Here is a 69,377-nt window from a genome sequence, read left to right as displayed (position 1 = left end):
TTCCAAATTGAAGGCACAAGGCAGGCAGGCAGGCAGATTCAGTTGCTAGCTGATGTGATTGATTGCAGGGGAAGCAAGGCAGGAAAAGCGAGCGAGCTGGAAAGAAGCAGCCAAGTAGACAAGTATGACCCGGTGATTGGGGGGGCATGGGCGGGGGGGGGGCTCAGGGATTTTTGCTACCTGTTCTCTGAACCAACCACCGCCATCACTACCGGATCAGCTGATCCAGTCCAAACCGGGAGCAATTCCACCCCGGGTCCAGTGGCTTTTAGTAACTTCTCTAGCATTCCCCCTTCAATTTCATTAATCAAAACCTGCGTTCAAAACTTTATTTAAAGATCTTTTTATTTAAAGAAGAAATATATCTTCAAAAACAATTTGTGCATACATAGATAATAACGGAAGTTATGGAATTAATGATTATAACATTAATGAGACAATTTGGAGCAGAGTATTTTGGGGGGGGGTTTCGTGATATTTTTCAAAAACCGCTATGAAATATGCAGCTTCAAATTCTCATCAAATTCTCTATTGTTTTGTTATTTAAAATTGTTACAAATAGAACAGGAAAAAAAAGAAAAAGAGAAAAAGCAACCACCCCCAAGCAATATAGATAAATATTTAATTTTGGACTTCCCATGGAGATATCTATAAAGAGGGACATTCATTTGCCCTCTGGATGATCAAGAACATATTTCAATCAGAGAATTCTTAAAAACAGAAAAAATAGGTTTTCCTAAAAAAGCATTGAAATGTTATTATTTTCCTCCATCTGTTTCATTTGGATGAAATGTTTGACTGCTTCCTTCAAAGGAGGTTTTGAGAGGTGTCTTTAAACTTTCCCTGGGATTCTTATTGCTTAAGAAGTTTTGCACGAACATTTCGGGCGTCTTCCACAGCATCATCAAGAAAGCTGTTCAGAAAATGATACGTGACAACATATGAACTCGCTCCACCAAACAAAGACCCAATAACAGGTATGAAATCAAGAGCCAGTTCCACAACCGACATGACAACCCAGAGAGATGACTTCATCAAGAGAGAAAACACCAATTCCGCATCGATTGCGTTGGCTAACGGGGTTTTCTTGATAGCCGACCTCAGCTCTTCAAATTCTTTTCCTGTCTGAAGTGCCAGAAAACGGAGGGACCCTTCATCTAAGCCAAACACCTTGCAGAAATATCTCAGAGCACCTATCAAAATCCCAACATCACAAGCCATAGAGAGACCAGGGACAGGCACTGCTCCACAAACACAAGATACCCACGCTACTTTCTTTATGTATGACTTCATTAGCTCTTTTTTCCTCATCAATTTATCTTCTGAGAAAATCTGCAGAGACAGTGTTAAAATATCTTTCTTGCGGTTAGGAAGTTCGGCAGCTATTCTCTCTTGCAGGAGAGGGAAATCATACTTGTGTACCTCCCGGCTGGATATCAGATACACACTTGAGGAAACCCCAGCTGCCTCTTTCAAGCTACGTTCACAATATTTCCTCATGGATGCCAAGGTGTCTTTCACATTGAAATTCCTTTTCCTCTTTTCATTGTCGATAGTGATATCTATTCTGCTGCAAACATAGTAAACCTTCTTCCTCATTCTTTGTATTTCCTTTGCCAGCATAGCATTGTTTTCAGTGAAACGGTCAGAAATAAGCATAATAAAGACATCATAACTTTCAAATTGGACTTTCTTCAGATATTCCGCTGCCTTAACCTTATATGTTCCGATCCCTGGAAGGTCCCATATTTTTATATTAGGGAATGAAGGGTGAGGATATGCCTTCAGCTCCATGGTTTCTTTTCCTGGCCCGACCTCGGCTGCTTCATCATCATCATCATTTACTCCTCGGAAGGCATTGACAAAGGAGGATTTCCCAACGCCAGCATCTCCAGTAACTGCAATATTAAGGGGCAGTTTTTGTATTTCATTTAACTGTTTTTGGTATTTTGCTGCCACTTTGTGGATGTTGCCTTGATTCAAATCTTTCTTCAAATCTTCAAATTCCATCCTTAAAAAATCCTTTGGAACTTGATTGCCCATAGTTGCGTTTTGTTCTGTGCAGATTATCTGGAAAGGAAAAGAGACATTGGGATATTTCTCAGCTACTTCAGGCACTTTGGATTTGTGGTCGGAGAAGACCCCTGAGAATACCATGGACAACCAAGAAAACAAACTAATGGATCATAAAAAGAATCAACCCCGAATTCTCAATGAGGCGCAAAGGTCCAGGTTCAAATTATCCTACTTTGGAAACCTGATGTAAAGACCCAGCTCTGTGCTGATAACTCTGATGCTGGGGAAAGTAAAAGGGAAGATAAGAAGAGGATGGCCAGCAGCCAAAGCGTGAATTAAATTATGGTGGAACTAAGTGCAACATTAGAACTCGGTGAAAGAACAGATTAGGGATAGAAGGTCTTGAAGAAAATTTATGCATTAGCATCTGAAAATTATTTGATGGCATAAAATCAGTTTACTGGAAAGGGAGGGTGACTTTGGAAAGGAAAGGAAAGTGAAGAATTTCATATCTCTCTGCTTGTCCTTCATGTCTACACACCTTTACGTACCAAATCCTGGAAGACTGATGGTGATTTCAATCCCTCCCTCCCTCCCTCTTGCACCCAAGACAGTTAAGGAAGAATCAGTTTAAGTTTCTTTCTAATCTTCTCTTCCTTTCTGAAGTACTCTGGAGTATTTTCAGACTTGCAAGATTATGTTAATATAAGCTTATTATGAAATAGCATAAGCCATCTGGTCATGTTTCCTATCTGGTCTAAATCCTAAAGGTCCTAAATTTAACCACTGCGCCCTGGTGTTGCAGTGGTTAAAGTGCAGTATTGCAGGCAAATTCTGCCCACAGTCTAGAGTTCGATCCTGACTGGGTTCAACATTGACTCATCCTTCCATCCTTCCAAGGTTGGCAAAATAAGGACCCTGTCAGGGTTCCAAGTAACATACCCAAAGCAAGCAAAACTCTGAGGAAGGAAAATTCCTAAAAGAATAGGTTTATTGGATATGTCATATTGGCACAGACTGATGCAAACCAACTGAGTATTTCCATGGTTTTCACCTAATTAAAAGTTTGTTACTTTCTCAAAATAGCTTGTCACATGATCCAATCAGATTACTGTTCAGTTGCTAGGTGACTCCAGTCCCCTCCTTCTGAGCACCTGCAGGAACGTCCTTGGTTCCCATGAGAAAGTATTTTGTTTTGACTGCAACACCCCAACTATCTCTACTCCCCCCCCACTTCCTATCCCTCTTCTGCAGTGTGTCAGCACTGAAGACCCAAAATGGCCTCAGTCAGGCCAGCTTCAAGGTTGACAGACCCAGAGTGTTGGGGCCGATATGCAAATTACGCTTCTACGTTGCAAACCGCCAAGCGATATAAACTTGTTGTGACCCAGTCCCAAGTAGGTAGCAACAAATACAGTCCGTGATAAAATAAACTATTCGAACAGATGGGAATTACTTCATTCCCAGCATCATTCAAGTCAAAGTAAAACAAAGGCCTCCCAAACACAAATTCTTCAGTTATCACAAACCTGAGTCCATTTAGGCAAACTGCCAAAGGCCCTTCCTGATAAATGTCCAGAAGTCACACAAACAAAGATATTCACGAAGCAGAGGACGCAGCTACAACGTTGTTTTCCGGCAAAGCTGAAACACGGGCGCTGGTCTGTTTTAAGCCTTATGGGAGGGGCCAATCATCTCTTGGCCCTACTCCCAAGTTGTCCTCTCTGCTTGAGCTGCTCTTGCCTTCTGGCAGCTCTTCTCATGCATGCATTAGGAACAGGCTCCTCCTGTTCCTCTGCCTCACTGCTTTCAGTCTCTGGAGACTCTGGAGTCCGCACTTCACTACCTGATGGCCCTGGCCTCAGCTCATTGCTGTCCAATTCCACTGCCAGCTCTGTAGGCTGCTGACGGACCACAACAAAACTGCTATAAAGCTCCATGGGGTGATTTATAAGCCTAAATGCTCTTGCTCTCGCTAAAGCTGAAATCGGTCTTGCAAATCTGAAAGTACTTCACTTCTCCCTCCCCCTTTTTGCCAAAGAACTAGAGTAGGTCTCTCTTGTGCATGTTGCTCCGTTTATATTCTTACTGCTGGCTAAGTTGCCTTTTACCTGTCTGTTCTTTCTATCGTTTGTTAAGGTCAAGTTGAAATTGTAGACTATTACACCTGGTGCCTTTCATAACCGCAACACCAATATGCCTGGATGACTGTCCAAAGGGTGTGTGGGGTGGTATGAAAAGCCAGTCAGGAGAGGGGAAAGCTTTCCAGATGTTCTCCTCCCTAGCCAGAAAAAAACAACACCCCTCCCAGGACACCACACAAAACTCCTGAGCTGCTCTTCTCCTTCTCCTTCTCCCTTTTCTCCTTCTTCTTCTTCTCCTTCTCCTCCTCTTCCTCCTCCTTTCCCTTCTCTTCCTCCTCTTCTCCTCCTCCTCCTCCTCCTCCTCCTCTTCTTCTGTCTCCTCCTCCTCCTTTTCCTCCCCCCTTCTCCTCTTCTCCTTCTCCTTCTCCTTCTCCTTCTCCTTCTCTTTCTCCTTCTCCTCCTCCTCCTCCTCCTCCTTCTCCTCCTCCTCCTCCTCCTCCTCCTCCTCCTCCTCCTCCTCCTCCTTCTTCTTCTTCTTCTTCTTCTTCTTCTCCTCTCCTCCTCCTCCTTCTCTTTCTCCTTCTTCTTCGATACATCTTCCATTGCTTTCCTTTCTCGTCGATAAAATATCTGCCTGGCACAAACATAACCCAATCTCTTCATTTACTGCACTCAACTCCAACCCAAAATCCAGTGTAAAACCAAAGAAGATACCATCAAATGCGGGGGAGAGAAAAGGCTGCTGGTTCTTCGGCTGATTCCCCAAAACCATCCTCAAAAAAACTTTGGGCCCAGAAATGAACTGGTGCCTTTCATAATTGCAATGTCAGTTATTGCGCCAGATCATGGTCTAAAGTGTGGGGGGAGGGGGAGATTAAAAGCCAATCAGGAGAGGGAGAATTTTTCCAAATCTTCTCCTCCTCAGTCAGACAAAACCAACTCCTCCTCTTGACATCCCTCTAAATTCCTGGGCATTTCCTTTTCTTTCTTTTTTTTTAAAAATATACATATTCTCATTTTTGCTTATGGATAAAATTATTGGCACAAATGTTATGCAGGCTAGTTATTAACTACAGGTAGCCCTGGATTTATGACCACCATCGTGCCCAAAATTTCTGTTGCTAACTGAGACATTTGTGAAGTGAGATTTGCCCTGGGGTTTACAACCTTCCTTGCCGCAACTGTTTAAGTGAATCACTGCGGTTGATAATCACTTAATCACACAATTAAGCAGATCTGGCTTCCCTGTTGATGTGGCTCGTCAAGAATTCGCCAAAGGGAATCCCATGACCTTGGGACGCAGCCACGGTCATAAGTACGAACCGGTTGACAAGCGGTCTGAATTTTGATCACGCAATCATGGGGAAGGCTTCAAAGCTCGTGAGTGTGAAAAACAGTGGTACATCACGTTTTTCAGTGCCCTTGTAACGGCCACTAAATGAACTGTTGTAAGTCGAGGACTACCTTTACAGCTTTCCAGATGTTCTTCTCCTCAGCTAGACAAAATCAGCACATACCCCTTGACACTACTCAACTCACCTGAGCTTTTCTTCTTCTTTTTTAAGACGTATTCCATCGCTTTCCTTTCTTGTCAATAAAATATCTGCTTGACACAAACATAACCCAATCTATTTACTAACTGCACTCAAGTCCTCCTCCTCCTCCTCTTCTCCTCCTCTTCTTCCTCCTCCTCCTCCTCTTCCTTCTTCTTCTTCTTCTTCTTCCTCCTCCTCCTCCTCTTCTTCTTCTTCTTCTCCTCCTCCTCCTCCTCCTCCTCCTCCTCCTCCTCCTCCTCCTCCTCCTCCTCCTCCTCCTCCTCCTCCTCCTCCTTCTTCTTCTTCTTCTTCTTCTTCTTCTCCTCCTCCTTCTCCTTCTCTTTCTCCTTCTTCTTCGATACATCTTCCATTGCTTTCCTTTCTCGTCGATAAAATATCTGCCTGGCACAAACATAACCCAATCTCTTCATTTACTGCACTCAACTCCAACCCAAAATCCAGTGTAAAACCAAAGAAGATACCATCAAATGCGGGGGAGAGAAAAGGCTGCTGCTTCTTCGGCTGATTCCCCAAAACCATCCTCAAAAAAATTTTGGGCCCAGAAATGAACTGGTGCTTTTCATAATTGCAACGTCAGTTATTGCACCGGATCATGGTCTAAAGTGTGGGGGGAGGGGGAGATTAAAAGCCAATCAGGAGAGGGAGAATTTTTCCAAATCTTCTCCTCCTCAATCAGACAAAGCCAACTCCTCCTCTTGACATCCCTCTAAATTCCTGGGCATTTCCTTTTCTTTCTTTTTTTTTAAAAAATACATATTCTCTTTTTTGCTTATGGATAAAATTATTGGCACAAACGTTATGCAGGCTAGTTATTAACTGCAGGTAGCCTGGATTTATGACCACCATTGTGCCCAAAATTTCTGTTGCTAACTGAGACATTTGTGAAGTGAGATTTGCCCTGGGGTTTACAACCTTCCTTGCCACAATTGTTTAAGTGAATCACTGCGGTTGATAATCACTTAATCACACAATTAAGCAGATCTGGCTTCCCTGTTGATGTGGCTCGTCAAGAATTCGCCAAAGGGGATCCCATGACCTTGGGACGCAGCCACGGTCATAAGTACGAACCGGTTGACAAGCGGTCTGAATTTTGATCACGCGATCACGGGCAAGGCTTCAAAGCTCGTGAGTGTGAAAAACAGTGGTACATCACGTTTTTCAGTGCCGTTGTAACGGCCACTAAATGAACTGTTGTAAGTCGAGGACTACCTTTACAGCTTTCCAGATGTTCTTCTCCTCAGCTAGACAAAATCAGCACATACCCCTTGACACTATTCAACTCTCCTGAGTTTTTCTTCTTCTTTTTTAAGACGTATTCCATCGCTTTCCTTTCTTGTCAATAAAATATCTGCCTGACACAAACATAACCCAATCTATTTACTAACTGCACTCAAGTCCTCCTCCTCCTCCTCTTCTCCTCCTCTTCTTCCTCCTCCTCCTCCTTTTCCTCCTCCTCCTCCTCCTCCTCTTTCTTCGATACATATTCCATTGCTTTCCTTTCTTGTCAATAAAATACCTGCCTGACACAAACATAACCCGATCTATTTACTAATTGCACTCAACTCCTCCTCCTTTTCCTCCTCCTCCTCCTCTCCTCCTCCTCCTTTTCCTCCTCCTCCTCCTCCTCCTTTTCCTCCTCCTCCTCCTCCTTTTCCTCCTCCTCCTCCTCTCCTCCTCCTCCTCCTTTTCCTCCTCCTCCTCCTCCTCCTTCTTCTTTAATACATATTCCATTGCTTTCCTTTCTTGTCAATAAAATACCTGCCTGACACAAACATAACCCAATCTATTTACTAATTGCACTCAACCTCCTCCTCCTCCTCCTCCTCCTCCTCCTTCCTCCTCCTCCTCTCCTCCTCCTCCTCCTTTCCTCCTCCTCCTCCTCCTCTCCTCCTCCTCCTTTCCTCCTCCTCCTCCTCTCCTCCTCCTCCTCCTTTCCTCCTCCTCCTCCTCCTTCTTCTTTAATACATATTCCATTGCTTTCCTTTCTTGTCAATAAAATACCTGCCTGACACAAACATAACCCAAACTATTTATTAATTGCACTCAACTCCTACTCCTTTCCCTCCTCCTCCTCCTCTCCTCCTCCTCCTCCTTTTCCTCCTCCTCCTCCTCTCCTCCTCCTCCTCCTTTTCCTCCTCCTTCTTCTTCTTCTTTAATACATATTCCATTGCTTTCCTTTCTTGTCGATAAAATATCTGCTTGACACAAACAAAACCCAATCTATTTACTAATTGCACTCAACTCCTCCTCCTCCTCCTTTCCCTTCTCATCCTCCTCCTCTCCTCCTCCTCCTCCTTTTCCTTCTCCTCCTCCTCCTCCTCCTCCTTCTTCTTTAATACATATTCCATTGCTTTCCTTTCTTGTCAATAAAATACCTGCCTGACACAAACATAACCCAATCTATTTACTAATTGCACTCAACTCCTCCTCCTTTCCCTCCTCCTCCTCCTCCTCCTTTTCCTCCTCCTCCTCCTCTCCTCCTCCTCCTCCTTTTCCTCCTCCTCCTCCTCCTCCTCCTTCTTTAATACATATTCCATTGCTTTCCTTTCTTGTCAATAAAATACCTACCTGACACAAACATAACCCAATCTATTTACTAATTGCACTCAACTCCTCCTCCTTTCCCTCCTCCTCCTCCTCTCCTCCTCCTCCTCCTTTTCCTCCTCCTCCTCCTCTTTCTTCGATACATATTTCATCGCTTTCCTTTCTTGTCGATAAAATATCTGCCTGACACAAACAAAACCCAATCTATTTACTAATTGCACTCAACTACTCCTCCTCCTCCTTTCCCTTCTCATCCTCCTCCTCTCCTCCTCCTCCTCTTTCTTCGATACACATTTCATTGCTTTCCTTTCTTGTCGATAAAATATCTGCCTGACACAAACAAAACCCAATCTATTTACTGACCACACTCAACTCCAACCCAAAATCCAGTGTAAGCCCAAAGGAGGCATCATTAAATGAGGGGGAGAAAACTCAGGTGCGCCTCCGTCTGATTCCCCAGAGCCATCTATAAAAAAAACTTTGGGTTCAGCAATGAGGGACAAAGGGGTGTACGCATTTCCTAAAGCTGAAGGGTTTTCAGCCATTCGCAGCTTCCTAGGCACAAGGCACACATTCTTTAGTAGAAAAGAAATTATATTGAAGGCTCCTTTATAGGAAGATCAGCAGAAGCTGAAAAGACAATGGAGTTTGAAAAGCGAGGAGTACAGAATCTACCATAGCTATACCTAGAGAGGGGAAAGGTATACAAACACTTACTTGCTTCTTTCAAAGAAGTAATTCTCAAAGGTCTCTAAGCAGGCTGGGGTGGATCTCTTTGCAAAAACAGCCAGACTCCACAGGTCAAAAGGACTGCACCTCTCTAATATACCCTTAAGCTCCTAAAACATTCCTCCCATTTTTGCATGACTGATCCTGCCAATCAAATCCGAGCTTCCTACAGGGGCCAGGATTAAAAGCAGCTGATTTGCAGGAAAAAGAAACTTTTTCGTTCTTTGCAAATACTGGGGCAGACCCTGTAAAACAAACAAATGGCTGGGTTTTTTTCCAAATTCGGAGACTTTTCAGGTGGATGGACATCCACACGTAGAATTCCCCAACCAGGCCGTTTGGTGCAAATAAATGCTTGTTTTTCTATCAGGAGTCATTCTCAGAGGGATCAAGGCAAAGTGCAGTTGATCTCTGCCCCCAAATCCCCAGACTCCTTAGAGAGGACTGGATCACATTCCTACACGGCCTTAAGTGGGATATGTAGCACTTCTTGCAAATAATCAAACTGTTGTGACCCAAGTTCCTAGACCCAGACTCCTGGACTTGGATGATTCAGAAAGTGAGGGAGAAGACCTGGCAAGCCCTGCTTCTCTTGAGCCCTCTCCCTCCCTGGCACCCACTCAAAGGGAGGAGGAGGGGCTGGCAAGGCCTGATTCTCTGGAGCCTTCTTCTGATTTGGCCCCAAAGAACAGTTTTGGAGTGATGCAAGACTGCGCAGACGTGACCGGCACGTGCAGCAGAAGCAGCGTTGGGATAAAGCCAAATAATAATTGTCATGCAGTGACATCTGCAGAGACTATAAATAGGAGGCGGGACTTCCTGGTTTTTTGTCTTGGACAAAGCAATGAATTTGCGCGGGCAAACTGTATCAATGGAGGGAAGAATATATTTGTGAGTAATTCTGGCCTTATCTATAATTTCCTCGTTATCTCCAGAAACTTGGCAGGCCCGTGGGTAGACGTGGCCAGGACATCTATCTATGTAAATAAAGGGAGAAAAGGAGGCCTCTGACTGACTCTTTGCTGGGAGTATTGGGGGGAGGGAAACAGAACACAAACGTTCCTCTCATTTCCCATCACATGCAGCTCTGCCTGTCAAGAGTCTCGCACTCAGAGAACCCATTTCCATCATGCTGAGCTATCCGGGAAAGAGAAGGAAAGAGGGCACGCGCCACAAGAAGTTCCTTGACTGTAGCACCTCAAATCACAGGCAGAACAAGCTGCTTTGGCCTAGAGGTGGAGCTCTTGCCTCACAATCAGGAGGTTTTGAGTTCAATCCTAGGTAGAGGCAGATGTAGGGTCTCCTGCTTGGGCAAGAGGGGGGTTGGACTAGATGACTTGCAAAGTCCCTTCCAACTCTGGGAATTTGTAAATTTCATACAAGGAGCTCTGCACACCAGAACAACTAGACACAAGAACAGCTTTTCCCCCCGAACGCCATCACTCTGCTAAGCAAATAATTCCCTCAACACTGTCAGACTATTTACTAAATCTGCACTACTATTAATCTTCTCATCGTTCCCATCACCTATCTCCTCCCACTTATGACTGTATGACTGTAACCTTGTTGCTTGTATCCTTACGATTTATATTGATTGTTTCCTGATTGGTTATTTGTACCCTATGACTATCATTAAGTGTTGTACCTTATGATTCTTGATGAACATATCTTTTCTTTTGTGTACAAAACACAAATTTCTTGTGTGTCCAATCACACTTGGCCAATAAAAACAAATTCTATTCTATTCTATTCTATTCTATTCTATTCTATTCTATTCTATTCTATTCTATTCTATTCTAAGAAAGCATTTTGAAATGCTCTGCAGATGAAAAGCCTCATTATTCCTTTGTGGGGTAATCACCTTCATGCTGAATGCAGAAAAAGAGTGGCAACCAAGAAAATCAAAGGTAAGAAAGGGGGGAGAATCAAATTAAATACTATTTATGCCAACTCCGGTCTCTACTTTTTGTTGTTGTTGTTGTTTACATTTATATCCCGCCCTTCTCCGAAGAGTCAGGGCGGCTTACAGTGTATAAAGCAATAGTCTCATTCTATTTGTATATTTTTACAAAGTCAACTTATTGCCCCCCCAACAATCTGGGTCCTCATTTTACCTACCTTATAAAGGATGGAAGGCTGAGTCAACCTTGGGCCGGGCTTGAACCTGCAGTAATTGCAGGCTCTGGGTTCTAATAACAGGCTACTAACAGCCTGAGCTATTACGGCCCTGTGTCCACCTTGACACAGGTGGAAAGAGGTGAGGCCCTTCCACACTCAATGCTGTTGATTAATCTCGACTGCAGAAAATATGACTTCGGTAACAGAGTTGTTAATGCCTGAAATGCCCTACCTGACTTTGTGGTCTCTTCCCAAAATCCACAAAGCTTTAACCAAAGACTATCTACTGTTGACCTCACCCCATTCCTAAGAGGTCTGTAAGGGGCGTGCATAAGAGCACCAGCGTGCTTACCGTTCCTGTCCTAATGTTCCCTTTGGTTGTATCCAATTTCATATAGTTATTACATACTTATGATCAGTGGTGGGATTCAGCCAGTTCGTACCTATTCGGGAGAACCAGTTGTTAACTTTCTAAGCAATTTGGAGAATCGGTTGTTGGAAGAAATCTTATTTTGTTTTTTTTTCCACTTTACAGGGCTAATCCTGTAAGGAAGGCAGGAAGGAAACATTCTGATGTTGTTTCTAGCCTTAACTTTATTGCCCTGCGTACAGAAACTGCCTCTCTGGCTAATCCTTATTACATTGTAACAGCTAAGGCGAAGCACCCATCGACGTGAGTGAGGTTGAGTTGGCCACGCCCACATGGTCACATGACCACCAAGCCACGCCTACCCAGCTGGTCATTAGGGCAGAGAACCGGTTGTTAAATTATTTGAATCCCACCACTGCTTATGATTATATATGTGCTTATATATCGTATAGTTATTTCCTGCTTATGCTTATATATAATGTTGTGACAAATAAAATAAATAAATAAATAAAATTAATCCAGACTGAGTCATCCATCCTTGGAGAAAGGATAGCCTCACCCTCCCAATGCAAGGAGTACCAGAGAGACTCAATCAATCAATCAATCAATCAGAATAGAGCTGGAAGGAACCTTGGCAGCTTCTCAGAGGGGAGGACTTCAACACCCCTACGCCCCAGCCAGTCAGAGCTGCTGTGCACTGTAAGAGGGAAGGCTGCCTACAACTAGCTAGACCGGGGCTGAGGGAGCCTGCCTCTTTAAGACCTCTTTAGCAAAGGGGGGGGATATAAAAAGCCCCCAGTGCAGCTGTGTTGTGTAATGGTTGTGTTGATCATGGCTGTTGGTGTACTGGTTTTGTGGGTGGAGGAGGGCTCTGGGAGAGAGGAGAGGGGTGGATTTTCTAATCCAAGTAGGAAACTCAAAACCAGTAGTGAAATCTAAATTTCTTTCCTACCGGGTTCAATGGGCGTGGCTTGGTGGGAGGGTCATGTGACTGGGTGGGTGTGGTTATATGATTGGGGGCTCAAAAGACAGAAACTCACTAACAGTGTCCTGATGGAGCAGGATTGGACTAGATGACCTTCAGGGCCCTTCCAGCCCTGGATTATCCTCTGAAGCTGCATCTAGTGCAGAGGTTCTCAACCTGTGGATCGGGACCCCATTGGGGGTTGAATGACGATTTGCCAGGGGTCGCCTAAGACCGTCGGAAATATGGGAAGTATACTTGCGAGTCGAAGAATCGCGCTCCAATGGTTGACTCCACAAGCCAGCTGCAGGCTCTTCAAATCACTAGCCGAATTCGGCTTCAGGCACGATGAATTAAAAAAGAGAGAAATCTTTGCTCTGATGTCTCCCTCTCAAGCCGGCTGCAATCACTCCCAATCGCTAGCCTAATCTGGCTTCAGGCGCGATAAACTTAATAGGGGAGGAGTCTCCGCTTTAATGCCTCCGTCCTCAAGGCAATCGCAAGCAGTTCAGATCGCTAGCCAATACGGCTTCAGACGCGATAAATTCAAAACGAAAATAATTTTTTCCGAAGGACTCAGGGCGGTGTACAGCCAAGTAAAAAAATCACAGTATAAATATTAAAAGAAATTAAAACAAACATATTATAAGGTGGCCGAATTTAAAACAATTTAAAACATTAAAATATATTGTTTCATTGTACAGGCATCTTCACTGACCTATCATGATGCTACATGTATGTATCCTCTTGCATGAACTATAATAAAAGGGAGCTTTGGATTTGACTCTGGGCTCCCATCCCGAGGAAGAACGCGCGTTTGACTCTTATTTCATGAGAGACAACCACAAATGGTGACCAACGACGTGATTCTGCCAAGAATACGTCCCCCGATGTGATTCTGCCAAGAATACATCCCCCAACGTGATTCCGAAGTACCTCTCTACTTACCGCCTGGAATAGGTTTGGTGCACCTCAGTTGGACTTTGCAGGACAAAGGCAACTCAATTTCGTGAGTATGGGAGGGGAACTCTCAACAGTGCAGAAGGCTCATGCAAAGAAGTTGAGATTTATTCTTAGGAATACGTTTTTTAGCACAGGAGGTAGATCCTGTTCTGCAAGTCTTTCAGAGATAGAAAGCTTGTTGTCAGAAGTATGGAAAACTTGTGTCCATAGTATCCTGAAAAGGGATCTTTAAAACTTAATGATTGGATAAGAATAGGAAAGTCTTTATATGAAGAACCTGTACATCATTTGCTCTTGTGGAAAACAATTAAAGAAAGTTTAGAAACTAATGGTTATCCGGATGGGGAACAACATTATATTTATTTATTTATTTATTTATTTATTTATTTATTTATTTATTTATTTATTTATTTATTATTATTATTATTATTATTATTATTATTATTATTATTATTATTATTATTATTATATTTTTTTGTTTACATTTATATCCCCCCCTTCTCTGAAGACTCAGGGCGGCTTACAGTGTATAAGGCAATAGTCTCATTCTATTTGTATATTATATACAAAGTCAACTTATTGCCCCCCCCAACAATCTGGGTCCTCATTTTACCTACCTTATAAAGGATGGAAGGCTGAGTCAACCTGGGGCCGGGCTTGAACCTGCAGTAATTGCAGGCTGCTGTGTTCTAATAACAGGCTTCTTACAGCCTTAGTTATCACGGCCCCTATTTTAATTTTAATTTATATACTGCCCTTCTCCCGAAGGACTCAGGGCAGTTCACAGCCAAGTAAAACAAAGAATACAAAAGTTAAAAACATTTTTAAAAAACTAATTCAATTTGGCTAAAAAACTAAAATTTTTAATAAAAAACCCCCAATAAAACTATATTAAGCCAGCCCTGTGCGATGAAATAAAAATGTCTTCAACTCACGCTGGAAGGTCCGGAGGTCAACCCCTCCGCTATATGTTAATCATCCTTCTGTTCAAATAGCCTTACCTAAGCCTCAGTCAACTATTTTGCAAAGTGTTCCAAAACAAACCCCATCTGCAAATATCTCAAATTCTTTAAGTACTGAGCAAAATTTGCAATGTAAAGGCATGGTAAGAGAAGGATTTAAGACAGCTCAAGAAAAAGGTGATATAACCCCTGAGGAACTTTCAGACTGCCTGCAGGCATTCCCTATTACAGAACAACAAGATCAGCAATGAAATATTCAATATTCAGAGTATCAGAGAAATGCTATTATTGCAGGAAATAATTCTGGGGGATTGTATATACCTGATCAGTTGTATGGTGCAGGTCAATTTGCCACAATTCAACAACAAGCAGTGGGCACTCCTGCAGCTGCCTATCCTGTAATTGGCAGATGTATATTTAATGCTTTTAGCAAAGTGCCGCAATCTGGAAAACCTACAAAATCATTTTCTAGCATTAAACAAGGACCAGCGGAGACTTATTCTGATTTTATTGATCGTCTCCAAGAAGCTGTTAGAAGACAAATTGATAATCCTGATGCAGCACAAGAATTGTTGCGTAGATTGGCTTTTGAAAATTGTAATGCAGATTGTAAAAAGGCACTTCAAAGTGTAATTTCAAGACCTGATTATACTTTGGCAGAGATGTTAAAAGCTTGTGCAGAAGTTGGCACAAATGCATGGAACATGAATGCTTTAGCCAATGCCCTTCAAAAGGGAAAGTTTGGCAAACCTACAGGGAATTCTTTTAATTGTGGTAAACCTGGACATTTTAAAGCGCAAGTAGGTGGCAAAAAATTGTTATTAATAGAATGGTTGCATTTGGGCCATACACAGTCCAAAACAATTAATAAATTGGCCTCATTATTTTCATCCTTGATAGTCAAAGGATGCCTCGAAGTATTTCCCTTTTAGGGTTAGATTTGGACCAAATTATTGTCCCTATGGCATCTAAGGAATGGGAATGTTGGGTGAGCAATTCACAAGATTTACAAATGGCATTAACTGATTATGTTGGGAAAATATCTTATCATGTTCCTCCAGATCCAGGGTTAACTCTGCTAAATCAGCAGCATATTTCAATGCACTCTATTATCTCTGCCTCACCTCTCGTGTCTGCTTTAACAGTCTTAACAGACGGAGGGAAAAAGTGGGGTGCAGTTGCATGGAAAGAAAAAGGACTATGGAACACAAAAATTACTCCTCCTCAAACGTCAGCTCAAAGGGCAGAACTAGCTGCAGTGGTTTTGGCTCTTCAGTTATTTTCCACACAACCTCTTAACATTATATCAGATAGTTTATATGTGACAAATGTAGTAAAAAATATTCCTGGAACATATCTTTCACCAGGGATAGAAGAAAACTTATGATGTTTATTTCTTACTCTTAAAACAGCACTTGAGAATCGTAAAGATGACATTTACATAGGGCACATACGTAGTCATCAGCCATTTCCTGCTGTTCTTTCAGAAGGAAATGCTGTAGCAGATGCAGTTGCATCTGATATGCATCTATTCTTTACTTCTCCATGGGAAAGTCATTCATATCATCATCAAAATGCAAAAGCTCCTGTTAAACAATTTAAAATAACAATGCAGGAAGCTAAAGCTATCATTCGATTCTTATTTCATGAGAGACCACCACAATTTCCAGTGTTGGATCATTCACAACTTCTGCAGGCAAGTTGTTCCACTGGTTAATTGTTCTAACTATCAGGAAATTTCTCCTTAGTTCTAAGTTGCTTCTCTCCTTGATTAGTTTCCGTCCATTGCTTCTTGTCCTGCCCTCAGGTGCCTTGGAGAACAGTCCAACTCCCTCTTCTTTGTGGCAACCCCTGAGATATTGGAACACTGCTATCATGTCTCCCCTAGTCTTTCTTTTTATTAAACTAGGCATACCGAGTTCCTGCAACCATATGTTTTAGCCTCCAGTCCCCTAATCATCTTTGTTGCTCTTCTCTGCACTCTTTCTAGAGTCTCAGCATTTTTTTTACATCGTGGCGACCAAAACTGAATGCAGTATTCCAAGTGTGGCCTTACCAAGGCAATATAAAGTGGTATTAACACTTCACATGATCTTGTTATTGACATCTGAACACTTAGATGTCAATAACATCTAAATGTTATTGACATCTTTGAATGTTTGAAATGTTATTGAGATGTCAATAACGTGATCTTGTTATTGACATTTAAACATTGCAGGCCATCAGATGTATATTGGGTTCGTATGACGACTGGAAATTGAAGCCAGAGAAATTGGGAAGGATCAACTCGACTCTTTTATTAGTGATGATTGTTACACGTGGAGTAGGAAAAAAGCTAACGAAACAATATGGATAAACACTTAATTTCTAATTTTCCTTGGAGACATCTGCAGAAAAAAAAAAGATTTATTTGCCCCTTAAACTGACCAAGCACATACTGCAATCTGAGAATAACAAGCGAACAAATAGACAGTTCTAATAAGGTAATGAAGCATATTCTTATTTTCTTCCCCTTCTTCTCATTGGGATGAAATGCTCTCCTTCAAAGAGGGGAGGATGGCTCCTTGGATCTTTCACGGGGACTTTGATCACTTAAGAAGCTTTTCTCGAACGTTCTGGGCATCCTCCACCGCATTGTCAAGAAATCTGTTCAGAAAATAATGCATGAAAGCATATGAACTCACTCCATCAAATACAGACCCGATTCCAGGCATGTAATCAAGAACCAGTTTCATAACCGACACAGTTTCAGCAAGAGAGATCCCCAAATATTTCACAGATGGGAGCATAACCCAAAAAGCAGACTTCAGAAGGAGAAAAAATACCAGCTGTGCATGGACGGTACTGACTAATGGCCTTTCCCGGTTCCCCGATTTCAGCTCTTTAAACCCTTTTCCTGTCTGAAGTGCCAGAAAATGGAGGGAACTCTTGTCTAAGCCAAACACCTTCCAGAACCATTCCCATGCAACTATTAGGATTCCAATATCACAAGCTAGAGAGAGGGGCCAAACAATCGCTGCTCCACAAACCCAAGATAACTTTGCAAACCTCTCTATATATGATTTCATTTTAATCTTTTTGTCCATCAAATTATTCTCTGAAAAAAACTGCCCAGCCAGAGTTAAAATGTGTTTCTTGTAATCAGGAAGTTCGGCGGCCATTTTCTCTCTCAGGAGAGGGAATTCATACATATGTACATGCAGGTTGGATACCAGAAATACCCTCTCAGGGAGCTCAGATGACTCTTTCAAATTATCTTCACAATAATTCCTGATGGTCTCCAGGGTTTTCTCCATGTTGAAATTCCTTTTCCTCCTTTCACCTTCGATACTGAGATCTATTTTAGAACGCACATAATAAAACTTCTTCCTCATTCTTTGTATTTCCTTTGCCAGGAAAGCATCATTTTCAGTAAAGCGGTCGGTGACAAGCATAATAAAGACATCGTATCTTTCAAACTGGACCTTCTCGAAATATTCAGCTGCCTTAGAATTACGCTCTCTGATCTCTGGTAGCTCCCATATCGTTATGTTGGGAAAAGAGGGGTGGGGATGTGCCTTTGGCACTTTGGTTTCCTCAACTGTCCAGACCTCGGCAGCTTCATCATCATCATCATTTATACCCCAGACGGCATTAATGAAGGAGGATTTCCCAGCACCGGCCTTTCCAACAACTGCAATATTGAGTGGCAGGTTTTGCATTTCATTTACATATCCTCGGTATTCAGCTGCTGCTTCGGGGATTTTTCCTCGATTCAAATCACTCTTTAAATCTTCAAATTCTCTCCTTACGTCGTCTTTTGGAAATATATTGCCCATAGTTGCTTTTTGTTCTGTGCTGCTTATCTGGAAACGAAGAGAGAGATTGTGATTCTTCTCAGTTGTGTCATGACTCCCTAAACATTCCCTATGCCTGTGAAATCCACCATAGTCCCTAGAAAGATACCTCATCTTCTGAGGTAATTTTGATCAGTAGGTAATTAATTTAAATGTATAATAGGAGGATACATTTGTGCCCCTTCTGCAATCACTGGTTTCAGACTGAAGGTTCCCAGTCTGGATAGGTCACAATGACAACTGTTGGAAGAAAAACTCCTGTGTTTGTTTCCCAGCTGGGACATAGTCACAGACACCGAGAACAAATGGATTCAGAACAGGGGTGAAATCAGGGGTGAAATGCTCCCGGTTCAGACCGGATCACCCGATCCGGTAGCGATGGCAGCTGGTGGTTCAGAGAACCGGTAGCAAAAGTCCCTGCCCCTCCCCATGCCCAACTGAGCTGCGCGATCATCAGAGGATTTTTTTCTTTTTTTACTTTTAAAAACCTTTTTTCTTTGGCCGAAAAAATGCTTTTAAAAGTAAAAAAAAAAGCCTCTGATGATTGCGCAGCTCAGCTGGGATCAGCAGAACCCTTTAAAAGCATTTTTTCTACAACCTCTTCAGCCAAAGAGGCTGTAGAAAAAATGCTTTTAAAGGGTTCTGAGGATTAGGCAACTCAGCTGGGATTGTCAGAACCCTTTAAAAGAATTTTTTTTACAACCTCTTCGGCTGAAGAGGTTGTAGAAAAAATGCTTTTAAAAGTTAAAAAAAAAAGTTGCCCACGGCTACCCAGTCACATTAACGCCCCCCAAGCCACGCCCACAGAACCGTTAGTTACAAATTTTACATTTCACCCCTGGGTGAAATGTACTTACCTTCCTTACTAGTTCGGAAGTGCTCTCAAACACGTGCACATCACATGCGCGCTCAGACCTTCTGCCGACGTGCAAAACCTTCTGCGTATGCGCAGAGGGTACAAAACACATTACTTCCTGGTTAAAACCAGGAAGTAACAACAACCGGGTGGGTGGGCGGAGCCTTGCGCCACGATCGCTACCGGTTCTCCGAACCACCCGCCACAGTCTCTACTGGATCGAGCAATCTGGTCCGAACTGGGAGCATTTCACCCCTGATTCAGAAGCCAGCTGCCAGAAAGTGGAATTCTTTTAATGTAGGAAGGCAAGAAGTAAAAGTGACACCGCTCGAGCATTCCTGACTTGCAAACAAGATTGGGAATGTGACTCTGAGCCTTTTATGCTTAATTCCCCTTTGAAGCTCCTGCAGCTTGATGGGTTTTGATGGGTTTCTGATTGCCCTGGGTTTCGTTTTCCTGTTTTACCGGTCAAGCTCGGTCCATGGTCTTTTGTTTTTCCTGTCCTAAGGGTTAATCCTATCAGGGAGGCAGGAAAAGGAAGTTGTGGTGTGCCTTAGTGTTATTTTTAGCCTGATTCCACTTATCTTTATTGCTCTACTTAAGTCAGGGGTCTGCCAGCTCACATTTGAAGCTCCAGATGTGTGCAAGTCCACTTCCTGCTTGGTTGGAGGATTCCCCTCAACCTGCATTGAGATCATAGGCAAGCTGGTTTGGATTCTTACCCGTCCTTCTTCTCTACCCTTTGTTGAACCTGGTCAGTTTTGGGTAGGGCATCTCCAGTTGGCCAGGCCAGAAGACAGGTTTGGCAAGTGTTGAGTCCTCGCACATACGACCGCACGGCTATAGGCAGGCTGCAGCCTTTCCCTGATCGGCTAAAACGCGAATGGCTAAAACAGCGGGAGAAACTGCAGCCTCCGATTGGTTTCCTCTGCCTGACAGCTCCCTATTTATAATATAACAACAGAGTTGGAAGGGACCTTGGAGGCCTTCTAGTCCAACCCCCTGCCCAGGCAGGAAACCCTACACCATCTCAGTCAGATGGTTATCCAACATTTTCTTAAAAATTTCCAGTGTTGGAGCATTCACAACTTCTGCAGGCAAGTCGTTCCACTTATTAATTGTTCTAACTGTCAGGAAATTTCTCCTCAGTTCTAAGTTGCTTCTTTCCTTGATCAGTTTCCACCCATTGCTTCTTGTTCTACCCTCAGGTGCTTTGGAGAACATCCCGACTCCCTCTTCTTTGTGGCCACCCCTGAGATATTGGAACACAGCTATCATGTCTCCCCTAGTCCTTCTTTTTATTAAACTAGACATACCCAGTTCCTGCAACCATTCTTCATATGTTTTAGCCTCCAGTCCCCTAATCACCTTTGTTGCTCTTCTCTGCACTCTTTCTCAACATCTCAACATCTTTTTTACATCGCGGCGACCAAAACTGGATGCAATATTCCAAGTGTGGCCTTACCAAGGCATTATAAAGTGGCACTAACACTTCACGTGATCTTGATTCTATCCCTCTGTTTATGCAGCCCAGAACTGTGTTGGCTTTTTTAGCAGCTGCTGCACACTGCTGGCTCATATCTAAATGGTTGTCCACTAGGACTCCAAGATCCCTCTCACAGGTACTACTATTGAGCAAGGTACCACATATACGGTACCTGTGCATTTTGTTTTTTTGGCCTAAATGTAGAACCTTACTTTTAAGCAGCTGTCAGGCAGCAACAGTTCTGGCAGAGTTCCAGCCACTTGGAGTTTGCCTTGTTGAATTGTTAGCTGTTGTGTTAGAAATAAAGCATTGTTCTTCCAAGCCTAGCCTCAATCTGTTCCCGCCAGAATTCTTAGTAAGGAGTAGCAAGAATGCTGAGGAATCTACTTGCTCTAGTTACTGAATCTCAGAAGGTTTATGGGACCATCCTTCCCTCCCTCTTTCTTGCACCCAGGACAGTTAAGGGGGACTCAATTTAAGATCTTTTCTCTCCTGCTTCAATATTAGTTTCTTTCTACTAGGAATAATTATGGATTGTACAGCTATAGAGACTAAATTGATTTTGAACTTAATAACAGCCACGAGACTTTTGATTGCTCAATATTGGAAGAAAGAAGAATTACCTACAATTGAAGAATGGACACTCAAAGTATCAAATCTGGCAGAAATGGCAAACATTTCTGCTTACTTGAAAGACTGTACACAAGAAAAATATATTTTAGAATGGAAAATGTGGATTGATTATATTCAAAATAAGTATCAGATAAAAAAATATCGAATAGCATATGAATAAATTTAGGAAATACTTTGCATTAGATATATTTCTGAAGGAGAGGGGAATTGAGAGTGTGATTATGTGTGGAGTGACTAGAGATTATAATTTAGGAATTATTTTGGATTATGGTTAGTTTTGATACCCTTCATTTTGTTCTGGGAAGTCGGGGTGGGGGGTAAGGGGGAGGGGAATTGGGGGGTTGAGGGTAGAGGATGGAGTGATGGTTAATGTACAGGGATTATTGAAGATGTATAAATATAATTAATGTAGGGTCGGGTCTGCCCAGTTAACATTTTAGAACGGTGGGGAGGGAGAAAAGAGGAGAGAGTAGGAGATAGGAAAGAGGAGAAGAGGAAGGAAGAGGGGTAGAAGTGGGAGAAGGAAGGTGGAGGGTGGAGGGAGGAGAGGATGTAGATAAGAGAAGGAGAGGAAGGTCTGGAAAGTAAAAGAAGGTAGAAGAGGGAAGAGTGTTAAAAAGTGGGGTGGTGACTGGGCAAGCCCAACTAATTGTATATAACTGTACATTGGATGAGCTGTTTGATATGATTGTAAAAATAAAACTTTTTTATGAAAAAAAAATATTAGTTTCTTCCCCTCCCCATCCAATCATGGATCCCATTGCAGCATCCTTGAGAAATGGTTGTTTAGTCACCACCACCACCACCCCAATCCTAAGAACCTGCACCAAGTTGAGACCTTGGAGAAATAGATTAAGACCGTTTTCAAAAAGTGGGCAAAAGGAGAATGAGCTAAAGAAAAAGACAGAGTTGATTCCTTTCCAGTGGAAACAGGCTCTGATGAAGATAGGAAAGTGAAGTTGGAAAAACTGATGGGGAAGGAAACAGCCATTCCAGGATGACCATAATTCTAACTCTCCCATCTAGCATCTCAACCAGTGGTGAAATCCAAATATTGTTACTACCGGTTCTGTGGGCGTGGCTTGGTGGGCGTGGTGTGGCTTGGTGGGCATGGCAGGGGAAGGATACTGCAAAATCTCCATTCCCACCCCACTCCAGGGGAAGGATACTGCAAAATCTCCATTCCCTCCCCACTCCAGGGGAAGGATACTGCAAAATCTCCATTCCCTCCCCACTCCAGGGGAAGGATACTGTACAATCTCCATTCCCTCCCCACTCCAGGGAAAGGATACTGCACAATCTCCATTCCCTCCCCACTCCAGGGAAGGAAACTGCCAAATCTCCATTCCCACCCCACTCCAGGGGAAGGATACTGCAAAATCTCCATTCCCTCCCCACTCCAGGGGAAAGATACTGCAAAATCCCCATTCCCTCCCCACTCCAGGGGAAGGATACTGCAAAATCTCCATTCCCACCCCACTCCAAGGGAAGGATACTGCAAAATCTCCATTCCCACCTCACTCCAGGGGAAGGATACTGCAAAATCCCCATTCCCTCCCCACTCCAGCAGAAGGATACTGCAAAATCTCCATTCCCTCCCCACTCCAGGGGGAAGGATATTGCAAAATCCCCATTCCGACCTCACTCTGGGGCCAGCTATAGGTGGGTATTTGCCGGTTCTTTGAACTACCGGTTCTCCAGAACCTCTGCAGGATTTCACCCTGATCTCAACCAATTGGATAAATAAAAAGGGTGGCAATTTGTGTGTATCAAGAATGGATAATTTCATTGTGGCTTCCAGCAATCCAACTTAACTAAAGGGAAGGGAGAGTCACAACCATCTGAGTAGACAAGCCCAAATATTTTTGCAAACTTTGAAATAAACTAGCTGTGTCATACAATAAAGATGCTTTTAAAACCAGGAATAATTATTTCACTGTAAAATTATTGTGTCTGGTCAGATTTTATCAGCACCAGTGGCAGAAGGGCCTGTATGCAAAGCTGAGCTTATTCTGTGGAGTCCTTGATGTTCTCTGACCTTGGCTATTTGCTTGCAACACTGATCATGTTACCTCATAGGGTAATGAATGTCTGCAAAAAACAATAAGCTTAGATAGTATCCTGGTCTCCACACTTCAACCCTCAGCTAAAGGGAACCATTTGCTTTGATGTTCTCTTTGAGTTTGACTGGGTGGGTGTGGTTATGTAACCATGTCCTCGGTGAAATGCTCTCTAATTGTTTCTTTATTTCTAATTGTTCTCTGTGACTCACTATGGATTTCCTACTCACGAGACCATCTGCTAAAAATTAAGGAACATTTCTTTAAGGAGCAGCTTTCTTTAATCTCACCCCCGCCTGTCTTTACAAACACGGAGGAGATTCTAACACAGGAGGAGGCAATTCCCACGGAGCCATGGATTACTAAAAAAACCAAACAACGGAAACGAAGGAAAAGAGGTAAACGATCTGGGATCTTAATCAAGCTAAGAACTCGCATTAAAACTCCTCTGCCTTCAATTTTCCTAACAAATATATGCTCACTTGCAAATAAGATGGATGAAATACTCCTCTTAAACAAATACTATTCTGATTTTCGCAATTCAGCAGTCCTATGCTTCTCTGAAACCTGGTTAAATGAATCAATTGAAAATAGCAGCCTGAACATTCCAGGGTTTCAAATTGAACGATCAGACAGGATTCCAGAAACATCTGGTAAAAAGAAAGGAGGAGGCTTATGTCTATATATTAATAGAAACTGGTGTCAAGATTTTAATATAATTTACAAATTCTGTGACAACAATTTAGAGACTCTAATTATCAACTGCAAACCTTACTATTCGCCTTGTGAATTTTCCTCATTTCTTCTAATTGCTGTTTATGTCCCACCACAAGCCTGTGTAAACAAGGCATTACGAACTCTAGCTGACCAAATCATGGAGGCTGAAGCCAAACACCCTGATTCACTGGCCATTGTTTTGGGAGATCTAAACAAGGCAAACTTAAGGAAAGAACTACCAAAATACTTTCAGCATGTCAATTGTCCCACCAGAGGCAAGAATACTCTAGACCATTGCTACACAACACTAAAAGATGCCTATCGGTCTTTACCACGTGCAGCTGTAGGACACTCTGATCATTGCATGATTCACCTTGTACCTGCTTACAGGCAAAGACTTAAAGCCACAAAACCAATAATTAAATCAGTGAAAACCTGGACGGAGGAATCAGAATTAAAGCTACAGGCATGTTTTGACTGCACTGATTGGAATATTTTTAAAGATACCTCTGCAGACCTGGATGAACTCACAGATACTGTAACATCATATGTCAGCTTCTGTGAAGACCTATGTGTACCTACAAGGAACTTGCGAATACACAGTAACAACAAACCTTGGTTTACACCTAAACTTAAGCAGCTACGACATTCCAAAGAGGAAGCCTACAGAAAAGGTGATAAAATGCTGTACAATCAGGCCAGAAATGCACTAACAAGGAGATAAGAGCAGCAAAAGAAGCTACTCTGAAAAGCTAAAGAATCAGTTTTCAGCAAATGAACCAGCAAACATGTGGAAAACTCTTAAAAATATCACCGCTATGGCAAACCTCCTTCCCAGGCTGAAGGTAACCAACAACTGTCAGATGACCTGAATGAGTTTTACTGCAGGTTTGAAAGGAAACTACAGCCACCTATCTCCACAACCCCCATCTCAGACACACCAACAACAGCCAAGCCTCCTACAACTGACCCCATTTCATTGGGTTCACAACCCCTAGTGATCACAGAAAAGGAAGTGCAGGACCTATTTCACAGACAAAAGCCAGGAAAAGCTCCAGGCCCTGACAAGATAACTCCTTCTTGCTTAAAAGTCTGTTCTGACCAATTGGCCTCCATCTTCACCCATATTTTCAATAAATCACTAGAGATGTGTTATGTTCCTTCTTGCTTCAAACGCTCTACCATCATCCCAGTGCCGAAGAAGCCCACCATCAAGGAACTGAATGACTACAGACCAGTTGCTTTAACATCTGTAGTCATTTAAACCTTTGAAAGGCTAGTGCTTTCCTACTTGAAAACCATCACGGATCCGCTGTTAGACCCTTTGCAATTTGCATACCGAGCAAATAGATCAACAGATGATGCTGTTAATATGGCTCTGCACTACATCCTACAACATCTTGAGTCTCCAAAGACCTATGCAAGGGTCCTTTTTGTAGACTTTAGTTCAGCATTCAATACCATCATTCCAGACATTCTTCTAACTAAGCTAAACCAGCTACAGGTACCGGAACAGACTTGTAAGTGGATCACAAGCTTCCTAACAAACAGGAAGCAGCAGGTGGAGCTAAGCAAGATCACATCAAATACCTGTACAATTAGCACAGGGCCCCCCCCAAGGCTGTGTGCTTTCCCCACTTCTCTCTGTATACCAATGACTGCATCTCCAACAATCCATCTGTTAAGCTACTGAAGTTCGCAGATGACACAACAGTGATTGGTCTCATTCGAGACAATGACGAATCCGCATATAGACGAGAGGTCGAACGACTAGCCTTGTGGTGCAACCAAAACAATCTGGAACTGAACACACTCAAAACCGTAGAAATGGTGGTAGACTTTAGGAGAAACCCTTCCATACTTCCACCTCTCACAATACTTGACAACACAGTATCAACAGTAGAAATCTTCAAATTTCTGGGTTCTATCATATCGCAAGATCTCAAATGGACAGCTAACATCAAAAACATCATTAAAAAAGGACAACAAAGAATGTTCTTTCTGCGCCAACTCAGTAAGCTCAAACTGCCCAAGGAGCTGCTGATCCAATTCTACAGAGGAATTATTGAGTCTGTCATTTGCACCTCTATAACTGTCTGGTTCAGTTCTGCAACCCAACAAGAAAAACACAGACTTCAGAGGATCATTAGAACTGCAGAAAAAATAATTGCTACCAACCTGCCTTCCATTGAGGACCTGTATACTGCACAAATCAAGAAGAAGGCCGTGAAAATATTTGCAGATCCCTCGCATCCTGGACATAAACTGTTTTAACTCCTACCCTCAAAACGACGCTATAGAGCACTGCACACCAGAACACCCGAAGGCCATCACTCTGCTAAACAAATAATTCCATCAACACTGTCAGACTATTTACTGAATCTGCACTACTATTAATCGTTTCATAGTTCCCATCACCAATCTCTTTCCACTTATGACTGTATGACTATAACTTGTTGCTGGCAATCCTTATGATTTATATTGATATATTGACCATCAATTGTGTTGTAAATGTTGTACCTTGATGAACGTATCTTTTCTTTTATGTACACTGAGAGCATATGCACCAAGACAAATTCCTTGTGTGTCCAATCACACTTGGCCAATAAAAAATTCTATTCTATTCTATTCTGGAGCAGGATTGGACTAGATGACCTCCAGCTCCCTTCCAGCCCTAGATTATCCTCTGAAGCTACGTCTAGTGCCAAGTTTGTCTTCCTTCCTTCCTTCCTTCCTTCCTTCCTTCCTTCCTTCTTTCCCTCCCTCCCTCCCTCCCTCCCTCTCTCTCTCTCTCTCTCTCTCACACACACACACACAGACACAAAGTCACACACAGACACACACTTGAGAGAGCCCTCCCCATTCTGTTCTCAGCCAAAGAACATTGAGACATCTTAGTTCTCAGTCCCACCAAGTATTTTTTCCTGAGTTTGTAAATGAGTTGACAAATGTTATATTGGATAAATAGCAATTTTTTCCAGTGTCTTCTAGAAGCTTCTCTAGTGTTCCCCCTTCAATTTGATCAGCCAACTCCAGCATTTGAATCTTTGTTTAAAATTCTTTTATTCAAGGAAGACATATATTTCAGTTATAATAATAATTAAGGATGATCAGATAATTACAGAAGGTATACAAATAATGCTCAGTGTGACATTAATAACTTTAGAAGAGTACATTGAGTAGTTTTCATGATATTTTTAAAAAAGGATTCTAATATTGTGAGTTTCATAGTAAAAACTCCACTGTTTTTTTTATTTATAATAGTGAACACATAGAACAGGAAAAAGAAAAAAAGAAGAGCATCCACCAAAAGAATATAGATATTTAATTTTGGACTTCCCATGGAAACATCTGCAGACAGATGTCTATGGAGATTCTTGATCATTCAGGTCCTGGCTGTCCCAAAGATACTTTTTCAAAAGGCAACTGGGCTTCGTTTTTCCTTGAAGACATTTCGCTTCTCATCCAAGAACTGAAGAAACTTTTTGGATGAGAAGAGAAACATCTTCAAGAAAAGATAGTGATTTGCCCTCAAGCACATACGTCAACTGGACAATTATTAAAACAAGAAAGAAAGCAGGTAGTTCTAATAAGCTATTGAAACATTATTACTCTCATTTGGATGAAATGCTTGAGTGTCTAATTGAAGGGGAAGAGGATGGCTGCTTTCCCTGGGACTCTGATCGCTCAAGAAGCTTTGCTCGAAGATTTTGGGCGTCTTCCACCGCATCATCCAGAAAGCTGTTCAGAAAATAGTATGTGACAGCAAATGAACTTGCTCCACCAAACACAGACCCAAAAACAGGTATAAAATCAAGAACCAATTCCACAGCCGACACAGTTACCCAGAGAGACGACTTCTTCAATCGAGAAAATACCAATCCTATGTCGATTGTATTGGCTAATGGGGTTTTCTTGATAGCCGACTTCAACTCTTCAAATTCTATTCCCGTCTGAAATTCAAGAAACCGGAGGGACTGGTTGTCTAAGCCAAATGTGTTGCAGATACGTTTCAGAGCATTCAGCAATATTCCAATATCACAAAGCATAGAGAGACCTGGAACACGCAATGTTCCACAAACACAAGATACCAATGCCACCTTCTTTATATATGATTGCATTAGCTCTTTTTTCCTCATCAATTCATTTTCAGAGAAAATAAGCAGAGATGGTGTTAAAATATCTTTCTTCTGGTCAGGAAGTTCAGCGGCTATTCTCTCTTGCAGGAGAGGGAAATCATACATGTGTACCTTCCAGCTAGAGATCAGAAATACTCTGGCAGAGAGATCACCTGCCTCTCTCAAACCATCTTCACAATATTTCCTGATGGTCGCCAGGGTTTTGTCCATATTGAAATTCTTTTTCCTCTTTTCACTTTCGATACTGGTATCAATTTTAGAACGCACATAGTAACACTTCTTCCTCATTCTGTGTATTTCTTTGGCCAGCAAAGCATCGTTTTCAGTAAAGCGTTCAGAGATAACCATAATAAAGACATCATATTTTTTAAATTGGACTTTCTGCACATATTCTGCTGCATTAAACCTAGATGTTCCAATCCCTGGAAGGTCCCATATTTTTATATTAGGGAAAGAAGGGTGGGGATATGCCTTTGGCTCCTTGGTTTGTTCTACTGTCCCAACTGTGGCTGCCTCTTCATCGTCATCCTTTACACCCCGAATGGCATTGACAAAGGAGGATTTACCAGCACCTACCTGCCCAGTAACTGCAATATTAAGGGGCAGATTTGTGGTTTCATTTAAATGTTGTTCGTACTCCAATGCTATTTTGTGAACGCTGCCTTGACTCAAATCACTCCTGAATTCTTCAAATTGTCTCAAGAGATAACTGCTTGTAATTGCATTGCCCATCGTTGTTCTTGGTTCTTTGAAGATTATCTGGAAACGAAAAGAGACATTGGGGTACTTCTCAGCTTTGAACTTTGAACTTTGAGGTTGAAGAAGATCCCAGAGAATACCATGGACTCAAACCAACGGACCATTAAAGGAATCCACCCAGAGTTTTCATGCAGGCTCAAATGTCCAGGCCTAAATTATCTTCCTTTGGACCCTGGATGTGAAGACTCAACTCTTTGCTGATGGTTCTGATGGTGGGGAAAGGGGAAGGGAAGAAAAGAAGATGGGGTAGGCTCAGTTACAGTGGCAACGAGTGTGCCATTAAGAGTCTTGAGAGAATGGTTTGGGTTTAGACTGTCAAGGGGAAGATCTATCTATGTGGTCATTAGAAGATGAAAAATAGTTGATGGTACGTAATCAATTTAAGAAAGAGCAAAAATCGGGGGAGGTGGGAAAATTGACTTTTGAAAGAAAATGAAAGTGAAAAATATCATATCTCTCTGCTTGATCCTCCCACCTAAAAGCTCTACTCCAAATCTTGGAAGCCTGATTATTATTTCAACCCTTCTCTCCTTCTTGCATCTGAGAGAGTAAAGGAAGAATTAGTTTCTTTCTAATGTTCTCTTCCTCTCTGAAGTAAACTGAAGTACTTTCAGACTTCAAGATTCTGTTCAAGATTCTTACAATAATGTAGAATTCGCTCATCTGCTCATTTTCTTTTTTTTTATTCAATAATTTTTATTAAACTTTTGACTTAAACAAAATAAAGAAAAATACAACAAAAAACAAAAATACACGTAACAAACATAACATGACATCATATATGAGAGCATATGCACCAAGACAAATGCCTTGTGTGTCCAATCACACTTGGCCAATAAAAAATTCTATTCTATTCTATTCTATTCTATTCTATTCTATCTATAGTAATTTACAGCTTGCTGTATCGGCATAGATATATATTCTCTGTTCTTATTCAATCGTTCCTCTATGTGCTTATATTTACATTGGTGTCTATTTACAGAACCGTCATTATCCAATTAGCACTATTCAGTAACTTACACTTCCTAGTTTTAACTTAATTAGATTAACATTCAGATTTATTATTTTGATTTCTTTTTTCTAACCAATCATATCATTTGTTCCACACTTTACAGTATTCCGATTCTTCCCTTTCCTTAATTTTCAGCGTCATCTTATCCATTTCTGCACACTGTAGGATTTTTCGGATTATTATTATTATCAAGTTTCCTATCTGGTCTAAATCCTAAAGCCGAAATCATTCTTGCAGACCTGAAAATATTTCCTTTCCTGGTCAGTTTTTGCCCAAAACTAGGGAGGGTCTCTTCTGAGCCTATTGCTCCACCCACATCCCTGCCCTGGAGTAACCTGCCTTGTATCTGACAGTTCCCTCTACTGCAAGTCATTTCCATGTCTCCCATACCATTACACTTGTCGTCTTTAACAATTGCAGCAAAAACATACCTAGGCCAATGGGGAAGGGGGGAGAAAAGAAGCTTTCCAGATGTTCTCCTCCCCAGACAGACAAAGCGAACCCCTCCTCTTAACACCCCTCTAAACTCCTTGGCTCTATGTTTTCCTTTGGTACGTATTCTGTTGTCTTCCTTTCTTGTCGATCAAATGATGAAAACCATTGGCACAAAGTCAATAATGCAAGCCAGTTATTCTGGGGTTTTGGGGTTTTTTTGCATTTATATCCCGCCCTTCTCTGAAGACTCAGGGCGGCTTACACTATGTCAAGCAATAGTCTTCATCCATTTGAATATTATATACAAAGTCAACTTATTGCCCCCAACAAACTGGGTCCTCATTTTACCTACCTTATAAAGGATGGAAGGCTGAGTCAACCTTGGGCCTGGTGGGACTCGAACCTGCAGTAATTGCAAGCAGCTGCTGTTAATAACAGACTGTCTTACCAGTCTGAGCCACAGAGGCCCCAAAAGACAAGAAAGTTGTCTTCCTTTCTTGTCGATAAAATCATCGGCACCAAGGTAAGGCAAGCCTGTTATTAACTATATCCAAAGGTCCAGTGTGAGCCCAAAGAAGGCATCATTACATGCAGGGGAGAACAGCCTGGTGCTTCTCCAGCTCATTCCCCAGAGTCACCCACAAAACCTTTGGCTGCAGAAATGAGAGTGAAGGGTGCATATATTTCCTTAACCCTGAAGCGTCTTCAGCCATTCACAGATTCCTAGGCACAAGGCACACATTCTTTCGCAGAAAAGAAAATGGATTCTAAGGCTACTTTATAGGAAGCGCAACAAAACCTGCAAAGTTAATAGAATATAAAACCCAGGAATACGAAATGTACCTCGACAGGGAGAAGGTGTGCACAAATCCTTACTTGCTCTTCTAAAAGGAGTAATTCTCAAAGAGGTCCACGCAGGTTGGGAAGGGTCTCTGTCCAGTGTCTCCAGATTCCTCAGAGAGAAGGACTGGATCTCCCTTATGGAGTCAACCTTTAAGTATTGAGTGTATTGCGTCCCACCAATAATAAAATATTCCTCCCATTTCATATCACGTGCAATTCTGACTATGGGAATCCCAGGGTTTTGTGGGGTTTTTTTGGTTTTTTTTTTTGTTTTTTGCTGATGCCAATCATTTCCTTTTCCTTTACAAGAAACGAAAGTAACTTAAGTTTCGGGTTCTGGCAAAAACAAAACTTTTCAGATGGGTGGACTTCAGCTGCCAAAATTCCACAGCTTTCCCCGGGATTTCAACCCACCATTCCCCAGATTTTTCAAGAACTTCAAAACCCATAATTCCCTGTGCAAGGCAGCGTGAGGTACATCAAGAAATCATTGCTTTTCTAGTCCAAAATCCTGGAAAACATTTGCACTCGCACAGTGCCATGCGCTTCCATCAGCCGTCCTGTATGGCAAGTATAAAAGGAGACCATTCATGGGAAGACTCTGTCCCTGCGGCTCAGGAGAAGTGGGGACTGTGCTCCTTAGATGTTCCTTTTATACGGAGATTAGGAAAAAAATATTGTGCCAATAACTGCTAGGTATCCTGGCCATTCCGACCCTGCCTATCTTCAGCGGCAGTTTAAGGAGGAACAGTCCATAACTACAGCACAGGTGGCTAGATTTTGCGCAGCAGCATTGGAGATTCATCACAAACACGTCAGTGGTGGGTAGCTAACGGTTCGCAAGAACCGTTAGCAAAAATCTGGCCAAGTTCGCAGAACCGGTAACGATGCCCAGCTGGCCACGCCCCCAACTGATTCCCCGGTCGCCTGCCTTTCCCCAAGCCACTAGCCTGCCTTGCGAGGGAAGAGCTCAAGGATCGTGGCAAAAGAGCTCTTTCCCTGCCTTTCCCCAAACCAGCAGCAGGCCTAGAATTTCTTGCCTTGTCTGCTCTAATATCTTGAATATTGCATGAAAATAGAAGTTCCCCTGTTTATTAAAAGAATGATTTAGTTTTGGTGGTTCATACTAAAATTTTGTGGAGAAGGTTAAGCAAAACCAGGTTCTTTTGCTTTTTGGAGTATGCTCAAGTGACAAGAGATGTTATTTTTGTGGGATTGTCCCCATCTGGTCTTCAGTACGTCTCGTTGACCTCTGGATGTCAGATTCCCACCACCAGGCACCAGTTCAGTGGTTCCTTTCCCTCCCCCTCCCGCACAGAGAGAGAGGGAGGGACAGAGGGAAATAGAGAGAGAGAGACAAGAGACACACACAAACAGAAAGGGAGGAAAGAGAGAGACAAAGAGAGAGAGACCCGTTTATGCCTCTCTGAGTGTTTCAAGTTGCAGGCCCCTGGGTTAGGCAAACACCATGGTCGTTAAGTGAACCTTGTGGTCATTAAGCAAACACTGTGGTTGTTAAACAAGTCCGTTTTCCCCAATGGGCATTTTTAACTGGAAACCAGAAGGAATTGTTGGAAACTGGCAAATAGCCTTGAAAACCTCAGTCGCATGACTGTGTGGGATGTTGTAACTGGTCATAAGTGTGTGTTTGTGTGTGTGTGTGTGTGTGTGTGTGTGTGCATGGCTGTCAAAATTCCAAAAACAGATGAAGTAGCTCTGGGGAGGTCAGTCGTAAATTAGAACACTTGCTAAGCAACCAGCCGATAAGCAAGGACCACTTGGATTTGGTTTGCCTTAAGGGTTCAGAGCTATATGGAATTTGGTTTCCTTTGACCCTTTGGGGGATTGCAAAAGGTCCGGATGGGGGAAATCTCACAGGGGGAACTAGGATCGTGACCACCTAGCCACGCCCACCCAGTCACATGACCGCCAAGCCACGCCCACAAAATAAGCCACGCCCACAGAACCAGTAGTAAAAAAATTTAGAACCCACTCCTGAAACTCGTGTCTTCCCCACCATAGTGATGTTATATAACGATTGTGGCAAACCCTTTGCACTGCTGAGACATTTCCCTTTTAACGTTGAACCTACAACGGGCCACAGAGTTTAGGGATTGCAACTACTGTATAGTCAGACCATGTATAATTGACACTGGATTTTATTATAGATTTAGTTGTTATTTATTATTTTATACCAGACTTTTTAAATGCATATAAACTGGGTGCCTTTATTTGTTCTAGTCTAAGACTGTAATAATCAATTGAATTGAACTGAACAGGAGTTCAAAATCCTGGATCTTGCACAATTTCAAAGGTATCTTATACAAAGCAATAAGAGTCCTTATTCTTATTTTAATGTCATATTAGGGAAGGCTGTTTCACACTCTTATCATCCTTATAATTGTGTTGCATTTTGTGAGATCTCGATCCAACAACTTAGGTCAGGCCTCTCGCCCTACAAAACAAACAAACAAGCCAACCAAATGCAACACAAAAGTTATTACCGAAGAAAGAGAGACTTCAACAAAACAAGACCAATTCCTGAACCTTACAAAATTTCAGACACATCATGCATAAATAGATAAGATTTCACACCGTTCAGTAGTTTTTCTTTCCATTTTGGGCAGGATAGTTTATAGAAATCTCAGTGGAGGCTTGTTTAATGACTCCAGAGACCATAAAGAGAGGCAGAGGCATTACCAGTGGGAGATGGATAGGTGTAAAAGTGAGCAAGGGAAGTAGTTAGTTTGTCCCAGTCTGTAGTTAGGGAATCCACAACAGAGGCCATAAGAGAGATGGAGGTAGAGCCTTCAGGACAAGAAACAAGGGATGGAGAAGTCAAAACGGTAAAATTACAAAATGGGGGAAGGAGAAAAGGAATGTCATTCAGAAAGACTTCTGATGATGCCATGAAAAAGTATAGTAGCTTGGACAAAGGACAAAAGGAATGGAAAAGAAAACACCTATTTTATTGACTTATTCGCTTATTAATCACATAAAATGAGGACTCGCATTGTAAACCTCTCAGAGAGTTCTATAAAGCACTACGGAAGCAGTATGTAAGTCTACTTGCTGTTGCTGTTTATGTAGCTGTCCCCTTCATACAAGATGACCCTGGGCAGCGTACAACCCTTCCAAGACTGAGTGGCTGTGGGTACCGGCGTCCCAGTACAGTCAGCTTACACCATCGCTGACTGTGGGGGAGGAAGTACTGACCCCCAGGGAGGGAGTGCGCAACTTAGGCGTCCTCCTGGACGATCGACTGTCCTTAGAGAATCATTTGACAGCCGTCGCCAGGGGAGCTTTTTATCAGGTCCACCTGATCCGCCAGTTGCGCCCCTTCCTTGACCGGGACGCCTTACGCACAGTCACTCACGCCCTCATCACTTCTCGCCTGGACTATTGCAATGCTCTCTACATGGGGCTCCCCTTGAAGAGCACCCAGAGGCTCCAGTTAGTCCAGAATGCGGCCGCGCGGGTGATAGAGGGAGCACCGCGTTGCTCCCATATAACACCCATCCTGCGCGGCCTACACTGGCTACCGGTAGTCTTCCGGGTGCAATTCAAGGTCTTGGTTACCACCTTTAAAGCGCTCCATGGCTTAGGACCGGGATACCTTCGAGACCGCCTTCTGCCGCCGATTGCCTCCCAACGACCTGTGCACTCCCACAGAGTGGGCCTCCTCAGGGTGCCATCGACCAAACAATGTAGGTTGGCGGCCCCCAGGGGGAGGGCCTTCTCTGTGGCAGCACCAGCCCCTGTGGAACGAGCTTCCTCCGGGATTACGACAACTCCCCGACCTCCGGACCTTCAGACGTGAACTGAAGACTCTATTATTTCAGCGCGCTGGACTAGCCTAAGATAAAATGTTTTAGCAAATTTTAATGGGGTTTTATTGGTTTTTACTGTTTTAGTGATCAGGCCATGATAATATTTAGTTTTAACTGGGTTTTAATGCTTATTTATTATATTGTTTTAATATGCCTGTGAACCGCCCTGAGTCCTACAGGAGATGGTGTGGTATATAAGATTAATAAATAAATAAATAAATGATATATGTCTTTATGTTAACAAAAAAAGGGAAGTTGAGAAATGAAAGAAGAAAATAGTGAGAGATGGAGAAAGGAAGACCTGAGTAACCAAGTCTGGATAAAGATCATCAACCATGGCGTTGTAAGTTAGTTTATAGGAAGATCAACAGAAAAAGAAAAGAGAACACAAAATCTACAGTAGCCCAACCTAGAGAGGAGAAGCATATACGCAAATGCTTACTTGCTTTTCTAAAGGGAACAATTCTCAAACATCTCTATGCAGGCTGGAAATGATCTCTTCCAAAATTATCCAGAGTCCTCTGAACAGAAGGACCGAATCTCACTTCTATACCCTTAGTTCCTTGTGCGTTGTTTCTTCAAATAATAAAACATGATTAGCCCATTGGTATGCATAGAAACGTAGACAGGGCTGGCTCGAAAAATCAGGACCCTCCTAAGCATACCAATGGCCTATGAATCCATTGGCAGTGTCCATTTTGCTGTCCGAATACATGGAGAACCTAACCCTAACCCTAACCCTAAGTGGGTTTGCCCCAAATGGGATTTTCCCATGTATTTTACCAGGAACTGTGGATAGCGTGGACTAGAAAAGCCAGTGCCCTCTTAAGCTTACTGTTGGGCTACGAATCCATTGGTGATGACCATTTTGCTGTCTGAAATCAAGGGGACCTAACCCTAATCCTAAGTGGGCTTGCTCCTCCAGTGGGATTTCCCCAGGTATTTTATCTGGAAAGACAGGGCAGGCTTGAAAAGTCAGTGCCCTCTTATGCTTACCGTTGGGCTACGAATCTGTTGACATGGTCCATTTTGCCGTCTGCATTCAAGGAGAGCCAACCCTAACCCATCTTATCTACGTTTCCTGGTAAAATACATTGGGGCAAACCCAATTAAGGTTAGGTTCGGTCTCCTTGGATTCAGAAGAGGGCTTATATTTAAAACTGAGTTTATTCTGTGGAGTTCTTGGTGTTCTGTGACCTTGGCTGTTTGCTTGCAGCAGGGATCCTGTGACCATGTTACCTGGAGCGGTAGGGTAATGAATCTTCTTCAAGCAAGCAAGCAAACTGAGAGAACTTCTAAGCCTCCACATTTCAGCCCTGAGTTACAGAGATTCCCTCTGATTTGAGCTTATTTTGTCTGCTTCGAGAGCGTCCTCACATGTCCTGTCCCCAACCAAAGGACATCCAGACATCTTTGTTCACAGCTCCATCAAATCATTTGTTCCTCAGTTTGTAATTGTGTTGACAAACGTTTCAGTGACTAAATTGCAATTTAGTCCAATAGCTTCTAGCAGCTTCTAGAAGAAGAAGAAGAATTTATTGGCCAAGTGTGATTGGACACACAAGGAATTTGTTTTGGTGTATATGCTCTCAGTGTACATAAAAGAAAAAGGGAAAAAAATACCTTCATCAAAGGTACAACATTTACAACACAAATGATGGTCATAGGTTACAATTTAACCCTTAATGATAGCAACAAAAAGTTACAGTCATACAGTCATAAGTGGAAGAAGATGGGTGATGGGAACGATGAGAAGATTAATAGTAGTGCAGATTTAGTCAATAGTTTGACAGTGCTGAGGGAATTATTTGTTTAGCAGAGTGATGGCCTTCGGGAAAAAACTGTTCTTGTGTCTAGTTGTTCTGGTGTGCAATGCTGTATAGCGTTGTTTTGAGGTGCTTGATCCTATAGTTTGATCAGCCAAATCCTGCATCGGAAGCTTTCTTCAAAATTTGGTTTATTTAAAGAGAATGTACATTTCCAACAAAAAAATATGGGACAGGCAGATAATCACTGAAGTTATACAGTTAATGCTCAGAGTAAAATTAATTAGACAGGGCAAGTTAAAGAACATTGAGTAGTTTTCATCATAGTTTCAAAAAGTATCATGAATTTTGTGGCTTCATAGCAAAATCTCCACTATTTTCTCATTTATAATTGTTAAAAATAGAACAGAAAAAATTAAAATTTGTAGCTCCATAATATAATTTCTACTATTTTATTATTTATTGTTGTTACAAATCGAGCAGAAAAAAGTAAAAGAGAGAAAACAAGAAAGGCACACACTCCAAAAATAAGATATATAAATATAATTATTTAATTTCCTATTTCCCATAGAAACATCTGCAGAAAGAGATACATATTTGCCCTTATGGTCAAGCACATACTTAAAGAATTATTAAAACGAGCAAGCAAATAGGTAGCTCTACTATGGTTTGGAAACATCTTATTATTTTCCTCCCCCTGTTTTCATTTGAAGGAAATGCTTGACTGTCTCCTTCAAAGAGAGTTGTGGGGGGATGTTTCCTGGGACCTTTTCCTGGGACTCTGATCAGTCAACAAGCATTGCTCGAAGATTTCGGGCATCTTCCAAAACATCCTCAAGAAAGGTGTTCAGAAAATGATACGTGACAGCAAATGAACTCGCTCCACCAAACACAGACCCAAAAACAGGTATAAAAGTAAAAGCCACTTCCACAACTGACACATTCACCCAGAGAGACGACTGCATCAATAGAGAAAATAGCAATCCTATGTTGATGGTGTTGGCTAATGGAGTTTTCTTGATAGCCGACCTCAGCTTTTCAAATTCTTTTCCAGTGTGAAGGGCCAAAATACGGAGCGAATGGTCATCTAGACCAAATGCGTTGCAGATACATGTCAGAGCATCCAGCAATATTGGAATATCACAAAGCATAGAGAGACCTGGAACAGGCACCGCTCCACAAGCACATGACACCAACGCCACCTTCTTTATATGTGATAGTATTTCAGCTTTTTTCACCCTCAGTTCATTTTCTGAGAACAGCTCTGCAGCCTTGGTTGAAATATGCTTCTTGTAGTAAGGAAGTTCAGCAGCCATTGTCTCCCTCAGGAGAGGGAAATCATACTGGTCTTCCTCCCAGTTGGAAATCAGAAATACTCTCGCAGAGAGACCACCAGCCCTTCTCAAACAATCTTCACAACATTTGCTTATAAATGCCAGGGTTCTCTCCATGTTGAAATTCTTTTTCCTCCTTTCACCCTCGAGGCTCATATCAATTTTGCTACGCACATAATAAAACTTCTTCCTCATTCTGTGTATTTCTTTGGCCAGCAAAGCATCGTTTTTAGTAAAGCGTTCAGAGGTAACCAAAATATAGACATCATAACTTTCAAATTGGACTTTCTGCAGATATTCCGCTGCTTCAAACCGAGGGGTTCCGATCCCTGGGAGGTCCCATATTTGGATATTGGGAAGAAAAGGATGAGGATAGGCCTTTGGCACCATGGTTTGTTCTACTGTCCCAACTGCGGCTGCATCCTCATCATCATCCATTACACCCCGGATGGCATTGACAAAGGACGATTTACCAGCACCTGCCTGCCCAATCACTGCAATATTAAGGGGCAGATTTTGCATTTCATTTAAATGTTTTTGGTAGTCCAACGCCATTTTGTGAACGCTGCCTTGACTCAAATCACTCCTGAATTCTTCAAATCGTCTCCATAGAGAATACCTTGTAATTTCATTGCCCATCGTTGTTCTTTGTTCTGTGAAGATTATCTGGAAAGGAGAAGAGACATTGGGATACTTCTCAGCTACTTCAGGCACTTTGAACTTTACGGTTGAAGAAGAACCCAGAGAATACCATGGACTCAACCAACGGACCATTAAACAAATCCACCCAGAGTTTTCATGGAGGCTCAAATGTCCAGGCCTAAATTATCTTCCTTTGGACCCTGGATGTGAAGACTCAGCTCTTTGCTGATGGTTCTGATGGTGGGGAAAGGGGAAGGGAAGAAAAGAAGATGGGGTAGGCTCAGTTACAGTGGCAACGAGTGTGCCATTAAGAGTCTTGAGAGAATGGTTTGGGTTTAGACTGTCAAGGGGAAGATCTATCTATGTGGTCACTAGAAGATGAAAAATAGTTGATGGCACATAATCCATTTAAAAAAGAACAAAAATCGGGGGAGGTGGGAAAGGTGACTTTTGAAAGAAAATGGAAGTGAAAAATACCATATCTCTCTGCTTGTCTCTCCTGCCTACAAAGCTCTGGTCTCCAAATCTTGGAAGCCTGATTATTATTATTTCAACCCTTCCCTCACCAAGGTAAGACAAGCCAGTTATTAACTATATCCAAAGGTCCAGTGTGAGCCCAAAGAACGCATCATTACATACAGGGGAGAACAGCCTGGTGCTTCTCCAGCTCATTCCCCAGAGTCACCCACAAAACCTTTGGCTGCAGAAATTAGGGTGAAGGGTGCATATTTTTCCTTAACCCTGGAGCGTCTTCAGCCATTCACAGATTCCTAGGCACAAGGCACACATTCTGTCACAGAAAAGAAAATGGTATCTAAGGCTACTTTATAGGAAGCGCAACAAAACCTGCAAAGTTAATAGAATATAAAACCCAGGAATACGAAATGTACCTCGACAGGGAGAAGGTGTGCACAAATCCTTACTTGCTCTTCTAAAAGGAGTAATTCTCAAAGAGGTCCACGCAGGTTGGGAAGGGTCTCTGTCCAGTGTCTCCAGATTCCTCAGAGAGAAGGACTGGATCTCCCTTATGGAGTCAACCTTTAAGTGTTGAGTGTATTGCGTCCCACCAATAATAAAATATTCCTCCCATTTCATATCACGTGCAATTCTGACTATGGGAGTCCCAGGGTTTTTTTTTTGGTTTTTTTTTTTTTTTTGCTGATGCCAATCATTTCCTTTTCCTTTACAAGAAACGAAAGTAACTTAAGTTTCGGGTTCTGGGAAAAACAAAACTTTTCAGATGTGTGGACTTCAGCTGCCACAAGTCCACAGCTTTCCCTGGGATTTCAACCCACCATTCCCCAGATTTTTCCAGAACTTCAAAACCCATAATTCCCTGGCAAAGAGTGGGGTACATCAAGAAATTATTGCTTTTCTAATCCAAAATCCTGGAAAACATTTGCATTCACACAGTGCCATGCGCTTCCATCGGCCGTCCTGTATGGCAAGTATAAAAGAATAGAATAGAATAGAATAGAATAGAATAGAATAGAATAGAATAGAATAGAATAGAATAGAATAGAATTTTTTATTGGCCAAGTGTGATTGGACACACAAGGAATTTGTCTTGGTGCATATGCTCTCAGTGTACATAAAAGAAAAGATACGTTCATCAAAGGATACCGTTCATGGGAAGACTCTGTCCCTGCGGCTCAGGAGAGGTGGGGACTGTGCTCCTTAGAATGTTCCCTTTATATGGAGATTAGGAAAAAACATATTAGGAAAAAAATAATAGATACAAACGCAAGGTAAACCGCTCCAAACTCGATTCCAGAAAATATGACTTCAGTAACAGAGTGGTCAATGCCTGGATTGCATTATCTGACTCTGTAGTTTCTTCCCCAAACCCCCAAAATTTAAGCTTAAACTGTCTACTGTTGACCTCACCCCATTCCTAAGAGGTCTGTAAGGGGCGTGTATAAGTGCACCTGCGTGCCTACCGTCCCTGTCCAAATGTTCCTTTTTTACTTACTCTTTTCATGTATCCAAATTATGTTTATACTTTTTACCTGTTATCTTATATGTGGTTGACAAATAAATAAATAAAATAAATAAATAAATATTCTGCCAATAACTGCTAGGTATCCTGGCCGTTCAATGGCTGCTTAAGAATGAACAGGCCATAACTACAGCACAGGTGGCTAGATTTTGCACAGCAGCACTGGGGATTCATCGTAAAAACTTGTCTTCTCCACCGTAGTGATGTTATATAAGGATTATGGCAAACCCTTTGCACTGCTGAGACATTTCCCTTTTAGTGTGGAACCTACAACGGGCCACACAGTTTAGGGATTGCAACTATCGTATAATCAGACCATGCATAATTGACACTGGGTTTTATTATAGATTTTAGTTGTCATTTATTATTTTATACTAGACTTTTTAAGTGCATATAGACTGGGCACCTTTATTTGTTCTGGTCTAAGACTGTAATAATAAATTGAATTGAACAGGAGTTCAAAATCCTGGATCTTACAAAATTTCAAAGGTATTGTCGTGGCTCCAGCCACACACACACACACACCGGGCCTGGTCCCCTGCCAGAGAGTGACTCAGAGAGTGAGGGGGAAGGGCTGTCAGGGCTCTCTTCTGCAGGGCCGGCTTCCCTGGCTCAGCTCCAGGAGCCAGAGGCAGGCCAGGTGGAAGAAATAACGAGGCCTCTGTCTCCTGTATCTCCCCCCGCCCAGACAATGCTTCCAGACCCAGATGAGGACAATCAGTCCTGGTTGGACCCTAGGTTTCATAGACAGGAGAAGTGGGAACAACAGAAGCAGGGGTGGGGCAGGCCTAGGAAGTGCTGAGTCATGGAGCCACACCCCACAGGTATAAAAGCAGCAGGGGCTGCTATACTACTCCGTGGCGAATAAAGCAACTGCTTAGAGAGAACTTGAGCTGAAGTAGTGTTTGTTCCTGGTTTCCTGGTTGATTCGCCGGCATCAAGAAAAGATAACAGAGAAACTTGGCAGACGCTCGCTAGTTTGCTGCCATAGCTGATAACTGCCGTGGATTGAATTGCTGGCTAATTAAGTCATTGCTTGTGCCTCCCAGACTGAGGTGGGGGGGGGACAGAACAGGTATCTTATATAAAGCAATAAGAGTTCTTATTCTTATTTTTATGTTGTATTAGGGAAGGCTGTTTCACACTCTTATCATCCCTATAATTGTGTTGTGTTTTGTGAGATCTCAATCCAACAATTTAGGTCAGGCCTCTCGCCCTACAAAACAAACAAGCAAACCAACCAAATGCAACACAAAACTTACCGAAGAAAGAGAGACTTCAACAAAACAAGACCAATTCCTGAACCGTATGAAATTTCAGACACATCATGCATAAATAGATAAGATTTCACACCGTTATGTAGTTTTTCTTTCCGATTTGGACAGGATAGTTTATGGAAATCTCAGTGGAGGCTTGTTTAATGACTCCAGAGACCATAAAGAGAGACAGAGGCATTAACAGTGGGAGATGGATAGGTGTAAAAGTGAGCAAGGGAAGTAGTTAGTTTGTCTCAGTCTGTAATTAGAAATCCCATCACAGAGGCCATAAGAGAGATGGAGGTAGAGCCTTCAGGACAAAAAACAAGGGATGAAGTCAAAATTATAAAATTACAAAATGGGGGAAAGAGAAAAGGAATGTCATTCAAAAAGACTTGTAATGATGCCATGAAAAAGTATAGTAGCTTGGACAAAGGACAAAAGGAATGGAAGAGAAAACACCTATTTTATTGGCTTATTCGCTTATTAATCACATAAAATGAGGATCCACATGGTAAACCACTCAGAGAGTGCTATAGCAATAACACCTAACTTACAGTATATACCGCTTCACACTGCTTTACAGCCCTCTCTAAGCAGTTTACAGAGTCAGCCTATTGCCCCCAACAGTCTGGGTCCTCATTTTTACCCACCTCAGAAGGATGGAAGGCTGAGTCAACCTTGAGCCTGGTGAGATTCGAACTGCCAAACTGCTGGCAGCCGGTGATCAGTAGAAGTAGCTTGCAGTACTGCACTCTAACCTCTGCGCCATCGCAGCTCTAATAGTGCTATGAAGCAGTATGGAAGTGATATATAAGTCTAAGTGCTGTTGCTGTTTATGTAGCTGTCCCTTTCCCACAAGGTGACCCTGGGCAGTGTACAATCCTGGTATAGATAGATAGATAGATAGATAGATAGATAGATAGATAGATAGATAGATAGATAGATAGATAGATAGATAGATAGATAGATAGATAGATAGATAGATAGATAGATCTATCTTTATATTAACAAAAAAAGGGAAGTTGAGAAATGAAAGAAGAAAATAATGAGAGGTGGAGAAAGGAAGACTTGAGTAACCAAATGTTCTATTGGGTAAAGATCATCAACCGTTTTTAGTTAATACAACTTTATGCAAGAGCTCAGGTATCTCTCTTCACACACACACACACACACACACACACACACACACACGCTTGCAAGATTTCATGATGATTTCAGAGAGGACGTGTAGTTGAGACTGTTCGGGACACCCCACCAGTGACCACTAACTGTGCCCTGGAGGTAGGTATTATGTAAGTGACTGTGTGTTAATCTGGATTATGAGGAGAAACCTGGGCTGTTGCTGGTGTGTCACTGCAGTGGCGCTCAAGCTCTCAGAGCTGGTTGTGGGGGACTTCTCTCCAAGCCTTTTGGTTCTGAAGGACATCCCATCTTAGAATTGGGTCCAAGTTGACTTGAGATCCCGTGGCCTCCATGCAACCCATGGATTTGACCCAGGTAATTTTAGCTCTGATTCAGAGCTGGTGATGTTTGGCCTAGATACGAAGACATGGCTATCTGTCATTTGTTGTGTTGGATCATTTTTTGTTGTTGTTGTTGTTGTTTCAGGTTGTCGTAGACACTCAAGATCTTTGCAAAGACGATGGGCCCATTCAAATGGTTCCCCACAGTTGCCTGAGGAACCGTGAGGGTTTTCTGAAGATCCTTGGAGCAGAAACAAATCACACACAAATGTGGTCTGTTCAGATTTGATGGCATCTCGTTGAAACGAATGTTTCATTTTCCCAATGGACACATAACTGTACTTTTCTGTACTTGTACAATCTCTCATCAGCCTAAAGAAGAAGAAAAGACTCCTTTTGTTGTCTCTGGGTGTTGTTGCCCTTTTAATTTCTGCAGAAACAACTTGAACTGAAAGAGGAGAAAGAAGGAGGCACCCTGTGGATAGAGGGAGAGAAAAAAAAAGACCATGGCTGAAAGTGACCCAAAAAATCTACCTGGGAGCAGGTAACGGATAATTTTTGAACTAAGTTTCAAAATAATAATAATAAACTTATAATAATAAGTCTTATTTCCAGACTTATGTGCTTGCTTACTTACTTATGGAGCTTCCTTAGGCCAGGTTGACAGGAATTCCAACCTGGAGTGAGACAATAGGCAAGTAGGTTCCCAGCTGCCTATTGGTTTGTTGTTGTTGTTGTTGTTGTTGTTGTTGCTTTTAACTGTGCAGTATTAGTGACTTGTTATGTGTCTCAGGTCTTAATTGTTTAATAAAGAAAGAAATAGATATTTAAATAGAAGATAGATAGATAGATAGATAGATAGATAGATAGATAGATAGATAGATAGATAGATAGATAGATGAAAGAAAAAGAAAGAAAGAAAGAAAGGGAAGGAAGGAAGGAAGGAAGGAAGGAAGGAAGGAAGGAAGGAAGGAAGGAAGGAAGGAAGGAAGGAAGGAAAGATAGATGTAGGAAGAGAAAGGAGCGGAAGATTGGAGAGAGAGATGAATAGATAGATGTAGACAGAGTTGATTAGAGAGAGAGAGAGTGATGAGAGAAAGTGGTGGTGGTGGTGGATGTTAATATTGTATTAATGTATATACAATATTTTTACTATAGTATATTTTCCTCAAAGAAGCTACCAAACATTTTAATGGTTACGTAAAAAGTCAAAATAGTCTATAACAAGCGTGCCTAACCCGCTCCCATGGATCACATACAGCCCTGGGCTGCTAGTAATGTGGCCCAACAGGATAATGAAAAATATTTTAAAAATAAAGGAAGTTTTATATATATAAAGCGCGTATATTTTATAAGTGTTCTATATATAATACATAAAACTTATATAATATGTGTGTGTGTATGTATATATATAATACATAAAACTTATATAATATGTGTGTGTGTATGTATGTATGTATGTTAAATATACACATATATAATAATATAATGTAAGGATCTCCAACCTTGGCAACTTTAAGACTTGTGGACTTTAATACCCAGAATCATCTATTGCAATATCCTTCCTGTAAAAGACTACTTCAGCTTCAATCGCAATAATACAAGAGCAAACAATAGATTCAAACTTAATGTCAACCGCTTCAAACTTGATTGCAGAAAATATGACTTCTGTAACAGAGTTGTTAACGCTTGGAACTCATTACCTGACTCCATAGTCTCTACTCAAAATCCCAAAAGCTTTAGCCAAAAACTGTCTACTATTGACCTCATCCCATTCCTAAGAGGACTATAAGGGGCGTGCAAAAGAGCACAAAAGTGCCTACCGTTCCTGTCCTATTGTTCCCTTAATTATATCAAATTAACATAGCTGTTGCATACTTTTACATATATATATATATATATATTTCTTTTATGATGTGTTGTTTTTTTATGTCGATGATGGTGTATACTGTTGTGACAAAATGAAATTTAAAAAAAAAAATTGGCTGAGGAATTCTGGGAGTTGAAGTCCACAAGTCTTAAAGTTGCCAAGGTTGGAGACCCCCTGATATAATATATGTGTTATATATGTGTGTGTGTGTTTGAGTGTGTATGTATGTATGTTATATGCAGCTCAAGACAATTCTTCTTCATTCAATGAGGCCAGGCAAGCCAAAAAGTTGGGCAACCATGATCTACAACATCACCAAGCCAAGTGCATTCAAATTTCAACCTCAAGAAAGGTTCAGAAAGTCAAGGCGGGGTGGCGGGGTGGGGGTACAATCATGTGATCAAAGCCCCACCCCCTTTTTTACAGGCTTAGCCCAGGCAACTCATATATATATATAAAGGGGCAAGTTTTGGATGGAATGGTCATGGCTACCATCTTGACTCTTCTGAGTCTCTGGAACATGGTTCTGCTCCAAACAGTGGAAATGTTTGAGGTTTACCACCTTCTCACTTTCTCCCTTTTGCAGTTCCGGACATGATTATGGTACATTTGGATCCTCACGTAGGAAAAAATTTGAGGCAGCTATTTCTGAAGGGAAGCTCACTGAGGCCCTCTCTTACATTCTAGACCAACCGAGCAAGTCGTTTGAAGATTTTCCTCTCCACGTTGCTGTGGTAGGAGAACCAGATGCCGGGAAGTCCTCCTTCATCAACACCGTGCAGAGCCCTTATCTGGATGAGCCCGATGAAGCTGCGGCCGATGTTTCTACAAAAACAGACGTCCCAGATCGCACAAAGGTAGAATTTGGTCAGGTCAAATTTTCAGAGATCACATGGAACAAAGAATTACTTCGGGCGGAAGATGCCGATGGCAAGGAGGTAGACTTAAAGGACTTCCATTACTTCATCATAGTAGGCCCCCGGATTTTCCAGGCCATTCCTTGGGACCTTGCGCTTAAGATCCAAAAAATGGACAAAGAGTTTTCTCTGGTTCAAACGAAGGCAGACCTGCAGTTGGAGGAAGCTAAGAAGCTACAACCATCTAAGGATGGTGAGGAGGATCTCTTCCTCCCCGTAGATTCCTGCAGGGAGTCCTTGAGAAATAAAGGGGTGAAAGAACCTCACGTCTTTGCCGTTTCCAACAAGGAGCCCCGCCGCTTTGATTTCCCCTCTCTGCGGGAAACCTTGACGAGCGAGTTCTTGTGGAAGAAGATTCTTGCTGTCCTTTCTCCTATTTTGGAAAGGAAGGTGGGCAAAATGAAGAAAAACAGCTGGTTGCTCACGGTTCTGTCCGGATTTATAGCTGGGATCCCCATCCCAGGAATTGCATTCGTAGGGGGGCTTATCATCCTCTTTAGATTTGGTTCCTGGTGCCGCCGTAAATTTGGCGTGGATGACACGTCTCTCTCCAAACTTGCCAAGTTCATTAAAGTGGTCCTCCCACACCTGAAATCGATGGTGACCTCCCAGTCCAAAAAGAAAATGGTTTTACAGAGGCTGCCAGATTCCCTGGGATCGTCAGTGATGCTTGCAGAATATTTCTACTGGGACCGTTTCCCCATCATCGGCTGCATATTGTCGGTAGTAATTTCACTTGTTTCCTCTTTCTTCACCCTGAAGAAACTTCCGTCAGATGTTAAGAAAGACACCCAGAATATTGTAATTGCAGCTATCAAACCGAAGAAGACAGACCCTGAAAATTCAAAAACTATTATTGACCTGAGAATATTAAAAAAAATGCCAGCTTTCAAATCCTTGGATGCAGTTCCAAAAATTACTGCAGATTGAGGGCTGTTGTTTTTAGGAATAACCAGGGGTGGGCTGCTGGGGGTTTGGGAGAACCCCTAGCTAAGATTCTGTACAGTTCGGAGAACCCCCAAATCCCATTCCTGGCTGACCCCGCCCACCCTGTCCCGCCCCTCCCAGGAGTCCCCACACGGCCTGTTTTGAATGCGAGGTAAGTGCAGAGCGTGTGCGGAGGCTCAGGGAGGGTGAAAAACAGGCCTACCGGAAGTTTGGGAGAGCCTCCAAAGCCTGGGGAGGCCATTTTTTTCCTCCCGTAGGCTCAAAGAAAGCCTCCAGAGCCCAGGGAGGGCAAAAACACCCTTCCCCTGCCATGGTGCAGGAGGCCAACTAGGTCATGCCTACCATAGCCACGTCCACCCAGCAACGGGGCAGAGAACCCCTTGCTAAAAATTTTGAAGCCCACCCCTGGGAATAACACATTTTTTAATGTGTCAGATGGGGAAAATTATTAAATCCATGACCAGACAGGAGTCCCCATTAGATTTAGTTTTAATTTAATTTAATAAGGCAAAATATAGGTTTTTTTTTAAAAAAAACCATTCAACTTATGTTTCAAAGCATAGGAGCTGCGGTCATTCAAGGACCAAGTTCAATACTTAGCTACAACGAAATCTGCAATGCTGAAATTTGATTACACGAAATATAGATTTTGTGATAGGGAAACTCACAATGTGCATAGTTATAGTGCTTCCATCTTATCAGGAAAAAAATCATCCCACAATTCCCCCTCTTTAATTACGTATAATATGGCCCTTCATCTGAACCAGGGGTGAACTAGCAGGTTCTGAAAGGTTCTGGAGAACCAGTAGTGGAAATTTTGAGCAGTTCGGAGAACCGGCAAATACCACCTCTGGCTGGCCCCAGAGAGGGGTGGGAATGGAAACTCTGAGTATCCTTCCCCCAGGAGTGGGGAGGGAATGGGGATTTTGCAGTATCCTTTCCCTGCCACGCCCGGCAAACCAAGCCAAGCCACGCCCACCAAGCCAAGCCACGCCCACCAAGCCACGCCCACAGAACTGGTAGTAAAAAAAATTGGATTTCACCACTGATCTGAACCAAACACTATCATTGAGAAGTGCATATGTGGATCTGATATAAATTGTAGCGATGGCACAGAAATATGATTTCCATTTTATTTTATGTCCTTTATTTTATTTTCAACAATAGGGTCTTATTACTGTTCTTTTGCATTTTGTATTCTGATATTTGCCTAATCAATAAAGTATTAGTATTAGAGTTGGTTGCGTAGTCAGCCAGGTGTTTAGACTGGATTTGGCATTTTTATCCACCTATCAAGTCCTCCCCAAGGAATGAGACAGGGGTGCTAAAGGTATCTGTCAACTCGCAAAGCATCCCCAGCCTGCTCTTGAGTTGCCGTAGGCAAGGGGGATGGGAAAACGAACTCTGCAACTGCAGCACAAGGCAGTTAAAACAAAAGCACATTCCAGCCATATCTCTGTCAAGGCCGTCTCCAAGGTAACCCACAGTGGGTGGAGGGGAGTGATCTCTACAACCTGGGAAATTGCTTTCTTGGCTAATGTAACTGAGGATATACTTTGCGGGGGGGTCAGAGCTGGAATTTAAATTACGTGGGGTTAGAGTTGGCTTCACTTGGAACATGCCCACAGCCCTGCCCCACAGCCCCGAGTTCAAACACAACCCTGATATGGCCCTCAATGAAATCGAGTTTGACACCCCTGCTCTAGTTGCTCTGCATGGTGACTGTCCCTTTGATTTTCTACTCTCTATTTCACAATTATTCTATCTCTTACATAAAATCATCGGTCTGTTCTGCTCTGCTCATCCAACAAAACCTACAAACAGGCATCATATGACAGGAATTTCCCTTATATGAAACCCCTCCAACATATCCCAAAAATTACTGGCTTTCTCTTTATTATTATTATTATTAGCTTAATCTCCTACAGAGCATCTATGCACTCAAAATAACTACCTCTAAATGGCTGGGTAAATAACAACGTTAGGTAAGCAAAGAGAGAAACCAGGAAAGCAGAATAAATAAACCTTTTATTTCCTGCTGGCAGGTTGAGTGAAACCTTCACATTGAGCAAATCTTTTTCTTAGCATAACTCTGCCCAGGATGTTAATTGCTGCCCATCACTGGGTAAGATCAGATACTTATTCCTCCAGAATGAAGATGGTAGCTGATTTGTTGTTGTTGTTGTTGTTAGTTGTGAAGTCATGTTCCACCCATCGTGACCCAATGGACAATGTTCCGTCAGGCCTTCCTGTCCTCTACCATCCCCCGGAGTCCATTTAAGCTCACGCCGACTGCTTCAGTGACTCCATCCAGCCACCTCGTTCTCTGCCGTCCCCTTCTTTTTTTGCCCTCAATCGTTCCCAGCATTAGGCTCTTCTCCAGTGAGTCCTTCCTTCTCATTAAGTGGCCAAAGTGTTTGAGTTTCATCTTCAGGATCTGGCCTTCCAAAGAGCAGTCAGGGTTGATCTCCTCTAGGCCTTCCTGTCCTCTACCATCCTCTGGAGTCCATTTAAGCTCATGCCTACTTCAATGACTCCATCCAGCCACCTCGTTCTCTGCCGTTCTCTTTTTCTTTTGCCCTCAATCTTTCCCAGCATTAGGCTCTTCTCCAGTGAATCCTTCCTTCTCATTAGGTGGCCAAAGTGTTTGAGTTTCATCTTCAGGATCTGGCCTTCTAAAGAGCAGTCAGGGTTGATCTCCTCTAGGACTGACCGGTTGGGTCGCCTTGCAGTCCAAGAAACTCGTAGGAGTCTTCTCCAGCACCAGAGTTCAAAGGCCTCAATCCTTTATTTATTTATTTATTTATTTATTTATTTCAATTTTTATACCGCCCTTCTCCCGAAGGACTCAGGGCGGTGTACAGCCAAGTAAAAATACACTGTATACAAATTAAAAGAAATTTAAAAGGAAACATATTATGATGTGGCCGAAAAATTTAAAACAATTTAAAATCTTAAAATATAAATAACCCCAACAAAATTTTAATCCAGTCCCGCTTGAATAAATAGGTGCGTTTTCAGCTCACGGCGAAAAGTCCGAAGATCAGGCACTTGACATAAACCAGGGGGAAGTTCATTCCAAAGCGTAGGAGCTCCAACAGAGAAGGCCCTTCCCCTGGGGGCCGCCAACCGACATTGCTTGGCAGACAGCACCCTGAGAAGGCCCTCTCTGTGTGAGCGTACGGGTCGGTGGGAGGCAAAAGGTAACAGCAGGCGGTCCCGTAAGTACCCGGGTCCTAAGCCATGGAGCGCTTTAAAGGTGGTAACCAAAATCTTGAAGCGCATCCGGAAGACCACAGGAAGCCAGTGCAAACTGCGCAGGAGTGGTGTTACATGGGAGCAACGAGTGGCTCCCGTTACTACCCGCGCAGCTGCATTCTGGACTAGCTGCAGCCTCCGGGTGCACTTCAAGGGCAGCCCCATGTAGAAAGCATTGCAATAATCCAAACGGGAAGAGACAAGAGCATGAGTGACCGTGCATAAGTGGTTACCACCTTTAAAGCGCTCCATGGCTTAGGACCCGGGTACTTACGAGACCGCCTGCTGTTACCTTATGCCTCCCACCGACCCGTACGCTCTCACAGAGAGGGTCTCCTCAGGGTGCCGTCCGCCAAACAGTGTCGGCTGGCGGCCCCCAGGAGCAGGGCCTTCTCTGTGGGGGCACCGACGCTCTGGAACGAACTTCCCCCTGGCTTACGTCAAGTGCCTGATCTTTGGACCTTTCGTCGTGAGCTCAAAACACACCTATTTATTCAAGCGGGACTGGCATAAGTAGTTTTGATTTTAAATTGGGGTTTTATTAATATTTCTAAATTTTAACTATCAGCCTTTTTGTAATTTGCTAGGTTTTAAATGTTTTAATTTGTATATATTTCGTGTTTTATTTTGGCTGTACACTGCCCTGAGTCCTTCGGGAGAAGGGCGGTATAAATATTTAATAAAATAAATAAATAAATAAAAATAAGGCATCCCGGTCAAGGAAGGGGCGCAACTGGCGGACCAAGCGAACTTGGTAAAAGGCCCTCTTGGAGACGGCCGCCAAATGATCGTCAAACGACAGCCGCCCATCCAAGAGGACACCCAAGTTGCGCACCCTTTTCATTGGGGCCAATAACTCGCCCCCACAGTCAGCCGCGGCTGCAGCTGACTGTACAGGGATGCCGGCATCCACAGCCACTCCGTCTTGGAGGGATCGAGCTTGAGTCTGTTTCTCCCCATCCAGACCCGTACGGCTTCCAGACCCGTACGGCTTCCAGACACCGGGATAGCACTGAGATAGCAATTCTTTAGCGCTCAGCCTTCCTTATGGTCCAGCTGGTAGCTCATTAGTGTATTGATTTCTTTCCTTGAAATGCGGGGAATCCCCTGCTTACAACTATTTGTTTAGTGACTCTTCAGAGTTACAACGTCCCTGAAAATAGTGACCTATGACCATTTTTCATACTGACGGCCGTTGCAACATCCCCCTGGTCACATGGTCAAAATTCACATGCTTGGACACCTGGTTCATATTTATGACCGTCCCAAGGTCATGTGATCCCAGAATCAATGGGGAAACCAGATTCACTTAACAACCAGGTTACTAACCTATCAGCTGCACTGATTCACTTAACAACCGAGGCAAGAAAGGCCGTAAAATGGGGGAAAGCTCACTTCACAAATGTCTCAATGAACAACTGAAATGCTGGGCTCAATTGTAGTCGTAAGTCAAGGACTACCTGCATTTTTCTTTTCTGATGCCGAATATTGACAGCCATGGAAAGTTGCTGTTGGCAGGAATAATAATAATAATAATAATAACAATAACAATAACAAGCGCCTTGGGTGCAGTCCCAAAACAACTGGAGCATCACTTGAACACCGAAGGCATTGACAAACTTGCCATCAGTCAATTGCAGAAGGAGTCTTTACTTGGAACTGCTGACATCCTGAGACGACATCTGTAACACCGTCAAACATCCAGATTTGCCTATCCCAGGTCCTTGGTAAGGACTCAATGGGTAGAAAAAAATGCCAACCCAGTCTGAACATCTGGCTGACTATGCGAATAATAATAATAATAATAATACCAATAATAACAACAACATGCCAGATATCACGGTTGTCAAGGGCTGAACCGTAAAGTTTATTGACATCGCGGTACCAGGAGATGCCAGAGTCGAAGAAAAAAGAACTGGAAAAAATCATGAAATATCGCAACCTGGCCATCGAAACTACACGGCTATGGATGAAACATGTAACAGTGATACCCATTGTCATCGGGCCACTTGGTAACCATGTCCAAGAATTTTACAAAACACATCAAGAAATTGCAGCTTCCTGCAATAACACCAGCGGAACTGCAATAAACTGCGCTACTCGGAACATTGTATATTTTAAGAAGGCACCTAGCATGCTGGCAGCAACCCGTATCAACCATTAGCACCAGTCAATCGTATTTGGGATGCATTTTTGAATGTTCAGTTGACTGAGTTTCATGTTTAATGAATAAAGTAAATAAGAAGAAGAAGAAGAAGAAGAAGAAGAAGAAGAAGAAGAAGAAGAAGAAGAAGAAGAAGAAGAAGAAGAAGAAGAAGAAGAAGAAGAAGAAGAGGAGGAGGAGGAGGAGGAGGAAGATGATAATACTTGGAACTTCGTACATCTTAAGAAGGCACCTGGTTGATACCTAGGATGCTGGCAGCAACCCATATCAACCATTTGCACCAGTCAATGGTATTTGTGATGCATTTTTTAATGTTCAGTTAACTGAGTTTCATGTTTAATGAATAAAAGATAATAATAAGAATAATAGTAGTGATAGTAGTGGTAGTAGTATAGTAGTAGTAGTAGTAGCAGCAGCAGTAAAGCCCTCATGTCACTCAACCCTGAATGAACTGACTAAAGAATACTGAAGTGACCCTTTGCAGAGTTTTCAATAGCGAGCACACTTGATCTAATATCTTCTAAGAGAGGGGTCTCCAACCTTGGCAACTTTAATCCTGGAGGACTTCAACTTCCAGAATAGGGGAATTCTGGGAGTTGAAGCCCACCAGGCTTAAAGTTGCCAAGGTTGGGGACCCCTCTTCTAAGACTTCTCATTTAATGCTACAGGGGTCATTTTCACCAGCTGTGTCCTCGTTTTAATAATTTTTAACAGCTGTTATTACTTCTAAGAGTTGAATAATTGCTGCGGGCAGCCTGACCGTTTTTGTTTGCTTCGTTATCGTAACGTAGCATGAATCATTCTCTACACAAAATGGTTGCCAATAAACACAATCCACCAGATAATCCTCTTGCACGTATTTCTCTGACCTCTTTCAGATACGGTGTCAGGTTCCTGGAAGAGGTCCTGGCTGAATCCCAAAACTATTTGTTAGATCATAAAAGGCTCAACCGATTTAAGTTTGTTTAGAAACTTAAGGCGCCACGTCATCGTTTAAAGAAAATGGAAATTGAAAGAAAGCCTTGAAGTGGTTACCTTCAGGCAGCCTGACCGTTTTTGTTTGCTTCGTTATCGTAACGTAGCATGAATCATTCTCTACACAAAATGGTTGCCATTAAACACAATCCACCAGATAATCCTCTTGCATGTATTTCTCTGACACAAGAAAGCCTCTTTCAGATACGGTATCAGGTTCCTGGAAGAGGTTCTGGCTGAATCCCAAAACTATTTGTTAGATCATAAAAGGCTCAACCGATTTAAGTTTGTTTAGAAACTTAAGGTGCCACGTCATCGTTTAAAGAAAATGGAAACTGAAAGAAAGCCTTGAAGTGGTTACCTTCCGAAGAGAATTTTAGCTTATTGTAAGAAAAGGGAATGAAAGGGGAAAGGAGCTTGAATTACCAAGTTTGGAATACTATAAATTTAATTAGTTTATTTATTTATTTATTTATTTATTATTTAGATTTTTATACCACCCTTCTCCCGAAGGACTCAGGGCGGTGTACAGCCAAATTTAAAACAATACAGTGTACAAATTAAAACAACAATTAAAATACATATTTTATAAATGGCCGAAAATTAAAACCGTCGAATTAGACCCATAATAAAATACCCCAGTTAAAATTATTAAAATTCAGAAATTTAAAAATTTAAAAATCAAGCCAGTCCCGCTTGGATAAACAAATACGTTTTCAATTCACGGCGAAAGGTCCGAAGGTCAGGTAATTGACGCAAACCAGGGGGAAGTTCGTTCCAGAGGGTAGGTGCTCCAACAGAGAAGGCCCTTCCCCTGGGGGCCGCCAGCCGACATTGCTTGGCGGACGGCACCCTGAGAAGACCCTCTCTGTGTGAGCGTACGGGTCGGTGGGAGGCATAAGGTAACAGCAGGCGGTCCCGTAAGTACCCAGGCCCTAAGCCATGGAGCGCTTTAAAGGTGGTAACCAACACCTTGAAGCGCACCCGAAAGACCACAGGTAGCCAGTGCAGACTGCGCAGGAGCGGTGTTACCCGGGAGCAACGTGTGGCTCCCTCAATCACCCGCGCAGCTGCATTCTGAACTAACTGAAGCCTCCGAGTGCACTTCAGGGGTAGCCCCATGTAGAGAGCATTGCAAAATTAGTACTGTATCTTCATGCCATTTAATAGGAAATTCCTGTTAGACTGGGTGGTGGTGTGGGGATGGGCAAGATAAATCCACATAGTTGTCATTTAAAAAAAAAAAAGTTCATTGCATCCGCTGCAGAGATTCAAAACACGATTTCAAAATTCTTCTTCGGTTTGCTTGAATGATACTATCCTGCCTGCTCAGCGCCCCCTTTTGGGACAATGAGACATCTACAGATAGCCCTCAACTTACAGCCATTCATTTAGTGACCATCCGAAGGGACATCGGCCCTAAAAATGTGCCTTTGAACTCTTAGGATCACTGAAGATAAAGACTTTGGACTCATGTTCATTGCAGCATCCCAGTAGTCAGGTGTTCAGAATTGGGATGATTGGCCACAGACTCATATTTATGACGGTCACAATGTCCTAGGGGTGGGATCACGTGATTCTCCTTCTGCGACCTTCTGACAAGCAAACTCAATGGGGAAGCCAGATTCGTTTAACAACCCTGTGACTAACTTAACAATTGGAGTGATTCCCTTAACAATGGTGTCAAGGAAGACTGTATAATGAAGGGGGAGTGGGATCACTTAACAACTGTCTCGCTTAGCAATGGAAATTTTGGGCTCCATTGTGGTTGTAAGTCAAGGACTACCTGTACCCTTTCTCAGCATTGATTGCATTCTAACTGCAAGAGATTTCTCGCTGGAGGGCTTGTGTGCAGTAGTGGTATTCAGCCAGTTCTATCCGTTGGTGGCGGCTGCGGGAAGCTCAGCCCACCCGCCCGGATGTCATCACATCCCGTTTCTGATGCTCTGCGCATGCGCGTGGAAGGCCCTGTGCATGTGCAGAGATGGCGCATGCGCTCACATTTGCGAACCGGTAGCGAAGGTAAGTGAAAAGGAAAAGTAAGGGAAAAAAGCATACGTACGATCAGTTTCAGATTAAATTATTTTTATCCGTTTGCTATCATGCAATGTATAGAAACACTTAAGATTTCATTACATTTGAAGAGAGAGAGAAAAGTCTAGCAATTCAGACACGGATCGAAATACCCAGATCTGGGTTTTTAAAAAGTCCAGCCTTGGTCACTTCGGGAATATGATGATGATGATGATGATGATGATGATGATGATGATGATAATAATAATAATAATAATAATAATAATAATAATAATAATAATAATAATAATAATAATATTTTAATTTTTATACTGCCCTTCTCCCGAAGGACTCAGGGCGGTGCACAGCCAGATAAAATCAACAATCAATTAATACAATATAAATAAAAACAGTACTAAAAAACATATTAAATTTGGCCCCTGAATTAAAATACATAAACCATAAAACCCATTTAAAATTACAAATATTAAAACTAATTCTATGCCTAATTCTATGATAGTCCAGTATTTTCTTTCTCCCTCCCTCCTTCTCCCTCTCCCTCCCTCCCTCCCATTCTGTTTTTCCTCTCTCCTTTGTCCTCTCTCTCTCCCCCCTCTCACTGTCGATGTCTCCCTTCCCCTCCCTCTGTTTTTTCTCTCCCCTTTTGTCCTCCCTCCCTCCCTCCTCCCTGTTTTCTTCTCTCTCTCTCTTTCTCTCTTTCCTTTCTCCTCTGTCCTCTCTTTGTCTTTTCCTCTCCCTCTCCCTTCTCCCTTCTCCCTCTCTCCCTTTCTCTTTTTCTTCTCTTTCTTTCTCTTTTCCTCTTTCTTTCTCTTTTTCTTCTCTCCATTGTCCTCCCTTCCCCTCCCTCCCTCTCTCTGTTTTTCCTCTCTCCTTTGTCCTCCCTCCCTCCCTGTTTTCTCCTTTCTCTTTCTCTCTCCTTTCTCTCTTTTTCCTCTCTCCCTCTCTTCCTTTCTTTTTCCTCCCTCCCTCCCTCCCTCCTTCTTCCATCCCAGATTCGTGCCAAGCACAGAAAACCCTGGGGAGTTTTCCGCTGTTCAGCGAGAGACCCGGCTGGGCTTCACGCGAGCGAGCGAGTTCCTGCCAGGAGAGGGCGGCCGCGCCAGCCGAGAAATGAAGCTTCCGAGCCGATTCGGACTCATTCAGCAGGAAGCGCCGCTCGGAAGCTGCAGCCATGAGACAGTCAGCGCTCCGGCTCCCGAATTCTCCGGCCGCAGGTAAAGTCAACCCACGGGCGGCGGGTAGAGCCCATCCCAGCAGCCTCCGCCGCCGCGGAGATTCTCCCTCCGACCCACACACACGCAAACACACCCACACAGTCACACAGCCAATACACACACAATACATACACAATACACACCCAATACAATACAATAATACAAGAGCAAACAATAGATTCAAACTCAATGTTAACCGCTTCAAACTTGATTGCAGAAAATATGATTTCTGTAACAGAGTCATTATAACACTTGGAACACATTACCTGACTCTGGGGTCTCTTCTCAAAATCCCAAAATCTTTAACCAAAAACTATCTACTATTGACCTCACCCCATTCCTAAGAGGACTATAAGGGGCGTGCATAAGAGCACAAAAGTGCCTACCGTTCCTGTTCTATTGTTCCCTTTCTCTATATCAAATTAATACAGTTATTGCATACTTTTGCTTATATATGTGTGGGGGTTTTTTGCTGTTGTTGTTGTTGTTTTATGTCAATGTTTGCGTATACTGTTGTGATAAAATAAAATAAAAATACACATCCCGGGGCTTTGGTCAAACTTGCGGGACAGGGCGGCTGTTTGCTTATTTTGGCATCTTTTTTTTGGGAGCATCTCTGCCGCTCCGGGGACCAAAGGTTTCCCGGCTTTGTTGACAATCTGTGTTGTGTGTTACGACGAGCACACACAAAACACCCGTCCAAATTCCAAAAGGGCGCACCGGGGATCCAAAGGACCGGGGAGCTCCGGCGACCAGGTTTAAAGGGGAAGGGAGAACGGGGGCGGGGGGGCGTGGAAATGCAACGGGATGGGACCAAAGACAACTGTGGGTTGCGGAGGCAAATGGGGACAAGCCAAGGTGTGTGTGTGTGTGTGTGTGTGTGTGTGTGTGTTGGTGGTGGTGGGGAAATGTTGCAAGATTAAAAGAGAAACAAGTCGCGTTGGGGCAGAGACTGGGGCGGGCGGGGGAGGAGAGGAAAGCAGCCTTTATTATTCTGCCTTTGGCTCAGCAGCTCAAACTTAGTGCTTCGCTCCTCCTCCGTTTTCCTACAACAACCCTGTGGGGGAGGTTGCAGAGAACGAGAGAGAGGGAGGGAGGGAGAACATAGAAGAGAGAGAAAAAAGAAAGGACAGAGGATGGGGGAAAGAGAGAGAGAGAGAAAACAAACAGAAGAAAAACAGAGGGAGGGAAGGAGAGAGATGACAAAGGAGAGAGGAAAAAGAGAAAGGGAGAGAGAGAGAGAAAGAAGGAAGGAAGGAAGGAAGGAGGGAGGGAGGGAGGGAGGGAGGGAGGAAGGAAGGAAAGAAGGAAGGAGGAGGAGGAGGAGGAGGAAAGAAGGAAGGAAGAAAGGAAGGAAGGAAGAAAGGAAGGAAGGAAGGAAGGAAGGAAGGAAGGAAGGAAGGAAACTCACATACCCACGTATACCATATGTCACAGAGAAACAGAGTCTAGTTTGGATATATGAGGTAAAATGGCTGCTGAGATACCAAAAGAAGCAGAATTCAGTGGAAACATCCCACAAAAGTTTTGACAAACTTTTGGTACCAGTTATCCTGGCTATCAACTAAATCAAACAATGTCAGGCTTAGCGTGGCCTGTGAACTCAGTGGAAGGAACTTTGCTGGCTGGCTAAATAAATTCATTTCTGTTAAATAACTCACCTGTTGTACAGTATTATCCTCTTTTCCTCTCCTTTTCTCTTAGGCTCGGTTATGGCAATGCAGGACCAGTTCAAACCGTCAAACGAGGAGGAGGATTTTTTCAAAGACGACGTGGTCATCGCCAAGGAAGACGTTGAAGAGATTAAAGATGCTCTTAAAGAAGGGAGAATGGACAAAGCCGTTTCCAAGATTATGGAAAACCTTCAGGCCCTGGAGTACACCCACTTGGACATAGCAGTAACGGGAGAATCCGGCTCAGGGAAGTCCTCCTTTGTCAATGCCATCCGAGGGCTCAGAGATGAGGAAGCCAGTTCTGCTCCCACTGGAGTAGTGGAAACCACAGAGAAACCCACACCTTACCCACACCCCAAGCACCCCAATGTCACCTTGTGGGATCTACCTGGAATTGGAACGCCAACATTCCGCGCCGGCACTTACCTGCGGCAGGTTCAGTTCTCCCGCTACGACTTCTTCATCCTCATTGCCTCAGAACGCTTCAAGGCCAGCCATATCCAGCTGGCCCGGGAAATCCGTCGTCAGGGGAAGCAATTCTATTTTGTGCGCTCCAAAGTGGATGCAGACCTGGAGGCTAGCCGAAAACGCCGGCCACAAACTTACAACGAGGAAGCTATACTGGGAGAGATGCGAGAAAATTGCTGGAAGCGCTTAAGGGCTGAGAATATGTCCGATTCCAGAGTGTTCCTTCTCTCCAATTGGGAGATAGATAAATATGACTTCGTGATGCTGGAGGAAACCTTGGAGAAGGAACTGCCAAGCCATAAGAAACATGCCTTTCTCCTCTCCCTGCCAAACATCTCTCTGGACATCCTGCAGAAAAAGAAGATGGCGTTACAGAAAGAGATCTGGAAGCTGGCTACTGTCTCCGCTGGAGCGGCTGCTGTCCCTATTCCAGGGGTTGGGGTAGCCTGTGATGTAACCATCCTGATCAAATATCTCTCAAAATACCGTGACAGTTTTGGTCTGGATGAGGAATCTCTTGCCAGGTTGGCTAAGAAGGCCAACAAACCTGTGGAGGAGATCAAAGCGGTGATAAAGTCACCGTTAGCTAAAGAGATCTCCAGAGATTTAGTGCTAAAGCTGCTCACCAAAGCTGGCGGTGGGGCACTCATGGTTATGGAGTACTTTGCCAGCGCGATACCCATCTTTGGTTCCATGGCAGCTGGAGGGATCTCCTTTGGTACCACCTTCTACATGCTCAAGAGCTGCCTGGGTGAGGTGGCCAACGATGCTCAACGGGTTTTCCTTAAGGCTTTTGAGTCTGAGGTCTGAAGGAAGTTAGACCTTGAGGAACAGACTGGGAATGAGGGCCAGGGGCTGAATCAGATCCTGTTAATTTCACAAGCCCATAACCAGGGGTGGGATTCAGCCGGTTCGCACCAATTCGGGAGAACCGGTTGTTAACTTTCTAAGCAGTTCAGAGAACTGGTTGTTGGAAGAAATCTTATTTTGTTTTTTTCCACTTTATGGAGCTAATCCTGTAAGGAAGGCAGGAAGGAAATATTCTGGTGTTGTTTCTAGCTTAATCTTTATTGCCCTACTTACAGAAACTGCCTCTGGGGTTAACCCAAATTACATTGTAACAGCTAAGACAACACGCCCATTGACGTGAGTGACGTTGAGTTGGCCATGCCCACACAGTCACATGACCACCGAGCCACGCCTACCCAGCTGGACATTAGAGCAGAGAACCGGTTGTTAACTTTCTAAGCAGTTCAGAGAACTGGTTGTTGGAAGAAATCTTATTTTGTTTTTTTCCACTTTATGGAGCTAATCCTGTAAGGAAGGCAGGAAGGAAATATTCTGGTGTTGTTTCTAGCTTAATCTTTATTGCCCTACTTACAGAAACTGCCTCTGGGGTTAACCCAAATTACATTGTAACAGCTAAGACAACACGCCCATTGACGTGAGTGACGTTGAGTTGGCCATGCCCACGCAGTCACATGACCACCGAGCCACGCCTACCCAGCTGGACATTAGAGCAGAGAACCGGTTGTTATATTATTTGAATCCCACCACTGCCCATAGCTAAATTCACCAGCCGGAAGAGGGTGGGGGGAAGACATGAAGCACAGAATGCGGCCTTTTGCAATAATTTTTTATGATAGTTGAGCGACGGGCTATTTTTTTTTTCATTTATTGCAAAATATAAAGAGTATGGCGGATTCTGGGATATTAATTATGCCACCATTGTAAAACTATGCTCCCCAGTGTTCTTTGGCGAAAAGAAAAATGAGGATGAAGTTGAGCTTTTGTGCTTTTCAAATGAGTATTTGAAAAGCACAAATTGCCCCGTATTTAGGATTTCCTATATTTGACACATTTTATAACTGACCAAACCATAAAAGCTGACACCAGACAGAGCACAGAAAAACTCAAAAAGTACTGTAAAGATCAGAAAATGTGGAGAGATCTGGCCCGTATAATCATCAAGGGTTGGACACGATTGAGTGGATAACGTTGTCAGCTTCGTCTTCATCGACCAAAGGCCTTCTTGCAATGACCTGCTTTTTAAGTTGTAAAGTTAGATTGCGCTGGTTAATTTTAATTGAAGCCGAGTGATTTATCAAATTGCAGATTGGTACTAAATAATGAATGTTTGAGATTTCCTAAAGATTTGGATGGCCCCAGGGTTGAAAGAATTGTTGCACGATCCTAGTGAATTTTAATGCTTCTCTTGCGCTATTCAACAATAAACGGAGGTGGGATTCACTTACCTCCCCTACAAGTTTGCAAATGTGAGCGGTGTGTATGCATGTGTGCTTCACCAGCACATGCCTCCTCTGCACATGCACATAGCCTTCTGCGCATGCTCTTTGCTCGTGCATTAACGTCCGGGCGGGTGGCCGGAGCCTCCCACAGTTGCCACTACCGGATTCAGCCGGTTTGCCTGAACTGAATAGAACCGGCTGAATCCCACCTCTGACAATAAAGCCTCAAGCATCAAGAAACTTAACATTGGTACACCACAGAGTTGCATGTTGAGTCCCTTACTCTATACTTTTTACATGACTGCATTCCCATTCACGCCAGTGACACTATCATTAAATATGCAGATGATACAACAATGATGGGACTCATCTCAAGGAGGGGAGGAGGGGAGTCTGCCTATCGAGATGGACCGGTTGCTTTCGTGGTGTGGAGACAATAATTTGGTCCTTAACGCCAATAAGACCAAGGATCTTATAGTGGACTATAGAAGGAATAGATCAGACATCCAGCCCTTGGTTATCAATGGAGACCGAGTGGAGCAAGTGGGTAGTTTTAAGTTTCTGAGTGTTATCATAAAAGAGGACCTGACCTGGAACGCTCATATTGCAGCACTAGTCAAAAGGGCCCAGCAGAGAATATACTACCTGAGATATCTCAGGGAACTGACCTTCTACCCCTGCACCAGAGAGTATTTTTATATTTACTGCACCTGTGTATGGTTTGCAAAATTGCACAGTGGCAGATAGGACAGCACTCCAGAGGGTTAACAACATTGCCCAGAGGATCATTGGTTGCCCTCTCCCCTCTTTGGAAGAGCTTAATAGCTCCTGCTGCCTTAAGAAAGTTCAAAACGTTCTTAAAGTTCCATCTCATCCTGGGCACCCCTTTTATTTTATTTTATTTTATTTGAACTATTACCATCTGGCAGACAGTACAGGATAATAAAACCAAAGACAAATAGGCTGAAAAACAGCTTCTATCCCAGAGCAGTAACAATATTGAATTCTACTGTATGGTGCAATATTAATGCAATATCAGGGTTTTTAATTCAATTATATAGAATGTCAAGGATGCGCGCTTTTATTTTTTATGCATAACGCACACTGAAGATGGCGTTTGATTTCATTTGTACGAGGTGCAATGACAATAAAGTAAATTAAGCAGGCCTTCTGCTTGAGCAGGGAGCTGAAGCAGAAGACCTCCAAGGCAGTGGTGGGATTCAAGTAATTTAACAACCGGTTCTCTGCCCTAATGATTTCTTCCAACAACCAGTTTGCCAAACTGCTCAGAAAGTTAGCAACCGGTTCTCCCGAAGTGGCGCGAACTGGCTGAATCCCACCACTGCTCCAAGGTCTCTTCCAACTCTTGCCATTTTAGTATTCTGTTATTATTCTCTGGAGAAGATTGTAACACTGGGAAAGGACTGAAGGAAAGAGGCCATCAGTAACGTGAATGGGTTCGGTTACAGAGGAGTGCACTTTTAGGTAGACTTGAAAGATCAGACTGGGGACAGATCGCCATGGAGAAAATCTGTGTGACTGCTCGCAGTCAATGACTTTATGGTAGTTAAATCAATCAAACATTCAGCTGTTCTTGACTTTTTCTTCTATGTTGATACATGCTGTTCAGTCACATCTGTGTTTTGGGCGGCCACACAAATCTCTTAAATAAATGAATGAGTAAAAACATTTTTGTGTGAGTAGCTGGAACAGCTGGAAGCTTTTGTGAATGAACCTGTGGAATGACAAGGGATCATTCAAAAATTGCTCTTTCGCTTCTAATATGAGTAAGCTAGTTTATTTACTTTTTAATTCCTAGGAAGGTGTTTTGTTTTTTTTTACTTTACACAGTTTTTAAGAACAGCAAGTTTGAATGAAAAGGAAATTCTTGTTATTTCTCACTTCACTTCCTGCAGCTGTATCCCAAAGATGTCTAGGGAGATTTTCAATTATCCATGGTTGCCTCAAAGGTGCTTTTTTGCATAGGGCAACTGGACTTCCATGGGTTTTTTTTCCCCTTTGAAAATGTTTCATTTCTCATCCAAGATACTTCCTTCAGTTCTGAATTGAAGTGAAGAAGCTTCTTGGATGAGACACGAAATGTTTTCAAAGGAAAAAACCAAGGAAATCCACCTGCCTTTTGGAAAAAGAACTTTTGGGATATCCGAAAGATATTAAGTCAGAAACATTACAAATAAAAAATATTACTGGTAGTTCCTTGCCAAAACAAGAGCCTTTTTAAAACTTTTACATCTATTTATTTGGGTACCGAAACAAAATCTGAATTTGCGTGTTATGCGTTAGGATTCTGCCGCTCTTCAGATCCAAAGCAATGCTGTCTGAAACTTATAACACTAAAACTGGAGTGCAAACACTATTTTAGAAACGGAGAAGCAGGTGAGGCTTTGAGCCATAGATTTCAATTCACGTTGGATTGATGATTCAAGTTAAATTGAGCCTGCCCCCTGGTGGATCCGGAGGAAATTATAAGGATACTGTGCTTGCCTGAGGACTTTAAAAATTTTTTTTTAAATGGCAAAAGGTCAGAGACCAACTGCTGGAGAAATGGAGAGAATTTTGGAAAAGTTATCTAATATGGACAAGAAACTGGATGAAATAAGAGCGGAAATTGTGACTATCCAAAAGGACTTAAAGGATACTCAACAAGTCTCAGCAGAAAATAAGCAGAAAGTGGAAGGTTTGGAGGGTGAGATGCGGGCAGTGCAGAAAAGAGGGGAGACGACAAGCAATGCTGTGCTTGGATTACAGATGGATAAAATGTCTTATTTCCTTAGGTTTCAAAATTTGGAAGAAGTGGACCAAGAAGATTTGAGAGATGTTGTGACTAAACTGTTGGGAGAATTTCTTGGGAGAGGTGTTGATTTTATGAATTGGGATGTGGATCGAGTTTATAGAGTTAATTCACAATATGCACGCACGCATGCAGTTCCTAGAGAGGTTCATGTCAAATTTGTGAAAAGAGAGACGAGAGATGAAATTCTTAGAAAACATAGGAGTGGGGCACTGACTTATAGGGGCAGGGAGATAGCCATTCTGAGGCAGATTCCCAGACAGGTACGTGAAATGAGAAAGAAATATTACTTTTTGTCAAGCAAATTGTACCAGAAGGAGTAGGCTTCAGATGGCTGATGCCAGAGGATTGATGATTTTCCGGGAGGGCATTACGAAAAAATTAGTACAATTGCGGAGGCTACGGCCTACGTGGAGGAACACAAAGCCCTCCTGGAATCAGATGACCCAGGAATTGAAGAAGGGAGGTTATAGACCATGGGAGGCGGCTGCCGCTGTTGCGCCCTGGAGTTGGGTCAGGCTGAACCCAGAGTTCTGAGATCCAAAACTAGGAAGTGACAAAGATATTTGGTATTGTGTTGGTTCTACTTATTCTCTTCGTATGATATTCTGATTATTCTTGACCCTTCTTTATTGTATGTAAGATTGGTAAACTTAGCTACTCCAGATACCTGCTTGCCATATGGCTGTTGTATGTGTTTAAAATTTTGAGTAAAATTCTTATCACGTATAAGAAAAATGAAAATTTACCATACCTGATATGTATTTGTATAAACTTTTTTTTTGACCAATAAAAACTTTTTTTGAAAAAAAAAAAAAAAAAAAAAAGTTAAATTGAGCCGAGTTGACTTAAGGATCTGTTCAAACTGATTTCTGAAACTGAATTGAAGACCCTAATTCAATCACATCTTATCTTCAATCTTTATTGGACTAAATTGTCCAAACCCGAGCCAATTTGTTAGCCAAAATCGAAGGTGGAAAGAATCCAATTGCAAAAAAAAATTTTTTTAAAAAATGGGAAGGCCCCACTATAATACTTTTCAAGATCCCTCTCGTCTCATATAAAAACAATTGTGAAAACTGCTGTTATCTTTAGAACGTCACTCCTCCAAAACCTGTCCTCCCATATTTTTTTTTTGCTTTACTGCATGTCCACCATATACCGTAGTATGATCCTGGTGTCTGATTGCATTTCCAACATTTAACCGATTTGTTTTTATACATGTTCGCTAATCTTGCAGGTGAGTGATGCCATCTGTAAAACATTTTGTAGAGGTTTTCTTTGTATGCTGTAGACATTGTTAAGTTTATGATTTCTATTCCGTAATTTCTCCCAGTGAGGGACGCGGTGGCTCAGGGGCTAGGACGTTGAGCTTGTCGATCAAAAGGTCGGCAGCTCAGTGGTTCGAATCCCTAGTTCTGCTGTGTAATGGGGTGAGCTCCCGTTACTTGTCCCAGCTTCTGCCAACCTAGCAGTTTGAAAGCAGGTAAAAAATGCAAGTAGAAAAATAGGGACCGCTTTTGGTGGGAAGGGAACAGCGTTCCGTGCGCCTTTGGCATTGAGTCATGCCGGCCACATCACCACGGAGATGTCTTCGGACAGCGCTGGCTCTTTGGCTTTGAAACGGAGATGAGCACCGCCCCCTAGAGTCGGCGTATGTGCAAGGGGAACCTTTACCTTTACCTAATTTCTCCCACCTGTCCAAATCTATTGTGTAGATTGTGTAGCCAAAATTCTTGGCTATTCCTCCAATACTCAAGTGCAGATGATAACACAGCAGTGATTTATTGTGTGTGTGTGTGAAAACATCCATCAAAATGGAAGCAGCTTCAACAGTTTTATTGAACAAGAATCATCCATGCAATAAAAGGAGAGGCCTGTCCAGTTTGCATCAGGGGACCAGGAACAATAGGGGCCAAAGACGGGGAAGGGACACAGGCTGGAATAGAGAGATAAGAAGGCAAGATACATGCCCTGCAAAATGAAAGCTTTTACGAATGACACACTGAAGTAGGGCGGAAACCCTGCGAATACACAAACAACACTTAACTCCCCACCGACCTTTGCCCTCACTTGCTATTCCGATGCCAAGGAGTTTCATTGCCCCCCACTCCCACCAGGAGATTGCAGATTTGAACCCTTCCTTGTTCGAAAGACCCGGCACAGCTCTGGAATGGGTACAAGAGAAGCTCTCCCATCTAGGCCAGATCCCTAAGGGACAAGACCCCCATTTTGAACAGGACGGTCCTTTAGGGATGCCAAGCCAAAAACCTTGCATTTTTTTCCCTCTTAAATCTTCCTGGCGCTACCGAAGGAGTGCACCTCCCTTCTCCGGAGGACGTATCATCCTGGGCCACGGCACGAGGGGGCAGAGACCCTGGTCTGCTCCAGCTCAGGGACGGAGCTGCCTCTCGGCAGTTTCCAATATGGAGACACTGTGCTCATGCCAGCAGCCGGCTATACTCGGAGAGAGCAGAGGATTTCTTGACGCCATCCCAGATGCGGGCTGCATAGTGGAACCTGGGGAGGGGGAGAAAATATCAAGACTCCGGTCAATGTGTATTAGGTGAACGTTCTCCATTATGGTGTGGACCTTCACTGGCAAAGCCTACGCTGTTTTGATACAGGAGGTCTGGAGCACGTCAATTAGCTTCCTCCTCCAAGGTGGGAGACGGAGGATCTTGTTGTGACCCAGCAGAGCTGGCAGCAGATTCAGACAGTGAGGAGGTTGGGAAGGGACATGGGCCAGTCCTGGAGCCTGAGGAAGGCTCTGATGAGGGCTCTGCGTCGGAGGCAGAGAGGGGGCCAGGGCCGTCCGACAGTTATCAGCTGCCTTCGGAGTCAGACATCAGTGAGGCAGACGAACAGTCCCCAGTGTGCACATGCGCAGAGTTGCCAGACGAAGGGAACAGTTAAGGAACAAGGGTCAACTTGGGAGTAAGGCCACAGGTGGAAGATGAAGGGCCCCTCCCATAGGGAATAAAAGAGGAGCAAAAGGAGGGAGTGTTTTCAGGACACAATTAGTTCATTACTGCATTCTTGCCAAGTATTGCGGTGTCTGAAAGATATCGACCTGGCCACTCTCCAAGCCTGATAAAGGTCGGTAATTGTGAACTGTCTTGAAAGATTGTGGGAGAGGAAAGACTTTGCTGGAGAGGAATTCACTGTAAATTAAATAAAAGGGGTTTATCGGGACAAGGACTCAGCTTCGTGCTGCTGGAGAAGCCTAGATCAGAACAGATCTGATCTAGGATGTTCTGTCCCCCTCGCCTCAGTCCGGGAGACACGAGCGATGACTTAATTAGCCGGCAACTATCAGCTCTGGCAGCAAACTAGCGAGCGTATGCCAAGTGTCTCCGTTATCTCTCTTGATGCCGGTGAGTCAGCCAGGAAACCAGGAACAAACAGTACTTCAACTCAAGTTCTCTCTCTCTAAGCAGTTGATTTGCTCGCCACGAAGTGGTATAGCAGCCCTTGCTGCTTTTATATCCTGTGGGGTGTGGCTCCATGACTCAGCACTTCCTAGGCCTGCCCCACCCCTGCTTCTGTTGTTCCTGCCTCTCCTGCCTATGAAACCTAGGGTCCAGCCAGGCCTGATTGCCATCATCTGGATCTGGAGGCGTGGCCTGGGGGGGAGGAAGAGTCAGGGGACGGAGGCCTCGTTATCTCCTCCACCTGGCCTGCCTCTGGCTCCTGGAGCTGAGCCAGGGAAGCCGGTGCTCCAGAAGTAAGTCCTGATGGCCCTTCCCCCTCACTTTCTGAGTCACTTTCTGGCAGGGGGCCCGGCTCGGGGGGCGCAGACACAACATAGGATGTCTCGGCGGCCACAAGTCCCATTGGCCTTAGCTGCAGTTAAACACATGCTTACCAGTTCTTTTCTGTCAGGATGGTATGGGAGAGCTGAGGCCGGGACATGGACATCATCTGGCTTCGAAGCTTGGCGATCAGAGACTGGAAACTGGGGTGTCCTTTGTATCCAGGAAGGAGGGAGAAGAGAGGGCCACTTCCTGAGGCTGTCAAGTAAATGGAAGACTGGGTGTCTGCTCCCCTTTTTATGGCATGGCCAACAAGTACATCCTCCCAAAAGACTGTGAATAATCCCACAGGGACATGGAAGCTACGGCTACCACCCCCACGTCTTTAGCAAGTTTTCGTAGGCTCTGAATATTGAATCCCTGCCCAATTCAATATTCAAACAAATGGGAAGCCCCAAAATTCCATAAAGGATTTTATTGGGACAGAACTAATGCAACTCTATGTTGAGCAGAAATCTGTCGGGGGAAAAAAACAACCCTTGTCTTTTCCTCTCTGTCTCTCATTAAAATTGTCTATTAATCACTTGTCCCTCCCTAGTAAAATGCAAAGGTCGGATCAGATTTTCTTGGTTTAGAAGAGAAACAGCATGCTGTGGTAGATATTGTACCGTAGTTTTTCGGACTATAAGACGCACTGGTGTATAAGACGCACCAAGATTTCAAAGAGGTAAGTAAGGGGGGAAAAGGGGTTGGTTTTTTTGCTCCCCGGCCCCCAAGAGCACTCCGCAGGCCTCCCAAATCCTCTGCACACCCTGTTTTTGCAAAAAAACAGGCCCATTTTTCGCAAAAATGGGATGAGCAGGGCAGGGCTTTGGGAGGCCAAAAATGGCTGTATTCCGTGTATAAGATGCACCAACATTTCCACTCTCTTTTAGGAGGGAAAAAAAGTGTGTCTTATACTCTGAAAAATACAGTATATATGTCTAAGGGAAACAAAAACCCCAAAAGTAAGAAATGGCAGTATCTCCTCTCCATGTTCTGGCTACAACAACCCATACAAACGTCCACAATGAAAGCAACTGTCGTTCAAAGTCAGATTGTTCTAACTAAGTGGGTATCTTAAAATTCAGGTTTGTCATCTTTATGTTTGGGACAAGCCGTGTTCAAAACGTTTCAAGGTCAACATATTCCAAAACTGTAAGGCCTGGTTCACGGTGAACCTGAAGTGATCTGACTCCAGAATGTGGTTGGACCACCCTGTTTTTCAGTCAGAATGAAAGTTAGGATGTTTTCAACTCTTGAAATGTTTTGCACGTTTGCTCTGCCTGGATGTTTTATTTGGAGAGGAACCGGTCTGGAAGAAGGAAAAAGAGGAGCTTTGCATTCTGACGGAAGGACGAGAAAAAGCTGGGAAGTGAATTCTCGGGACTCACTTGCTCTGGGTAGCACGTCATCTGTTTCGGAATCCATGAAGGGCAGTAAGAACAGGTTGACCTCTGTGTCCAGGTAGCTCTGTGGCAGGCCAGGGAATATGTTACATTCAAGCATGGAAAGAGTACCTGGTAGGAAAAAAGGGAACTTCTAAAGTTTTCCTGCCTTTTGCCAGGCTGAGCCTTCCAGAAAAACGTAAATTCAAGTTTCTATTAGTGAGTGAATCTATCTATC

At 43.1% G+C, this 69,377-nt stretch overlaps 7 protein-coding genes and 1 pseudogene across 15 annotated transcripts in view; 2 read left to right on the top strand and 6 right to left on the bottom strand.

Annotated features, from left to right (window-relative positions):
• LOC131204373 (interferon-gamma-inducible GTPase 10-like) overlaps window positions 1-9,036 on the bottom strand; it is a 13,189-nt pseudogene extending 4,153 nt beyond the window's left edge.
• On the bottom strand, window positions 327-5,769 carry LOC131204376 (interferon-inducible GTPase 5-like). 3 transcript variants are annotated; one of them, XM_058195601.1, is made up of 2 exons: window positions 5,640-5,769; window positions 327-2,070 (listed from the first exon to the last, which is right to left on the bottom strand). In XM_058195601.1, exon 2 carries the CDS (start codon window positions 2,041-2,043, stop codon window positions 853-855), a length of 1,191 nt encoding a protein of 396 aa, XP_058051584.1. In that variant the 5' UTR covers window positions 2,044-2,070; window positions 5,640-5,769; the 3' UTR covers window positions 327-852. The 3 variants fall into 3 exon arrangements, with proteins under 3 accessions (XP_058051584.1, XP_058051585.1, XP_058051586.1); XM_058195602.1 differs by having other exon boundaries at window positions 5,565-5,658; XM_058195603.1 differs by lacking the exon at window positions 5,640-5,769 and adding an exon at window positions 3,546-3,630.
• A 7,569-nt stretch (window positions 9,037-16,605) lies between the features above and the next one.
• On the bottom strand, window positions 16,606-31,207 carry LOC131204367 (interferon-inducible GTPase 5-like). Of its 4 annotated transcripts, none has more exons than XM_058195588.1 (2): window positions 31,116-31,207; window positions 16,606-18,151 (listed from the first exon to the last, which is right to left on the bottom strand). In XM_058195588.1, the coding sequence occupies exon 2, from the start codon at window positions 18,122-18,124 to the stop codon at window positions 16,895-16,897; it is 1,230 nt and encodes a 409-aa protein (XP_058051571.1). In that variant the 5' UTR covers window positions 18,125-18,151; window positions 31,116-31,207; the 3' UTR covers window positions 16,606-16,894. The 4 variants fall into 4 exon arrangements, with proteins under 4 accessions (XP_058051571.1, XP_058051572.1, XP_058051569.1 ...); XM_058195589.1 differs by lacking the exon at window positions 31,116-31,207 and adding an exon at window positions 19,622-19,644; XM_058195586.1 differs by lacking the exon at window positions 31,116-31,207 and adding an exon at window positions 19,000-19,356.
• On the bottom strand, window positions 27,020-31,228 carry LOC131204371 (interferon-inducible GTPase 5-like). Its single transcript, XM_058195593.1, has 2 exons — window positions 31,083-31,228; window positions 27,020-28,792 (listed from the first exon to the last, which is right to left on the bottom strand). The coding sequence occupies exon 2, from the start codon at window positions 28,763-28,765 to the stop codon at window positions 27,509-27,511; it is 1,257 nt and encodes a 418-aa protein (XP_058051576.1). The 5' UTR covers window positions 28,766-28,792; window positions 31,083-31,228; the 3' UTR covers window positions 27,020-27,508.
• Window positions 31,229-36,450: 5,222 nt separating this feature from the next.
• LOC131204377 (interferon-inducible GTPase 5-like) lies at window positions 36,451-39,715 on the bottom strand. Of its 2 annotated transcripts, none has more exons than XM_058195604.1 (2): window positions 39,545-39,715; window positions 36,451-38,678 (listed from the first exon to the last, which is right to left on the bottom strand). In XM_058195604.1, exon 2 carries the CDS (start codon window positions 38,649-38,651, stop codon window positions 37,464-37,466), a length of 1,188 nt encoding a protein of 395 aa, XP_058051587.1. In that variant the 5' UTR covers window positions 38,652-38,678; window positions 39,545-39,715; the 3' UTR covers window positions 36,451-37,463. The 2 variants fall into 2 exon arrangements, with proteins under 2 accessions (XP_058051587.1, XP_058051588.1); XM_058195605.1 differs by having other exon boundaries at window positions 39,578-39,694.
• A 3,632-nt stretch (window positions 39,716-43,347) lies between these two features.
• LOC131204558 (interferon-inducible GTPase 5-like) lies at window positions 43,348-47,156 on the top strand. The gene is made up of 3 exons (XM_058195946.1): window positions 43,348-43,409; window positions 43,521-43,919; window positions 45,832-47,156. Exons 2-3 carry the CDS (start codon window positions 43,882-43,884, stop codon window positions 47,090-47,092), a joined length of 1,299 nt encoding a protein of 432 aa, XP_058051929.1. The 5' UTR covers window positions 43,348-43,409; window positions 43,521-43,881; the 3' UTR covers window positions 47,093-47,156.
• A 9,191-nt stretch (window positions 47,157-56,347) lies between these two features.
• LOC131204370 (interferon-inducible GTPase 5-like) lies at window positions 56,348-61,146 on the top strand. Its single transcript, XM_058195591.1, has 2 exons — window positions 56,348-56,755; window positions 58,460-61,146. Exons 1-2 carry the CDS (start codon window positions 56,713-56,715, stop codon window positions 59,704-59,706), a joined length of 1,290 nt encoding a protein of 429 aa, XP_058051574.1. The 5' UTR covers window positions 56,348-56,712; the 3' UTR covers window positions 59,707-61,146.
• A 4,635-nt stretch (window positions 61,147-65,781) lies between these two features.
• Window positions 65,782-69,377, bottom strand: part of SMG9 (SMG9 nonsense mediated mRNA decay factor) — a 14,571-nt gene continuing 10,975 nt past the window's right edge. For all 3 annotated transcript variants that reach the window (XM_058195584.1, XM_058195585.1, XM_058195583.1), the window contains 3 exons: window positions 69,146-69,271; window positions 67,826-67,970; window positions 65,782-66,477 (listed from right to left, as the gene is read on the bottom strand). In XM_058195584.1, the coding sequence (XP_058051567.1) occupies window positions 66,399-66,477; window positions 67,826-67,970; window positions 69,146-69,271 (350 nt within the window). In that variant the 3' untranslated portion in view covers window positions 65,782-66,398. The remainder of the gene's footprint in view (window positions 66,478-67,825; window positions 67,971-69,145; window positions 69,272-69,377) is intronic.

The sequence above is a fragment of the Ahaetulla prasina genome, chromosome 10, assembly GCF_028640845.1.
Source record: "Ahaetulla prasina isolate Xishuangbanna chromosome 10, ASM2864084v1, whole genome shotgun sequence".
NCBI classification, from domain to species: Eukaryota; Metazoa; Chordata; class Lepidosauria; order Squamata; family Colubridae; genus Ahaetulla; species Ahaetulla prasina.
Note: the sequence above shows the minus strand (reverse complement) of the source record. Positions and strands in the feature narration are given on the sequence as shown.

Excerpts from the sequence above, each read along its gene's own strand:
- LOC131204376 (XM_058195601.1), bottom strand. The coding sequence starts at position 2,043 with ATGGGCAATCAAGTTCCAAAGGATTTTTTAAGGATGGAATTTGAAGAT.
- LOC131204370 (XM_058195591.1), top strand. The coding sequence starts at position 56,713 with ATGAGACAGTCAGCGCTCCGGCTCCCGAATTCTCCGGCCGCAG. Across the intron at positions 56,756-58,459 it reads CCCGAATTCTCCGGCCGCAG|GCTCGGTTATGGCAATGCAG; the intron begins GTAAAGTCAACC and ends CTTTTCTCTTAG.
- LOC131204367 (XM_058195586.1), bottom strand. The coding sequence starts at position 19,110 with ATGTGTTTTGTACCCTCTGCGCATACGCAGAAGGTTTTGCACGTCGGC. Across the intron at positions 18,152-18,999 it reads CTTCCGAACTAGTAAGGAAG|ATAAGCAGCACAGAACAAAA; the intron begins GTAAGTACATTT and ends CTTCGTTTCCAG.
- LOC131204371 (XM_058195593.1), bottom strand. The coding sequence starts at position 28,765 with ATGGGCAATGCAATTACAAGCAGTTATCTCTTGAGACAATTTGAAGAA.
- LOC131204377 (XM_058195604.1), bottom strand. The coding sequence starts at position 38,651 with ATGGGCAATGAAATTACAAGGTATTCTCTATGGAGACGATTTGAAGAA.
- LOC131204558 (XM_058195946.1), top strand. The coding sequence starts at position 43,882 with ATGGCTGAAAGTGACCCAAAAAATCTACCTGGGAGCAG. Across the intron at positions 43,920-45,831 it reads AAAAATCTACCTGGGAGCAG|TTCCGGACATGATTATGGTA; the intron begins GTAACGGATAAT and ends TCCCTTTTGCAG.